Source organism: Bicyclus anynana, chromosome 16, assembly GCF_947172395.1.
Source record: "Bicyclus anynana chromosome 16, ilBicAnyn1.1, whole genome shotgun sequence".
Lineage (NCBI taxonomy): Eukaryota > Metazoa > Arthropoda > Insecta > Lepidoptera > Nymphalidae > Bicyclus > Bicyclus anynana.
In genome coordinates this window covers 6,991,104-7,063,192 of record NC_069098.1, presented here as the reverse complement: position 1 = coordinate 7,063,192, position 72,089 = coordinate 6,991,104, and the positions used below count along the sequence as shown (strand labels likewise).

Here is a 72,089-nt window from a genome sequence, read left to right as displayed (position 1 = left end):
AAGAACTGCAAATATATCATTCAAAATTGACGACAAAAATATCACGCCAAATTCAGGCTTCTATACGAATTTTAATCATTAAAATCACGACCAAATAGATACGAACGCTTTGTCAATCATGCGTAACCTATCATCATTTTTGTTAAAGTTGCGGACAACAAAAAGTACTCCAAAATATGAATTTTAAAAGCCATTAACAATGCATGATTCGGTTAATCCATTCATCCTGTATTCCCTCGTATTTAAAGCAAACTACGTAATGTCGGTTACGGGGCATTCCATTTACATGAATGATTATTCACGTCTAGTTTTCGAGCGATTTTGGCCGCTTACATTTTGGATACAAAGGTTATTATTGTTTGAGAGTGCATCGGTCAAAGTTTATCTGTGTAGACCGCATGGAAGGCATTGTTCACCTAGACCTACGTTATTTTTGCAAAGATAAAATATAGATAAGTGTTAACATATAAAGGAGGCTCTGAGTAGGCACTACTTTGGTACGTACCCTACTGATGTTATAATTATTATAGATTATTATTATATATTATAGATTTTTAACCATCATGTCTACCTAAATAGGTGATTGTGATACCTACTAGGTAATTTTGTCAGAAGTTTCCAAATACTTACCTATTTTTCATTGCCTTTATATTATATGAAATTAATCATAGCTTCGTAGATATAGGGTAAAAGTTTACCTGTTACTTCTGTTACTGTACCCACTACCAATAATAATTTTATACTATAGGTCGGTTACGTCCCGACAAAATCACCACAAAAAGTGATCCGAATAATAGGCTGAGCTCACGCATGCATTTTGTCTTTAATTCCATTATATATTTAGGAATATACAGTTTTTCCACTTCCTGATCACACAACTCGACATTATAGACGATATTTAGGTATTATTACTTTAAATAGCGTTCGTTGTTAACGACTAATTTTATCCACTGACGGTCAAGTAATCTCACATGCTTGCAGCGCTAACGTCATACGATAAAAGTGATCGTGTGTTGGTCACGTTCGACGTAATGTCATGTACATCATCATGTATTGCTTGTAAATTTTAGAATAACGGGCTTATTATTCCTAAACCACCTCTTCAAAACTCCTTAATTGACTACCGTACTTACTTATACAAGGAAGATTGACAAACTTTTAGCTTTCCTAAAATGCGGAATATCTGGCTATGACAATCTCTCGGTTCACAAGATGACTTTGTCAAATACCTACTCACTACCCATACATTTCGACACCTGTATTTCCTGAGGGAAAAATTCCTACGTTTAGGTGTTTCCGCCGTACACAGAAGTCGACTGAATTCTCAATCTCACCGGAAATCAGGCGCTGGCAACGGCGTGGAAATTTTGTTTATCTTGAATGGGTATCTGGAGTATTGTGTAGTGTTTATTTAGCTCCTTGTGATACTATTCAAATTTATTGTAAACAAATTTTAAATGCCGTGGGACGAATAAACACAAATGTTTAGGTACCGTCGTTTATTGTTTATTTTTCTTTAAATTATCTTTTATTACTAATTTACAAACTCTTAATTATACTCACATATTATGTTTTGTGGAAATTGTTATTGAGCAAAATTAGGTACCTACTTAAAACTTTGGAAAAATAAATTTTGTGATTTGTGTTTTTTTTATAATACAATAGGTATGTACATACAATAGGTATATACATGTCTTAGATACGTATTAAAAACGAACGGATTAGAAGATCGTTTCTAATTCGGTTTGCTACATATAATAAAATATAATCTTTAATCTGTTATTTAACTCTTCAGGCCCATTATAATTGCAGCATGCCCATGTTATATATTTCAAGGTTAAATCTATCCCTGTACGAAAATCTGTTAAAATTGATATAATAAAGCAACTAACACAAAGATTTCCTTTACAAATGATCTGAAAACAAATAAAGGTAACATAATAAAGAGCCAATGTTATTTTTAAGTATAGAAGCGTGTTCCGAGTTATTTCCACAACACTTCACTAAGTTTTTATAAATTGGGGGAAATACCTTTGAAGCCCCCACGAAAAATAAATAGCATGCAATAAAAATGTCACATTGGGGCATCAGAACGGAAGGCCCAAGGCGTTTCGTCGCCAGATGTGACACTGAACCATCTATAAACGGTTTGTTTGTGCTGATAAATATAAACAAATAAATAATAACAAGGGACCTGTGGATTTGCCTCTGTCTCTACGTAGAGCGTAGGTTCGAATCCGGTCCGGGTCATGCACCTCCAACTTTTCAGTTATGTGCATTATAAGCAATTAAATATCACGTGTAAACGTCACTGGTGAAGGAAAAACATTGTGAGGAAACCTGAGAATTTTCTTAACTCTCTACGTGTGTGAAGTCTGACAATCTGCATTGAGCTAGCGTGGTGGACTATTAACCCAACCTATCTCATTCTGAGAGGAAACTCGTTCTCAATAGTTATCCGAATATGGGTTGATAACGACGACCTACCCAAAACAAATTAGGTAATAGATAAATGTGAAATTTTGGTTTTTAATTACATATAGTAAGCTTATCACAGTAAAGTAATATACGAATATGTAGAGCCATAAAGTATAAAATCTTGTGATATCATTGCTATCTCTCATCAAATATATCTTGATTAAAAAGGCCTACACATATTTTTGCAACCATAGCTCCAAATGGGCCATATTTTTGCCATATTCCTCGATATTCACGCCAGCAGTAATATTCAAAACGCCATATTTTACAGTTAGCAGGTGCGCCGTTCAGACATAAGCCCTTCAGCAAATACAATACGTGACAAACTTATAGTTGCGTAGATTAACTTTTGTCAAAATAATGTCAATTCAAAAACTAATAAATAACATCGTTACAGTTTGTAAAGCAATTATTGGAAAATTGAATTTACCTACCGTTGAAATAAATAATTACGTATTATTTGGCTAGTGGGAGGCTTCGGCCGTGGCTAGTTACCATCCTACCGGCAAAGACGTACCGCCAAGTGACTTAGCGTTCCGGTACGATGCCGTGTAGAAACAAGTTAGCCCGCTTCCATCTTAGACTGCATCATCACTTACCATCAAGTGAGATTGTAGTCAAGGGCTAACTTGTAAAGAATAAAAAAAAATAACAATTAAAATCCATAAACTTTCAAAGAGCTCGAGTCTACCCTCAAAATGAGAGGGGTTAGGTCAATAGTCCACCACGCGGCCCCAGAGCGGATTGGCTGACTTCACACATGCAGAGAATTAAGAAAATTCTCTGGCGTGCAGGTTTCTTCACGATGTTTTCCCTTCACCGTTTGAGACACGTGATGTTTAATTTCTTAAAATGCACACAACTGAAAAGTTGGAGGTGCATGCCCCGGACCGGATTCAAACCCTCCGGAATCGGAGGCACAGGTCATATCCACTAGGCTATCACGTGTATCACGGCAATAAAAAGAGTACAAAGTAGTAATTACCAGCTAGTGGTTTTCGTAGGCTTTTGAAGTAGGTTAACAAGTGACTCCGTAGACAAGTTCACGATATTTTCAAACAGCTCTGCAAGAACAAAGCTCTGAGCAGTTTTCATGTCGGAAGCCGTATTACAGTTAACATTAGCTCCCACGATAAGGTGCCAACACAAATTGGTGGAGGCACGCAAGCGATCGCGCACATTAAAACTCTATGAACATATTTTGACTTGGGTAAATCAAAGTCAGTGAATTAAAAGACTTCTGAACTTGAATCCTGTTTTGGCTTTTTAGTAGTTTAATATCATCTGAAGGTTTTCTGAAAGCTGTTTAGCCAATCTTGTTATTCCAAGATATATGGTTGTGGATGCAGTGTTAAAACGGATTTTTTTTTGGGAAAGAATATTTGCCATATCATTTCAAATATGACCAATATTCCCATTAATCTAGAACTAGTCGGGAAATACTCGGTATTAGGAGTGGTTACGGCAATAGACAAACGGGGCGGGAATCGAACGGTTCAAGGCTCTATATTGCCAAAACTTTACCTTTAGGGTTTTCTATGTTCTTGAGAGCTGTAAAACTGACGCTTGCACGTTGGTCTGTCACCTACCACTACATCAAATGAAAAACGGACTTCCCTGAAGAGTTTGATTATAATACAAGAAAATAATTAAAATACTAAAAATATTGATAGATAATTTGAAATCAAAATTTTTGCCGCATTCTAGACGAGCTAAACTCGAACCCTTTAGACGTAGTGGGAATATGAAAAGAGAATTACATTTAGTTAAATTTTTAATGAGCAATTCCTGACAACGAATATCATAAATACTAGTGATGGTGATGGAACTTTTCTTTTTAAGTACTGTGCATTCCGGGATACGGAAAATTTATGGTGATAACCCACCATTAAATTCCCACCAGCTAAAGAATTAGCATCTGAAATAACATGGCAGCCTTTACGTCAACAGAATTGTAGTACTCAAAACCATAGTTTGAAAAGTTTGGCCAAAAAAAAAACATGTGTGCAGCATAATATTTAAACGCAATAAAAACTTTTGGCAGCGTAAAAGCAAAGTTGAGAGATCGATCAAACGTCCCTAACATGTAAATTGACGCAGCTATAGGAAGCTGTTAGTCACCGCCCTTCAACGCTCCGGTAATAAATTAAAGAGGATATCTATTGAGCACTTCTATCTACAAACGAGATTGCAGCGGGAGATTGCATAATATACTATCGGAAGTTCTCGAACATAAATTATGGGCTTATTCAGCTAAGAAATAGAATGCGGCGCGATCTAGCTGCAACAGTGTAAATCAAACAGCCGATGGTAAGCCGACAATCCGATAAAATGTTTGTCACAAATCTGTAGTGTTATATATGTTGCTAAGCCAGAAAACTTCGAGTTATTTGCTTAAGTTCGTAACATATATTACGTTTACTATAAATAGTAAGTCATATCCGGCTCACTGCTGAGCTCGAGTCTCCTCTCAGAATGAGAGGGGTTAGGCCAATTAGTCCACCACGCTGGCCCAATGCGGATTGGCAGACTTTACACACGCAGAGAATTAAGGTAATTTTCTGGTATGCCGGTTTCCTCACGATGTTTTCCTTCACTGATTGAGACACGTGATGTTTAATTTCTTAAAATGCACACAACTGAAAAGTTGGAGGTGCATACCCCGGACCGGATTCGAACCCACACCCTCCGGAATCGGAGGCAGAGGTTATATCCACTGGGCTATCACGGCTCTCACGTTTACTATATCCACACTAATATCATTAGCCCTTCATTTGCACGTTTTTTTTTAACGCAGAGTTTTTTTAACAGACGTTAAAAAAGCATTCCCAAGTATATTATGTTGGCACGACAGCGTTTTTAAAACACGACACTTTTTCATCGAGCCGTGTTGCATTTTCAATCATTGGCGTTGGAAATAGACCATGAATTATATTAGGATCGTTACTAAAAGCTAACGCTGGGTTTTAACGTATCGCTTTTTTAACTCTCGTGCGAATGAAGACTTAGTCATAAAATGTTTTTTTTAATTTTAACGCCGCCATTGGTTGACCGATTTGGAATGGAGATAGACTATAAATAAACTAAACTGATAACTGATAATGATGAATGATGATAGTCTTTAAAGTTCACAATCAACAATGGATGTTATACAAATAATATGTATACAAAGTGTGGAAGCCTCGGTCGGCGAAACCGACTCGCACTTTTCCGGTTTTTTTTTAAGAATAATACCTTAATTTTATTTTATTTCAAACTCATATTGTACTACGTTTTAAAGGAATGGAACACGTTACACATATCAGATAATAGCGTGCCATTGTAAGAAAGACTTTGACAAATTGTGGAAAGAAAAGATTCCATTAAGCAATATGACTTCATTGTTAAGAAGCTCCTCATTGTTTGAATGAGGTTTAATGTAGAGATATAATGCTTTTAAGTCTAGCTAAGCTTAGTTTTATCCTCAATATTATTTCACGCTAGCAATATTCGTCGGGTGTTAATTTTTAACCGACTTACGTAACAAAGGGTTACGTCCTACACCTAAGCCTAACATTGTTTCCAAGAAATCATTACAATATAGTGAAAAGAAGTACTAAGTGGCAATGGGCGGGGCACATAATTCGAAGAGCCGAATGGCCGTGGGGAGTCTCAAGGAACTGGAATGGCGGCCCCGCACCAGAAAGCGCAGTGTTGGTCGCCCCCCCCATCAGGTGGACTGACGACATCAAGCGAGTCGCAGGTATTCGCTGGATGCTGATGGATGGTGGCTCAGTATCGTGATGTTTGGAAGTCCCTACAAAAGGCCTATGTCCTGCAGTGGACGTCCATCGACTGACATGATGATGGTGGTGATGAAAAGGCCGCCTTTTGAATTCTATTATCTTCATAATTTTTCTCTAATTCTCTTGTTTTGGTTTTTGTGGTGTGCAAATAAAATATTAATTAGTAATAGCTTTTTCACTACTCTTGCTCAAAAACATTGTCATATTACCACTCCACAGCGGGGCTAAACAAGCATATTAGCCTCTAGGGGCTAAAATAATTTTGTTTTTTTAATTATTGTTTGTTACGAGTACTAGCCTACTTTATATCGAAGGAGGTTATATGGCTCCGCGCGTCGAGCGATTGAGCCAGAGGAAAGGTCCTGACTGTTTAATAAAAATAAAACTTGGAATTGGAATAAAATGCAGCGTTCTTGTCTGTGGAATGCGGTTGTTTTTTTTTATTTGATGTTTATTGAGTTGCGAATTTATAGAGCGAGATTTGAAGACATGGGTGCACGGTGTAATACCTTTGCCTTTTCTTCATGGGAAAAAATTATATTAATAAAGAAAATAAAATTAAAGAGCGAGAATTTAAAAACAATTATTGTCGTGAATAATCTAATTACTTGATATTTTTAAATAAATTCATTGTGAATTTGTGACCGTAATTTACATGTTGGAGATGGTTGAAATAAGACTTACAAATTAAACACCTACTTACGAAAAATTTAATAAGTGGAGAAAAGAACAACAAGTACATTTTTACTTACAACTTACGCATGGTGTTTTTTAAACAATTATCTAACATGTTTACCCCTCATATTCATTATTCAACTTCACTGTAGTCGGAAATTAAGTTACCGGGTAAAAGCATTTCCCCGAAACATCCAAAGTTGTAGCATTTTGTACCTACATTTTAATTTTCAAATAAAATATATCATTGAATATTGTACTAAACTATTTTATTTTCTCGCAATCGTAGTGAAAAGCAGAGTGTAACACGTGGGGCTAAACCCATTATAAACTCGGTTTCTATTTAGGCGGCCCTCGCCTTTGTCTCGGGCCCTAAAAATACCTCGTATATAATAGGTCTTTTTAGCCCCTTGTATAACAATCTACTATTTATTCGATCCGTACGAGTTCGACTTTCTCGCAGACTACTGATTTAATTAGGTTTCCATAGTTTAATTAAAAAACTAACCAGGACTTACGAGTTTCATTCACATATAAAGAAACAATTATTATAGTTAAAATACTGAAAGTACTACTACACTGCACAGCGACTACAGCGATTCACTAGTAACATTTTTCTTTGAATTATCAATCTCATTCCCTCGTCACATTTATAGGTACCATTTTGTATTTGAAATTCAGAAATAATAAAATTGTAACGTTGAAAAGACAATTACAAATTTTGAACTTTGTTTATGTAATTTTTCAGTTTGCAGAATTTTTATTTTGACTTTAATTCAACTAACGGCCAAATAGTTTTGGTCATCTTGGGCATCTTTAATAATAATAATTTATTTTGATTCGCAAAAATAACACTATTCTTCAAAAAGTGCGCAACAAAACGAAACTTTCATGTCCCATAAAAAATAACTTAAGCTATTCCTCAGTTTTGGGAATATAAAACCATAAAGAAACTTTGAAAAATATTGCCCACCTAGAGGGCGTCGACAATGTCAATTGCCTGCCATTTATTTTCGGGGATGTAATAAAGGCGTAACTTAATCGTGTGTTACTAGTTTTTTTATACCGCTGGTAGTTTTATTTACTAACTTGCCCTTTTGGGTAAATTAAAAATAAAATCTACCCTTAAATTAAAAACGTACCGATGGATTTTTCCAACGATTTCTTTTATTGACTTGTCTATTTCAGGTTTCTTATTTGAGAACGTGCGCATATCTTCATACCAAATCTCCATCTTATAGGAATTGGTAATTTCGTCTCTATTTTTTTTTATGATTGCGACAAATTGCACAAAACAGATATCTCGTCGCATGAAGTATGCCTTGTTAATCACCATGTCACACTAGCAATGGTGTTGGTACAACCGAGTATCTTATTATGTAAATTTGTGTAAATCTATAAGCTATATTTAGCTATGAAATATACAAAATAAATACAATCCTTAATTTGAACTCTGCGTGTGTGAAGTCTGGCAATCCGCATTAGACCAGCGTGGTGGACTATTGGCCTAACCCCTCTCACTCTGAGAGGAGACTCGGGCTCAGCAGTGAGCCGAATATGGGTTGATAATGATGAAAAGCGAAAGGTCACTCATCACGAAATATCGAAAACCACTTGACATACAAAGATGGAATTTTACAGGGAGGTAGTTTATAGCTATTAAACGATCGGTGAGCGCGGATTTTGCGAGAAAGACCGTATTAAGGATATCTAAGGGGAGACGAACTTCCGCTAGTATGGGTATAAAATCTGAATCACGAAACTGCTTCAACGATTTTCATGAAATTTAGTATGCAGGGGATAAATCGATTTCATTTTTAGAAAAAGTACAAAAAAACAATTCCGACCGAAGCTCGATCACTTCAGGTAAGTATATGTATTTACAAACATTATATAGATTCATAATTTTCCTTTAACACTCGGCACTTGTTCCAAAAAAATATTATTCAAAGCGCTTATATTTCACAGATAGCAGGTGCGGTATTCAGGGATGGTCCCTTCGGCAAACATAACACGAGCCATTATTATAGTTGCGTAGTTTTTGCTCTTTCGGAGTTTCGGGCATCTTGACATATCGACGGGTGGCACGGAGGAGCGGTTTGTCACTGATTCAGTGCCACATCTGGCGACGAAACGCCTCGGGCTTTCCATTCTGATGACCTGACTTGACATTTTTATTGCTCGCCATTTTTTCCCGCGGCCTCCAAGGCATTCTTCGTTTATGGAAGCCGCGCGAAATATTTTTGGGAGTAGGTAACGGATATTGTATATTGTTGGAGGAATTTTGTTTAATCAGCAGGTATTTTAGTTGAACGGTAACGGCGATGTTTATCTATACTAATATTATTATAAAGCAGAATTGAATTTGACGGCCTCCGTGGCGCAATGGTATGCGCGGTGGATTTACAAGACGGAGGTCCTGAGTTCAATCCCCGGCTGGGCAGATTGAAGTTTTCTTAATTGGTCCAGGTCTGGCTGGTGGGAGGCTTCAGCCGTGGCTAATTACCATCCTACCGGCAAAGTCGTACCGCCAATCGATTTAGCGTTCCGGTACGATGCCGTGTAGAAACGAAAGGGGTTAGCCCGCTTCCATCTTAGATTGCATCATCACTTACCATCAGGTGAGATTTAACTAAAGGAAGAAGGGTTAACTTCTAAACAAAAAAAAGAAGAGTTTTTTTGTTTGTTGTGAATGCGTTAATCTCAGGAACTACTGGTCCGATTTGAATGTGTTGATTTTTAATGCCTAGTATATATGCCCCATAATCCTACGGGAATAGTAACCAGGTGGGTGAAAACGCGCGGCATTTGCTAGTTAACTATAAACATTTAATTTATATAAGTAGAAACAGTAATTAATAAACAACTCACAAAGTTTTTGTTTTATTTATTATGAGAGCAAGTTTACGCCAGATTTTCTAGAAATAAAGTGGCGTTATTGTTTAGAAAACGTCTTTGTTTTGTCCAAGTTCTTTGATCAATCATGACAAATTGTGTTTTGTTTTAAGAGCACCCGCACCGTAGTTTGACAGTTGTTTACCAAACAAAACTTTCCCTCTGTCGAAACAGACGAACAAACTTTGAATTAGTTGTTCTCGTTGTTGAATTCATATTTTTATTGTGAAGGGAAAATTGACTTACGCGTTAAAAGCTTTTAATGTTTTTAAAGAGTTCTCTAGTCGCGTTTCAATGGCAACGTGGCAATGGAAATAATTTAAACAATAGATAATTGTTTGTTTCAAATTTTAGTTGTTTTAATTACATTTGAGATACGTCCGGACTTCTTACAGATAACAAAGCTTATATTTTTTTTATTGCAGAAAATATCGGAATATGTAACTTATCGGTTAATCATTGTCATACTATTATTTAATCAAAGTCTTGAATAACTTAATTAAATAGTAGAAACAGTATGAAAATTGGTTTAACGGCTCCTTGAACTATTTTATATATTGAGGATGACGATCATCATCATCACATCAGTCGATGGACGTCCACTACAGGACATAGGCCTTTTGTATGGACTTCCAAACATCACGATACTGAGCCGCCTGCATCCAACAAATCCATGCGACTCGCTTGATGTCGTCAGTCCACCTGGTGGGGGGTCGACCAAGTCTCGAAACCATAGGTCACTGGCAACGCGCGCTGTTCAAAGACTTTTGTCTTCAGGCACTGAGAAATTTCGGACGAAAAGATGTTTTATTGAGGCATAATAATTAATAATAATTAAACATTTTACTATGACTATTGTAATACAACAAACCAGTGTAATAGCTGTAATAGATACTGTAAATCGCATTCCGTTATCTATACTTGTGAGTATTTTTTCTAAAAAAGAACGAGTTGGGGCAGCCACGAGGCTTTTCCTCGGAAACTCGGTTTCGGGAATAAACAGTGCGATAAATATTCATGAAGGAGGCAAGCTTTCTTGTCATAGGCCTTGAGAGCCTGATGGATGGCGTGTCAGGAGCCTTGCTTTACTTATATTAAACAAAAGTACCTTATTTACGGTTACGTGTGACACCCGGTTATTGTTGTCGAAATAAAAATTCATTTTCCGTACCGCCGGTATCGGTGGCTACATCTACTTTGACCGACAACTTATTTTCGTAACCTTAGTAATTTTTTTTTTTTATTACTCGACTGTTATACTTTGCGCCACGAAACAAGTCACTAAGACGCGGCGCTAATGTCTTACTGGCGCTCATCGACATTTTGCAATGGTGGTCTTATTGTCATTTGTGTAAGGCGCTCTCTATTTTAGTTCAGGTTTTAGCCGCAGGACTTCTTTCGTGACGCGGAGTCACTCTAGAAGTGAATACGCATCGAGATTTAGAAAGAGTCAGCCTGCTAATTTTTGTAGAGCAGTATCTCTTTCTTTCGTACTCGTAGAACAAGGCTCTACGAAGCTAAATTATTAGCATTTTATTAATAACTAGCCGTTGCTCGCGATTCTGTTTATTTTATTCGATATAATTATTTTTCGATTCGTTTATTTTATTCGATTCTATTCTTAGAGAATTTTCCCTAAAAGTAATTTTTTCACGACAAAAATTACCCAATGTTTGACATTCATATCTGTACTAAAATGCAACCAAATTGATTTGCTGGTTTTACCTATAAAAGTTAATAGACAGATTTACTTTAGCATTTATAAATTATAGTATGAATGTTGATGTGTGTTTACACCTTACATTTTATAGCATTTAGGACATTAATAGATTTAATTTTTGTTTGTGATCTTTTCATTATAACAGCTGATAGAATTCCACTGCAGGATAAGATCTTTTGGAAGGACTTCTAAACATCACGATCCTGAGCCGCCTGCATACAGCGATTCCCTGCTTTTGATGTAGTCAGTCCACCTGTGGGGGGTCGACCAACACTTCGTTTTCTAGTGAAGGTTCGCCATTCCAGCACCTTCGGAACCCAACGTCTATCAGTTCTTCGAACTATGTGCCCCGCCCATTGCCACTTCAGCTTCGCGACTAGTTGAGCTATATCGATGATTGCAATGTTGTGATCTTATACTTTTTAAATTTATATACCTACATACAAATTAGTAAAATATCAGGCTATGTAAAAAAGGGATTTATTCATATAAAACTATGTAAACTGTAGAACAACATAAAAAAACCTATACTTTTATTTATTTATTTATTTATTTATTTATTTATTTGGTCCAGTAGTGATTGTTACAGTATTTACATAATTACAATCTAAAAAATACAAGGCTCTGTACAATCAAATTAAAGTAGACATGGCATGCTTATTTCCGTAATATTATTACATAAAATCAGTTTACATAAAAAAAAAAAACATTTTACAGTTAACAAAAAAAAAGAAACATTTTACAACTAATACTTGAGTGTTATATAATACAATAAATAAAATGAAATTGGTATAAACAAAATGTTACATTTTGTTAAAAATAATAAAAAGATATATAAACGGTAAATAAACGTTACAAGCCCGTACAATATATTCAGTGACAAATTTGGAATAATCAAAATTTCCGCGGTGTTGCCAGCGGCTCATTTCCGTCGAGATTGGGTATTCCGTCGATAGTTGCCTGTACGGCGTTCACCGGAAACACGTAAATCTATGAAATTTTTCCACCGTGAAATATCGGCGCCAAGACACAGAGATGTGGAGTGTTTGGCACATTTGTCTTAGGCAACTTTCCCACTGGCGTTTTGTGGCCTTCCTCGAACGTTTGACCAGCGTTTTAAAGCTGGAGAAATACAATGTATACGTTATTTAATAATAGTTTCATTTAAATATATTGTGATTGCTGTATTATGACAAAACACTGTATCTACAAACATTCACTTTTAAAAACTCGCACATCTTTGTTAAAGTCCTCAACTATTTGCTAGAAACAATGTATACTACGAATATTAAAGCATATCTCAGGGATTTTTGAGCCTAAAAATACAAATGCCGGTATATGTAACCATGTGTGTGTAACCTCATTGATGAGTGTTACGATAAAACACTGTATTTTTGAATATAATCACAGCACGGTAGCGTAAACGTAGCGATCTTTAAGTGACAATCGTTCGTTAGAATACAGAGAATTTTCCAAAATTATTGATGATAATTTCTTTTTCTTTCTACATAATTTTCGTCAAAGGAACAAAGCCAACCGTAGTTTTGTCATGGCGATTGTGTGGCGCTAATGACGGCCTTTACACGTCTTCAACGATGACGTTGACGTTATATTGAAACTGGGCAGACGTCAAAAAAACGTCACCGCTCTAAAATCGCCAGTGGAAAAGCGTCCTTTTCCCCCGCTGCGACGTAATGAGAGTTAAATGCTTAACATAGAACACATCCGTAGTGCGGCAAGGCTCTGTAGATTGATTCCCCAGCCGGCTCGTGCCAAAAACCGTTTTTATGGGCCGCTTTTACATTTATTTCGTAAATTGTATTCTGTTTGTTTAAATGGGTCTGCGCTATTGAATACTTTTATCTCTAATCTTATTTATGTTCATTTTATAGCTCGTTTGTTAGCTTACAATGTTTTTTCAATGCTATAGGTACTTAGTTTTGTTATTTATGCTAGTGATGGAGCTCTTGACTGCCTCGTTGGTTCATTGGTTAGCCCATGTGGCTTCGAAACACAGTCCTGGGTTCGGATCCTGGCTTGGGCTGTGAATCTGAGCTTTTTGTATTTCCTAGAAGGATTTAAGTAAAAATTCTTAACCCGGAGTGGGTAAGTCGGTATCGTTCACCCCTCGTATTTCGGAGAGCATGCAACCGTCTGTCCCGGTCATTATCACATCTGATAGGCATTAAAATTTAGTCTGAGGCATAGGCTAAACACCAATGACTATAAAAAGGTAATAATAAATATAAAATATAATCCTTACTTCAAATACTAGCCCAGTGAAAGTTTTGCTAGAAGAATATTTATTTATGTTGTATTTGATGATCAAAAATATCATAATTATTAAACAGTTAACGTCCTATGCTGGACATCAGGCTCTTATATTTCACCACTTTGAGACATAAATGTCCATAGACTCTGCGAACTACATTTTGATGATATCACATGTAAAAATATCAGCAGAATTCTATTTATGTATCCCAAATAAACAAGATACAAATAAGGTTCTTATTTTTCTGTTTTAATAGACATCTTTGAGCTCAATATGTCTGATAGCAAAGGAAATTCTCTGGAAGGCCGGTCACAGCAATTTCACTAATAGGGTCTGCGATTTTGATGGAGCCGTATAAAAAAGAATTCCATTTATAGATAGGTACGTTTGCGACTTGGACTAAGACGTAAACAAATAAATGAATGGGCAATAAAATACTTACAGTACAAGGTATATTGTAAGTGTTTTATTGTATTAGGTAATAATAATAAAGCCTCTTTATTTTCTACTACCTGACGCCGTGCGTTTTCACCCGCGTGGTTCCCGTTCCCGTAGAAATATGGGGATAATATATAGCCTATAGCCTTCCTCGATAAATGCGCTATCTAACACTGAAAGAATTTTTGAAATCGGACCAGTAATTCCTGAGATTAGCGCGTTCAAACAAACGAACTCTTCAGCTTTATAATATTAGTATATATGAACCTTAAACCTAATGACGATAGGTATATTTTTAAAGTTTTTACCTATACTATATTAGTAATACTAAATAATGATCATAATTATTTGTGTTAATTTTTATTTTTTAATATTATAGAAATCCCTTGGTAAGGTATAGGCCTCCTCTAATTTCTTCCATTCACCTCTTTCCTGCGCTATTTTAATCCAATTTTTCCCCGCTATCAAGATTATGTCATCTGCCCATCGCTTCTGTGGTCTGACACGTTTCTTTTTCCTTGTGGGCCAGTCCATTTCGTGCTTTTAAGAATCCAACGCTGGTCTGAACATCTCGCTACATGACCGGCCCAGCTCAATTTTAGTTTCAGAGCTTGGTGTAACATGGTATTAGGTAATACACAATTTTTATTTTAGCTTCACAAAGATTTATTTACTAAATTTATTTTTTATTATTATTTTATTATGTTTTAATGCAGAAAATCGTCACCTAAAGGAGAAACCACACTGTTATTTAAGTCAACACTCCTATCCCTAAAGATCTTCTAAGCCGAGTTTCGATTGTCAAAGGAACACTCTTAGAGAGTCGTTCCATCCACCTCTTATTCTACTTCTGCCTTTGCGCCCAACAACTGACGCCGCATGGCTGAGGTGATTTGGAGCCTAGAGAAATAAAAGAAGTGGTTGTCATTTCTACATGCTCACTTTTGAGATTCCAAGAAACGCGTTTGTGATGTCACTTTATCGTTATCTACGTCATAATGTTAGCTATTGGCTAGCAATTGTTAATAATAGATATCATTATTCATGTTTACCTATTTTTATTAAACGAATGTAATGAGCATGGTGGAACAATGACTTCCGCCAATATGGCTACTGAATTTAATGAACATAGTTGAACAATGACTTCCGCCAATATGGCGGCAAAATCTCTGACTCGTCTGGCTATATATGACGATGCTGGCCGTCATAGTGGCCTACATTCTTTGTTCAACCGTCTTCGCGAGAACACCTATCCAGATAATGTGGGTATTTTTTGCAATATTATTAAAATATCACTTAAATAATCAAAATAATCAATTTATTTAGAGTATATTGTATTATGTAAAAAAATAAAGAAATTATAGTGTGATAAATAAGTTTGATTCAACCAAAACAGCTTCCGAAAAATACGTAGAGTGTTAAATACTCAAATTGCTTTTTCACGAAAAGTTAGCAAGGATCTAACCAATACCTACGTATAGTTTATAAATACAATCCCAGTTTAATTAACTCTAAAGCCCGGAGCTTTAGAAACCGTCCTGAAAGTTTCAGATCTACGTTTCCCATTTGGTGTAAGCATTTACTATAAAAACCGGAATATTTGTTTTAAACATATTTACTACTGTCATATAATTCGGTATAATATTTATTTTTGAAAAAACTTAGGGGCTTTCAGAATATTAATCGCAAAATCTAAAATTTAAGATTTTGCTCATAATATTTTCTAGTATGCATTTAAGGAATGAAAGATTAAAAATTGGGAAAAGAAACTGTTTTCGGATTTTTTCTTTTATATGAACACAATTACGTAGCTGGGTGCCAAAATAGTGTTATATAACTATAATTTATCTGTATGTACCTATATCATTTTAAATTCGACGATTTTTAATATCTCAACAACTTTTGAGCTGTAGTTTTGGAATTTGGTATTCCAGATAAGCTTACGAAATTTAATAAAAAAACAAACTTCATGTTTCAATATTAAATATATTTTGAATTATTACGGTAATAAAATTTAAAATTCATTTATTTCAATTAGGTTTACAAGCACTTTTGAAAAGTCAGGATTATGTCATAATTCCCTTTGGGAAGAAAAGAATTTCACGGGAACGGAATCGCGTGCGTCCGCTACATATCTTCTGGTATCCAAGTACTTTGTAGAAGCTTTTGCGTAACATAACGACTTCTGCAAGTTCAAGCCTGTAAGCTGTATAAAAGAACTTCGTTCCAAAAAAGAGTCTGTACGTCACTTGTCACAAGGTAAGTTGTAGATGAAAAAGTATAAACGCTTTTTAAATATTGGATAGAAGCAGACGTTACTTTGCGGAAGTTCATCATGATTATATAATGATTTATTTATTTTGCTATCATCCGCGAATAGCCGACGAACCCATGCATCAACGTCACCCAGGTCCGACAAAAGCTCTCTACGTACGTTTCACCCAAAGAACTTTGCAATTGAACATTGTAGAGTCAACATCTCCTGAGGATGCTTCGGGTGAAACGTACGTAGAGAGTATTTTGCCGGACCTGGGTGACGTTGTCGCATGGGTTCGTCGGCTTTTCGCAGATGATAGCAAAATAAATAAATTGTTTTATAAACGCTTTTTGTTTTCAAATAAAATCTATACTAATATTATAAAGCTGAAGAGTTTGTTTGTTTGTTTGATTGAACGCGATAATCTCAGGAACTAATGGTCCGATTTGAAAAATTCTTTCAGTGTTAGATAGCCCATTTATCGAGGAAGGCTATAGGCTATATATTATCCCCATATTCCTACGGGAACGGGAACCACGCGGGTGAAACCGCGCGGCGTCAGCTAGTATCTTATATGGCGATAGTTCGCTGACGTAGTCTATAGAGCCCCCTAGAGAAATCCGCCCGATAGTGCTCGAGGCGCGCCCTCATTTATCTCAGCAATCAAACAAACGGCACGGTAATGACGTTACTTACATCTCCGCGATGTCTGCCTTATTATATTTTATTATTACATTGTTACGAGTATACATGTTTTTTTATTATTCTTTGAGAATTCGCCCTTGACTACAATCTCACCTGAAGTATAGTGATGATGCAATCTAAGATGGAAGCAGGCTAACTTGTTAGAAGGAGGACGAAAATCCATACTCGTTTCTGTTTTGCCTTTAACGTAGGCACAGCCGAAGCCTCACATCAGTCAGACCTGGACCAATTAAGAAAACCTCAATCGGCCCAGCTTGGGATCGAACCCAGGACTTCCGTTTTGCAAGTCCACCGCGCATTTCACTGCGCCACGGAGGCCGTAAATAACCATTATCTTTGTTTTATAATCGCAGACTTCGTCCACGTGAAATTAGTTTTTCACGTAACCGCGGAAATAATTTATTTTTTTGAGATAAAAAGTAGTTTTTATGTTGCTGCATAACCTCCTCTATTTACCAGTGAAAGTCCCGTCAAAATCCGTCCAGCCCTTCCTGAGATTAGGTTAATAAATTAATTTTAATATTTTCCGAGCAAGTGTATTTTTATACCAATCTACAAAATAACACTATTTTATTAGATACACTCCATTTCAATATATTACAATAGCTAACGGTTACACCCGCGTAGTTCCCGTTTCCGTGAGAATATGGGGATAAAATATATCCTATGCCACTCACAAATAACGTAACTTATAATAAGGTAAAAGAATTTTCAAAATATATATAATACGACAAACTTTACGTCTTTATAATATGCTCCCGACCGACTTTTCGGCCACGGCGGCTAATCTCATGGTGAGATTAACCATGTACGCAGGAGATATTATAGTGCACAAGTGTATGCGCAAGCACAGGTGCACTCTCTCTTCCCTTACTCTCGAAATCCGATGGGACGGCAGACCGACACGACCGGTGAGAGATCAGGCGCAGGACCGACGGCTTTACGTGCTCTCCGAGGCACGGGGGTGTACTAAAACACCGCCAACACGTCTTTATAATACCTATTTGTATAGGTATCAGAACATCATAAGAAGATTTTTTCTTTTTTTTATTCTTTACAAGTTAGCCCTTGACTACAATATCACCTGATAGTAAGTGATGATGTAATCTTAAGATAGAATGTTTACTTAATAATACTCAATTGCTAATACGAGCTTCATTAAAAATAATTAAAAGTTGAGTTTGAAATTAAAAAAAATAATGGGACGTTATCGAATGAAGAATAGAAGAAGTTTCTTTAACATGATATCATTGTACAATATTTCAAGATAATTCAACTTCTGCGTCTAACATAAGAACATGAAGATAAAACTTCCACTGAAAGCGTTAACTTAAAATAATGTACCCAACGTTTTTGAGCGCCGCAGATAAAAAGCACCCTATTTACTCCGCTAAAAGTGACAAATGCTATCTCTCCGGGTTAAAAAGGCAAATAAACATTGTTATAAAGGAGTCCTTTCTCTTCCGCGGGCAGTAACATTGACCGGACCGCTGTCCATCCACCATATATATCATCTTTTCAACGTTTTATCACTCCACGGGCGAGAGAACTCGGACAATTGCGTAAAATTGTAGATACATACACAAAAACGAACGTTTTTTACAAGGGTAACGTCGGGAATGTTTGCTATATACATTGGGATATACGTATGAGACTTTTATACGTACTATAATGATAGTATGCAATGCGCTTTGTACATATATTATTCAAGCGATTCGTAGACTAAGCCCTCATTCGCACGAGATTTTTTTTAATGGACGTTAAAAAGCGTCCAAATATAGTATGAAGTTAAATTAAGGTCTATTTCCAACGCCCAAAATTGAAAATGCAACACTGCTCAAACAAAAAAAGCGTCGTTCTTTAAAAACGCAGTCGTGTGAACACTTACTTGGGAATTCTTTCATAACGTCCGTTAAAAAGCTCTCGTGCGAATTAGGGCTTACGTACTTATGAATGTAACTTTAATCGTCATCATAGGACATTTGTTCTACAAATTAGGGGGAATGCTGCTACGAGTATGCTGCAAGTTGGTCATGGTTGATATTTGACTTGTAGTACTCGTACCTAATCCATCTATATAGAATAGGACTCAGGCTATCCATCCTATATCGATAAAGATTAATCAAAATAAAAATAATCAATAAAGATTATAGAAATTAAAGGTACAGACAAGAAAGTTGGTTCCACAATCTGCATGTACATTAAAAGGTTGTTAGTTAAAACCAACAACTTCCAAAGTGCACGATTTGACTCCTAAATAGACGACCGGTCGTCCATCGTATGCGTTACGTGACATGTAAAAAAATATAAAGTAAACTAAGGGCAATAGGCAAGCACAGTATCATGCTCCGCGCGATAGAGGTATATAAAGATTTTTTAAATGGCTTACAACGGTAGATTAAAACCGCATTCCCTGACTGTCGGCTTCTTAAACGCAGACGGGCTCATCGATAACATACTCACGGGCCGCGAATGGTTAATCTAAAGATATAAAAAAAAATTATTTATCATTGAGATTTTCCAGAAAATTCTAGAAAATATATTACTCAAATCAGTGATCACATAATTTCGCCTCCTGTTGCTATCATGCGACACGAGACAGAAAACGTGTACTTATCTTCTACTACATAATGATCGTTATTTTATTATTAGTCTAATTAGTTTGCTCTGGTAGGCATAAATTTCCCCTCTCAAAGCTTGTTATATAACAAAGAGGCACAACGCTTTTCCAATGCAGATTTAAAAAGCAGTCTCTGTCAGTTAAACAAGATTGAAAAAAAAAATAACCATAATAGATAATAATTGAAAGATATTTTTTCTCTTAACTATGCAGATAGATAACTTGCTACGAGTCATAAGGTTATATTTACACGGCATTGTACTGTACATTTTTACAATATAGTGGCCAATGGGCGGGGCACATAGGTAGTTTAAAGAGCCGAGGGATGGGGTCCCAAGTTGCTGGAATGGCAACTCCACACTACAATGCGCAGTGTTAGTCGACTCCCACCAGATGGACCGACGACATTAAGTCGCAGGGATTCGCTGGATGCAGACGGCTCAGGATCGTGATGTTTGGAAGACCCTACAAAAGGCCTATGTCCTGCAGTGGACGTTCATCGGCTGATATGATGATGATACCTATACGTTGTACATAGAGGCGTTAATATGCGGTAAGTATATACTAGAAACAGACCTACCCCGTTTATACGTTTGATTATGTTATCGCAAAAAAACTTGCAAAACATTGCCGTGTGAACGTAGCCTAAGATTAACTCTGTCCAGACTTTTAAATGATCACCTTTTTTATTAAATAAGGAACATATTTACAACCAAGACAATCATTCAAATTGCCTGAAAATGCTAGTTCATCAAAGAAATTAGTTCTCTAATAAAACTTGAAGTGTTAGAATGTTAATTACAAGTTGAGACTATAATAAGTCGATTTGGATGGGTCACTTCTTTTTAGTTATATTGTAAGACAAAAATAACAATATCCGTTACCTCAAACGAAAACCAAAACAAATCCACTCCCTCACAAATCCCTGCTATCTACAAAATGCATACACAGCTATAGAAGTATATACGGTCAGTTTAAAGTTATCCCATGAATGTCGTTCGAATTTGAACTCTATTATAATACACTAAGGTGCAAGTGTAAGGTTGGAGCTGTATACAATGTCGTCCGCATTTTCTCCGGTTTTCTACACGGTTACCTCTCGAGGCACTCAATGATGTACATGAATAGAGTGTCCAGCGTAAGTCTTTTCATCGTTTATCGTATGGCACGGACGAGGGAGTACAATCGTTACACGGATTGAATACTTGTTCAGGTAAATATATAAATACTTTGTGAACATATGCACGCGTTTTAATATAACGGTTGAGGTGAACTTTAAATGCACTATATGACTAGGTGCTAAGTTCTAGACTAACGGACGCTAGCGACTTTATCCGCGTGGAAATCAATGTGAACTTTCAACCCCTTTTTCAACAATTTAGGGGGGGAATTGTAAATGTTCTTGAATCACTTTATATTTCGTATAGTGTTTATGATTTATGAAATAGTTTTTACAACTGTAACTCTAAAAAATAAGGACTTTTCACACAAACTGTCAACTCTTTATCATAAATATTCCCTTTTATTTTTATTTTAGGGTCAAAAAGTACCCTTTGTTTTGCTCCAAGGTCCCATTTACCATTACAACAAAATTCATGTTGATCGGTTCAGCCGTTTAGCCGTGGAAAAGTAACAGACAGACAGACTTACTTTCGCATTTATAATATTATAATTTTATAGATTAAAGATATTTAAATAAACCCAGGCTGAGTTTGTAGTAGGCTCCTATCGGAAAAAGCACGTTTGGAACCTTTGAAACTTTAATTCTATGTTTTCGGCTTGAAAACCGTTAAATCATGACATACCTAACGTTTCAAAAGTACTTGTAAAGTAAGCATAATTGAAATAAATACTTATCTTTGAAGAAAAGTACACCGCCCGCCAATTGCAGAACAGCAATGGGTTTAATTTCCAAATTCTCTTCCATTAAGAAGAGAGGAGGACTTTTTAAGAAGACAAAGATGGATGATATTGATAAAAAATTATACACTTAGTACCTAATTTAAATACCATCTTCTAAATCATCATATATATCTTGTAAATCAATTGATAGTTAAAGTCATAGCATACGAAACATGCACATAAGATACAATACAACAGAAAGAAAACTTAACGGAAAAATAAAAGTAAAGTACTCATAGATGTGTATTAAGAATGATGTCTGTCACAAATAGCTTTAAAATTGTATTCGTTTTATATTACAAAAAATAACATCAAATAGTCGGCGTTTATATTCATTTATTAAAGGGCTTTTACGTCCATACACATTCTAAAAAGTAATAAAACATTATTATGAATTTTAATCCAATAAAGCGCACTATTAAAACATTAATAACTTTGTGGTCACTCACATTTACTTGACTAGTTTTATTACACTATGACCCCGTATTGTTTAATGACTTTATTGTAGCTAATAACGTAAAACCATACCGCTATTTGGGTCACGTGAAAACTAACATTGATGGACGCGAAACACCCCTTTATTATTATCATTAATGAACCGAGCCTTGCTATTATAAGCCTATTTTTGTGCATGAACACATTTAATAAAAGATAAGATTAGATTATATTTGTAAAATAAATGATTCAAATTCTTTACTACAACCTTTTATCATTTGCAAATACAAATAGTGTGTACAATCGTATTTCTTATAATTTTTGTAAAGTTAGATATATGGTAGTATAGTGAACACTTTGAGCATTAAAAAACAGAAAAGATTTTTTCAATATACATTTTTTTGATTAGAATGATATAAGCAACACAGGGGATCTTTATGCGTTCTTGATTCTTAAAATAAAATGATTCGTTAAGAATATTTATTTGTATTCTTTTATATTGTTTTATAATATCGCGAATGTCTCCAGTTATATAGAACATAGATAAAACTATACCTTTGCAAATAGGTTCGTAACACTACAGATGTTGCGCGCGGGGCGGGGGGCGTTTAGCGATGAATGAAAAACCCACGACTGACGCACGTCACTTCCCCGCACGCACGATTTCACACCCGCGCAGTCTTTCCGCCCGTCGCCCGCATATCTAAGAGTGTCATCAACAAACTTGCCAGACTATAGCTTAGGCTTAGTGGTTAGTAGTATGTTAACTTAAGAAACTCTACTAGAAATTAACGGTAATATTAAATTGCTATAAGAGTTTAATTATCACCTTATACCTACATGAACAATTTCAGAACGCAGAGTAATAGGTTAGAAATGGGTTTTAAAAAATGAGACAAACATAATTATCTCGCAACTCAGAATATTATGTATTCAGAGTCTTGCAAATACGGCTTATCGTATTGAAAATTATTTTATCACTTTATTTTTAAAAGGTAGGTATAACATCATTGAAACTGACTTCTTATTAACGAGCAACTGAATTTTAACGAGAACTTATCCGCAATAGAACATTTTTATAGAACAGAACATTCTAAAATAAAAACATGTTATTTTTTTGAAAAAAAAAAAAGAATTCTAAACAAAAGCTTACCACCACGCGTAATTTTCCTCATCCTTAATATACCTGAAAAATAATACAAAAGGTGTTAAAAAAGTAATAAATAAAAATGTATTCAACTTGTAATTATACAAATAAAAGAGAAAACATTCAAATATCGCGATGTTCATAATTCATAACGCGTTTAACGTTTTCTTTTGAATGTACGCAAAAAGTCTTGCTCTTTTTCATTTTGTTGAAATACAACTTTCGCTCACGGCCGTCTTGGGCTAACACCGACGGGGGCGTTGTAAATCATTTTAATAATTGATCCGTTGGAAATATTCACGAATTTCTAGTGGAAGGTGTTCAGGGAGAAATAGATGAAAAATGCCCAGGGCGCCTCTATATTGCTTCACTGTTGTTATTAATGTTTTCAACTTCTTGAGAACAATTTAAAATAATAAAAACCCAATTCATTTTAAAAAATTCCATGAATTTGTAAAGTTGTGACCCCAATAAGATAATCTATACTAATATTATAAAGCTAAAGAGTTTGTTTGTTTGTTTGATTGAACGCGCTAATCTCAGGAACTACTGATCCGATTTGAAAAAATCTTTCAGTGTTAGATAGCCCATTTATCGAGGAAGGCTATAGGCTAAATTTTATCCCCATATTCTTTCAGGAACGGGAACCACGCGGTTGAAACCGCGTGGTGTCTACTAGTTGTACGTATAAGTTAATCTCTGATTTTTCCAGAAAATGCTGATCCAATTTGGATAGAATTTTCACTATTTACATCCATATTTCGCATTAAACGTTATCGTTCCTTTTTTTAAATTTCTAGCAAGTGTATTAGCTCAGGTATCGTTTATACCAGAAGGTACTAGCTAGCGTAGTTGTCCCTTGGACGCGTACGAAGCATTTCGGTTCTTCGTTCCTGATTCTCACTGCGAAGTTATAGTATGCCCTTCCAGATTCCCTTTTCCCTACCAAGCATGATTGCAGCCAAGCGCTCGCCTTTATAATGTAAAGAAAACTAGCAAATAATAATTTTATTTAATTTCTGACATTTCAAATTCGCATCTGTATGTGCAAAGATTTTCTCAGTAAGGATTAAAATTAAAATTTTTAAGGCTCTATCGATCTGGATAAGAGTTTAATTACCTTATCATTTGTTTTATAAAGAACAAAAAATACTTTGCTTCAAAAAATCAGAGTCTATTTTGTGGTTCAAATAACCACTTTATGTTTTTAGATATACCTGCAATTTCTGGTAGGTCCTATAAAATCTTTGTATATGTAAACAAAAAGTAGAGTTTTTTTTTTTTTTTTTTTTTTTTATTCTTTACAAGTTAGCCCTTGACTACAATCTCACCTGATGGTAAGTGATGATGCAGTCTAAGATGGAAGCGGGCTAACTTGTTAGGAGGAGGATGAAAATCCACACCCCTTTCGGTTTCTACACGGCATCGTACCGGAACGCTAAATCGCTTGGCGGTACGTCTTTGCCGGTAGGGTGGTAACTAGCCACGGCCGAAGCCTCCCACCAGCCAAAATAAAAAAAAAAAAAAAAAAAAGTCGAGTTTTATAATAAAAGTAGTAGTTTAAAAATTCAAACGCAATATACGAGATAGCGTTGTGGAAGATATAACGTTACAGTGTCTGTCTCCAAGGAAATTCGTAAGGAAAAGCATTTTATAGTAAAAGTATGTTATGCTGTCAAATAATCTTATAACAAAAGCAAAGAAACGTGACAAAGAATGTAATCTAATATATATAAAATTGTCGTCTCGTGGTGTTTGTTAGCAAACTCTTTCGAAGCTGGACTTATTTCTATGAAATTTTGTTTGCATATTGTCTGAGAATCGGCCAACTACTATTTTTCATACCCTTACCCATATACATATGTTACGTGCATGCAAATTCACCTCAAAAAGTGATCCGAACTTAGCGACTCCACTGAGCGCACACATGCAAAAGTTTGTGTTTATTTATATTATATTTTTATATATATTTATAGTTTTACACTTCTTGAGTACACAACTTGACACTGTAGACAATATTATGGTATTATTTGTTTAAAGAGTTTTACAATGATTTAATTAGACAATTAGCTACTTTTGAGCGCCTCAGTTTCAACGCGCTAGTGACATCTATAGTAAGTGTAAAATCTTTGCCATTAAATGATTAAAAAATTATAGAAACAATGTAGTTTTAACAACGTTTGTCGGGTCAACGAGTTTAATACTAATAATTAAGTAAAAAACTAATTTTCGTTCAGGAAAACTGCTATTTCACGTCTGTGGTATAAAAAGTATGACTCACGGCAAATGCGATTTTGTCGAATTTGATCGGATTGGCTTGAATTGTTCAAGTTAGCTCAGATTTGGTTGGTTTGGATTGGATTGTATCAGATTCACTCGATTCGGCTTAACCACGCCAGCTCTCGGTGAATGAATAATTCGAATGCTAGGACGAAACGGGAAGAGTCATTGGCTTATCATTTTCAACAGCCGACGATCAATACTCCATAATCTATACTTAATATTATAAAGCTGCAGAGTTTGTTTGTTTGTTTGATTGAACGCGCTAATCTCAGGAACTAGTGGACCGACTTGAAAAATTCTTTCAGTGTTAGATAGCCTATTTATTAAGGCTATAGGCTGTGTATTATCCCCATATTCCTACGGGGACGGGCACCACGCGGATGAAACCGCACAGCGCCAGCTAATATACCTTTTTTTTCTGGGAGATTAAATCCCGTCGGACTTCTGTCGGAAGGCCGGGCATGTCTGACTTGCACGGACTAAAATAACCTCCCCAACTCCTGAATCAGCACGGAACCGGCTAGCATTACTTCGTGCTGACCGATCAGGTATCGTTTCTCACACTCTCCCTTCTCCTGCCTTTCTCTTTTTTCTCTCCGTACCATAATTTGGCGGAGCATGTTCGCGCATTGGTCCCACTCGTCTTCGCTCGCTAACATGCGAGTAACAATAGTTTGCGCACTCAACTCTTTCGCTCTCTGGGCCTCTGCTCTAACTGATCCCTGATCTAAAATCGTGGCTCCAAAAGGAGCATGGGGAGTTAGACCGCCAGCTAATATACTATAATATTGTAAATGCGAAATAGTAGACTTACTTTCGCATTTATAATATTACTTATAGTATGATGTCTGTTATTTTTTCATAGCTAAACTCTATCGGCTGAACCGATCAAGATGAGTTTTGGTATCGTAAAGTCTTTCATTATTTGAGTTACAGTTATAAGAATTGGTGCATAAATCATGAAAAAAAACACGAAATGTTATGTGATTCAAGAATAACACAAGGCGATGCGCCTGATAGTGTACAATGCCGATCAGTGGACACCTACCATTAGCTGCCAACCCATTGCTCACCAACCAAAGTATTGATCCAACCAAAAGATTTGATGATTAAAAATAAATAAGTAATAAAATAACTTAGTTCAAGGAAGGAGACTTGATAACAAAGGCAGTTAATTCGTAATTTCCATAACAATGGAGCGAAAATTTAAGGAATGTTTAAATTGATTTCTCGAAACTTGAATTCATTTCTTTATCTTCGTTCCAAGAACATTTTGCTAGAGGAAAAGCTTTTAATGATATTGGTTGTACATACTTTATACATAGTTTAGCAATGAATTTATAAAGGATGAAGTATTTTTATTTATATTGAATATTTAATATTTAATGATGTTGCGTAATATTATGTGTACCATATATTCACACTTCATAAATATAATTTCATATGAAAATATTTCTACTGTAATAACTTATAGCTTAAGGCCATCTACATAACAAACTTTTGACGGCCTCTGTGGCTCAGTGGTTCGTGGTGGATTTACAAGACGGAGGTCCTGGGTTCGATCCCCGGCTGGGCCGATTGAGGTTTTCTTAATTGGTCCATGTCTGGCTGGAGGCTTCGGCCGTGGCTAGTTACCACCCTACTGACAAAGACGTACCGCCAAGCGATTTAACGTTCCGATACGATGTCGTGTAAAAACCGAAATTTTCATCTTCCTCCTTACAAGTTAGTCCGCTTCCATCTTATATTGCATTATCACTTACCATCAGACGAGATTGTAATCAAGGGCTAACTTGTAAAAGAATTAAAAAAAAACCTAATAGTCTAATAGTCAGGGGTCCGCAGAACATTTTTTCCAACTGATTACTATTATGTAAATCAACTTTTTTTATTTACGAAAATTCTTGATTCTGGTAGCTAACTGAGTAACCAGGAAATAAAAAAAAGTTGATCATCTAGATGAAGCTATTCACGAAAAATTGACTCAATAGTAAACAGTTGTAAAAAATGTTCTACAGATCCCGGACTATAATAATGTTTGTTGAATTAACAGTAAAATGTCGATGAATCCGAAACAAGAAACGGATATTTATGGACTTCAGTTGAGTTCTACAACTGTGGGGGAAACATTTTTGTAAATGAGTATATCAAGTGACAGAAACGCGACATTCTGTTTGCTTTATTAATGGTGACCTTCGCACGGAAGGAAATGAGCGATATCAACCACCATTAAGTAACAAAGATGCTAAAACTTCCCAAAATAAAAATGTTAACCTCATTTTTGTAACGTCTTTTTCATGATTTACATACGAAAAACTAAATATTTTTTTTATTGTTAATTGTTTAATATTTATAATTTTGGCCCCATGGTTACACCCACATAGTTCCAGTGAAAATGTGGGGATTAAAATTTAGCTTATGTTACTCGCTGATAATGTAGCTTTCCATAGGTGATAAAAAATAAAAAGTAATTATTTAGTTTTATATAATTTTATTAGATTTTGTAAGAAAAATTACAGCTACAATAGAAAAATATATAACAAAAATAGAAAAAAATTATTATAGCCAATTGCAAGTGTTTACAAGTTATAATTTACATAATATAAAATAACGAAAAAAACAAAATTTACATGATAGTAAACATACTCAACTCAAAATTAACAAAATGTTCCATGTGTTAAAATGACAGAGCGGCCATTTTTAATATGTAGGTTTACCAAAAGCTTATCTTATATCATAAGATATAATATTATTATATTATATCTTAAATATCATCATCATCATCATCATCATTAACAACCCATATTGAGCTCACTGTTGAGCACGAGTCTCCTCTCAAAATCAGAGGGATCGTAACTAAGGCCTACTTAGTCCACCACTCTGGCCCAATGCGGGTTGGTTCTTAAACATACGACTTGTTATATATTTATAGTAGCATGTACTTTATCGTAGCATGTAACTAAGTTTGGTGGTCGAATCGAAGAGCTTTTCTATGTTGAGCACTTTAGTTATATTTTGAGTCTCCGAATCTAATACAGTTAATTGTATTAATATGTGTATTCAACTATCGAAGCAACGAAATATAGTAATCATTATTCGAAAGCTTTCCTGTGTTCATGGAATAATTTATGTTTTTCGAGAATTCCGGCTTAAATATGAAATCATTTGCAATATCAATTAAATTATTATTACAGACACAAGACTACCCTATTGTCTATAGTTTCTCATAATTAAATTAAATCATTGAAATATGTTTCAGTTTAAATCACTTACATTTACAATTTAGGGTAGGGGTAGGGTAGGGGTAGGATAGGGGTAGGATAGGGGTAAGGTAGGGGTAGGGTAGGGGTAAGGGCAGGGTAGGGTAGGAGTAGGTTAGGGGTAGGGTAACGGTAGGGTTCAGTCCCTACTCATCCCCTGTTTGTTAGGGAAGCTGTAGAGTGGGTGCAGGGTAGGATACTAAAGTTTCACGCGGATAAAGTCGCAGGCGTCCGCTAGTATACAATAAACACCTTCAACATAGACCGCATTGATGCCTTCCATCAATTTTCCGTGTGTAGCTTCATCATGAGACGCTTAACTTTTATATTTACCAAAACTCTTGATTGTGGTAGCTAACAGGGTTACTGGGTAATAAAAATTTCTGAGCGTAGGAACGAGATAATGTACCACCCAATTAGTCGGACAATGTGGCTTTTAAACTGTATAACTATTAGTTAAGCAACAGTAAAAAAAACTGCAGTAAATTTTGATCACCTCGATACTGATACAAGTTGCGAGGAGAGGAGCCACCAGAATCAAGAATTTTCTACTCACGGAAAATTAACTTGATAGTAATCAATTGTAAAAATGCTCCACGGATCCTGGACTATTATTTCGCCTAAAAAAACACAAACAATACAAATGAACGAAAAAAGCCACTCGTTTTGTTACTTGGCAGAAGTAATGGTTCATTGCGTACGTCAACTTAGCCTCACAACGCCATTCAAACTTTGATCTTATCGAAAACTTGTTGAAAGTTCCAAACAAAAAGTCCCTCCCATCTGGCACTGGCTCTCTATTTAATAAAAACAAACTTCGATTTCGGAACTTGGAACTTGTGAAATCCATATTTTAATCTCAAGTTAGATAATATTAGTAAAATTCCTTGATGTATAAGCACTCGACGCTTGAGGGCCCAAAAGTTTGGGAAACTCAATAAACTTGAATTATGACTCCGGAGAAGATTTACGTCTAAGAGATTGACTGTATTCGTTAGGCCGTTTGCGAATAAAGACCGCTATTAAAGGCGCTGTATACTCCGTGAATGTTCTTCTAAATAATTGCGAGCTCTCTCGCGACACATGTTTCTGTTTCATATTTCATGTTTGTTTGACATTTTTATATAATTTATGATTCACGATGTTCTCTTTGTAACTTTTTATCCACTCAATAATATAATTTGCATCTATTTCTATACGAACTTAGGTTAATTACATTAAAAGAAAAAATCGGTTGTCTATAATGTCGGTTTACTGATGATAGTTGAACGTGACAACGTAATAAGTAAATACTGATGAATGATTGCATTTTTCAAAAGAAAATGTTCATTTTTCTAAAATACTGTTTAACAATCTTCAAAAACCAGAATATACTTTATTTCTTGTAAAAAAATTCGGCAATCCAAGAGCGAGGGAAGGTGCAGCCGGCTCCATCGAATTATAAGACGTTGTCACGTCAAAATACGTTATTTTTAGTACCTTCTAAGGTTTACATATAGTACAAGTAGATGCGACCTCGGCTCTATCATGAACATTTTTGTACCTATGCATTTCTATATTTCTTTCTGAAATATTATCTTGTTTCGTCTTTTTTAGACCCCATTTTTACGTTTTTATACTTTATTTTTTATTTAATATTTTTCCGTTTTCCTATCAGTCACTAGCCGTGCAATATCTACATCGTCGCATTCTGATATAGGTAAATTAAATGACTGGACCGCGCGTATACCAACACATTTGAAAGATATATTTTAACTAGTACAATATGATAAATATACATATTCGTAATGTGCTCGCTTATTATTGCATATTTTTATAGTTCTTTAATTTTATACCAAATACTTATTGACATAGGCAAAATAATTACAATTTTTTTAACATCTCATTCAGCAAAATCGGTTCAGTATTTTAGGCGCTACAGTGAAACATACACGCACTCATACATAGACTGCCAAAATCATTACCTTTCCTTTTGGCTTCGGCGTAGTCGGGTAAAAAGTAACGTAACTAATCAGTGTACATAATTACATTTTAAACAGTGTTATAGATAAAATAAATCGTGAAAATAATACAACGAACCAATTGAAGTCAATTCCTAGCCAGCTTATTTAGTAAGTCATGCGATAAATTTTTATATAAAATATATTCAAAACGTTTTGTTCCCTAGTGTGAAAAACCAGGATAATCCTGCCACGTTAACATCGTAATCAGCTAAAGATTGAACGGCTTTTATTGATAGCGGTAACGAACGAAATGTTACAAAGCTTTTCAGATATTACTGTATTCAACAATGTTATTTTATACTAACGGACTAAATTGATTTCAAATATATTTGCAGTAACTTTTTTCAAATTTAACTCAGGTTAGGCATAATGCAAAATAAAAAAGAAGTTACTTGCTAACTTCACTCAGTGACAAACAAAGCTTTTCCAAGTTTGTCAAGGTATGACAAAATGCTTAGCAATAAGTCTGTGCTGGAAGAAAAGAACTTCTCAGACTTAAGACATTTCAGAAATAGTTTTTTTCCTAAATTGCCCCGAGATCATCGCTTGCTATCATGATTGCAGCCAAGCGCTCGCCTTTTTTTGCATTTGCAATTGCACCCAGCATAGGTCCAGTCCAATAATCAGACCTTAACCAAGTTGAATTGCTTGTAATGCGATGACGAAGATTGTCTACGCTTCGACTCATGTAAATCGCTCATCCCACAGCGTGAAGAGAAAAAACGTATTATATGGTCTATTGTTAGCGTTTTTATAAATGTCAAAACACGTCAAGGTCACTGCGGTGATATCATGTGCGTTCGTGACTCCTTTATAGGACCTCAGCGGCGTCACTAGGGGCTTAGGGCGAGCAGAGAAGCATCGCCTGTGGGGTCCAAAGGCAGAAACAGAAGATGTGGGCGCAACGACTCTCCAAGGGCGTCTCCTCTGAGACTACACATAAGACTACGAGAGACTATGTTAATGTGTTTTTGAACACACACAAGAGCACTAGAAATATTATTGTAGTACGGACGGCTTCAGTGTGCTCGTGGCGTTCGAGCCGTCCACATCTCTTGTTGTGTAATTCTTTATGGGTTACTTGGGATAGGCGGAGAGAGTGACTTGAGTGGAAAATGTTTGTTAACAGTCAAAAGTACCTTTAACCCTACACACAATGTTCACAAGTGCGTGACTTCACTCAAGGTTATTCTCTGCCATTCTAGGGTCTTATTTTGTTTACAGTTTGATAACATTTGTTCGACATTAGTTTTCTTATTTTTGTAATCACCTCTGAGTCTGCTAACATTATCTTCAATTAACTTAAATCTACTTTATTCAAATGTAAACATTAATGCCCCATCATTCAAAATATCAATGCGTCAAAATCTCTTTACCATAAGATAAAGCACGTAACTGCAATTTGCCTCGAAATATGAATTGGATTCGCAACGCATTCCCAGTAGGCACTGTAAATGCGTATTACGTGGTAACCACACTCGACCGCATCGGACATGCTATAGAAATGCGTATAATATTGTCAGTATAAATATTGAGTTTTGGTACCTACCAAAGATTTTGTACTATTAGATATGTCACTAACGCGTCGAAAGTGAGGCGAACAAAAGTAGCTAATAGTCTTTATTTCATTTAGTCACATAGTAAACAACGAAAGATATTTAAACAAATAAATACCTAAATATTGTGTGTACCGAGATGTGTGTTCAGGAAATGAAAAACTTATACAGGGTGTCCCGTAAATAGTATGACATACTCTACAGGGTATGGTATGATAGCTGAAACCTGCACTGAAGGTAGGAATTTTTGTATTTTTGTATTAACCGTAAAATTTCGGCTGACATAAATATTGCATTATTTTAGTAGGCCTTAATGTCAGCTGTCACCTTGTAAAGTATGTCGTAATATTTACGGGACATTTATTTGCATTATATTTTTATTTATACATACTGGGTGTATGTATTGTATACATAAAAATATAATGTAAGTAAACGCAAAATTGTCCATGTGTGCGCTCAGTGGAGTAGCTAAATTCGGATTACTATTTGTGTTGATTTTTTTAGACATATCTATAATATAAAATATCGTTGGTACCCACGCATTGAAAACATTCAGTCGCGTCTACTAAACCTGTGCATATACCATACACCCACAAATTCAGCCGTGGATTATATTGATACAAATGCAACCACTTTGTTCACATATTATTCCAGGATTCAAATGCTGGATGCCTTATGTTCGTATTGTATGCGTAATAAACTGAATTTGGGTGTTTATTGTTGATGTAAAGGTTTGTAACACACATCGTCTTTGAATAAGATAATATGCAATGCTAGGAGGCTCGGCAAATGTATTACTAAAATTTATATTTATTTTATTCAAAAATAAAATCTCGATTAAAAAACTGTTAGTGGGGACAGGAGAGTGAAAAATTCTTTACGTTGTATTTACTCATACGTCAGAGGGAATTTAATGTTAGAAGAAAAATGTGGATTTTGTCAAGTAATGAAAAGCTGGACTTCAATTTAGAAGTTTAAAGTTCCCTTAACTTTAAAGAACCCTTTACTTTAAAGAAATGTGAAAAAGCTATGTGTCTGGTGGCAGGGGCATAATTTTTTATATTATCCTGTAGGATATATAAAGAAAACACAACAGCTCAGACGATTAAAGGTCCGCACCTGCTACCTTCCAAAATCGCCACAGATGCCGTACTTCCCATGCCGTGCCTATTCTGTATGTGGTATGGACAGACATTTCTGGAAACGCATATAACTAATTCCGTATCTTCCTCCTCCTTCAGTCGTATTCCTCATATATGAGGATCGTGACTACCTTCACGCATGACTTTCAGTTTAATTGTGTCACGCCGTTGTGTTATATCTTCGGCCACCCGGAGAACATCGTAGACTGTGGAGTGTGGTGCGGATCTGATCAGACCAACGCATCGGGCTGCGGCCCCGATACGTTGGTTCCTTCCACTTGCTAGCCTCTTTCCTTCCACTGGCCAGTGACCATCAGTTTCTCCAGATTATCTCCGTCCTTCCTGGCAACGTGTCGGAAGTACTCAAGGATTCGCTTTAGCTTTAGTAGGCGTTGGTCCAAAATGCATTTCATATACAAAGTTTCAAAGAGCTCCATTACTTTGATGATCTCAAGTATGACTGCATGAAAAATTTGAAGCAAACCACAAAAAATAATTCGTGCTGCATTCTAACTACCACTTACTGCGAGTTATATTTGCCGAATAGTTAATTACTAGCTCAAAAGTGCAGTAGAGCATTAAGCTTATAAATGGGAATCGCCCCGATTGGACGGCAAACTGACGATTTCATATACAGGTTGTAGCAGAGAATTTCCCTTAACTTCAAAGTGTTGACAAGTCCAATTATGGGAGCCGACCTGCATAACTTGCGAATGACTTATGAAACGTTATTATACATCTGTAATGACGTTTCTTAGAAAGAAAGAAAGAAAGAAAGAAAAAAGCTTTATTAGTGAATTATGCCACACAACACAATTTGTTCTTGAACAATATCCTGCGATGTGTGGCACAACCCAGTAAACGGATCCAACTCAGCATAATGCTGCATACTCTTTAAATAAAAAGAGCATGCAGCGCTGGTTTTCAGTTGGAACCGTTGACCAGATGCCGCCACAAACACAGCACACAACAACCTTATTAACTAAAATAAACAATAATAATAACTTAAACTTAAAATAGTACATTACAATTAACTAAAATAAAAAGGGAAAAACAATAAAATACCATACTAAAAAATAACAACGTGAGAAGAAAAAATATTAAAAATAAAATTATATCATATATACAAAGGTATTTACAAATTAGGTAGTCATGTATTGTCATCAGAACTCAGAGCGTGTGCAAAATTTCATCCTAATCGAAGACCGAGAAGTGGGTCTAATTAATTCCAAGATTTTCTTACATACATAGTTACAAGTGAAGCTAATATAAAGCGTGTACAAAAGAAATTAAACTTATATAGTATAAATGTAAAACATTCGTGAATCTAATCAGTGGCGGATGTCATTTACAAAGTACAAAATGTAAAAGATTTATCCTTCATCAAGTCAAATACATACGAGAATTAAGTTGTAAACAACCGTATTTTGTAGTAAAAATAAAACTAAAAGTAAATTGCTTGCTTTTGGGAAACACACTTCATAGAAATCACATCACGTACGTTTAGTTTTACTGTCGCTCAGTTTATCTCCTTTGGCCACTGTAAAAGTTACTAAGATCGCTTTTTTACTACAGCTAAAGTTTACTCGTTTGCGATAAAGATTTTTCCGAAATTTTCATAATAATTTTTTTTTTGGTTTTATTTAAAACTAGCGGACGCCCGCTATTTTGTGCGCGTAAAATGCAGTATTTCACAAATCCCGCGGTAACAATTTGTCTAGGATTAAAAGTAGCTTGAATTTTGAAAAGCTATTATTTTACACTTAAATTTTATTTAATATTCTTCGTCTTCGTCTTCTTCGTCCGCGTGGAATTCAGTTTTTCACAAATCCCGCGGGAACCATGTATTTCTCAGGGATGAAAGTAGCCAGTATGATATTGATTTGTTGTTTATTTAAGACTAAAAGCGTTAGCTTTTAGCGCTGTCTGTTTTGTTATTTTAATAGGTTGATAATAAAGATCATAGTGAAGGCCAGCTGGTCTGCAGTCTGATTCACTAACTTTGACGTATGTTAATTGACATTTACTAAATTGATATTGTATGTAACAAATGTCATCCGGTGCATACTGACAACCCTTCGTGAATATCATACAGTTGGTAGATGAAATTTGCTATCGGTAATTTGATATTTATTTCAATAGGTTGTTAAATTAAATTAGTGAATAGACCAGGCACTCAATCTATAACTTTTTCGTTTATCCGTTCTGTTCTGCTACGTTTGTAAAAAGAAAAATTAAGCTAATAATGAAACCCTACATGAAATACATTAAATAGTACGAAAGTATATTGAAACAAAGGCCTTTGTTAATACTGGGCTATTTGATGTTCATTGAAATTGAAAATTAAAAGTCAATTTGCACAATCAACCGTGAAGTGCTATCGATTGAAACTAATGTGGACGTTATGAAAAACTGCTTCTTATATTCTTGAATTTATTATAATAAGCTTAAACCTAGATAAAGACTTTAGGACGTATATACGCAATAAACTTTGGAATAGTTGAGTTTTTGTGCTCAAAGCACAATTATTGTAACCCCAAACTATATGAAGATCTGTAAAACAATTCGTAAATATCAGCATTTCCTTTATCACACTAATATTATAAAGGCCAAAGTTTGAGTGTAAGTGTGTAAGTGTGTAAGTATGTTTGTTCCTCTTTTACGCTGCGGCTACTGCTGCGATTAGGCTGAAATTTGGAATAAAAATAGATTTTACTTTAATTTTTATTAACACATAGGCTACTTTTCATCCCGGAAAAATCCATGGTTCCCGCGGGATTTGTGAAAAACTGAATAGCACGCGGATGAAGTCGCGGGCGTCCGCTAGTTATAGATAAAATATTAGATTATTGAAGCTAATTAGTGCTTGCCGGAAATTATCGAAAATCAAGAGATAAATTTGCGTCTACTACAATTATATATATCATGACATGATTTAAAAATTAAACTGTTTCCGATGTGTTTTCGCTTGGATCTTTTAAAATATTCTACGGATTTTAATGTTGTTTTCAGCAATATATAGAGTTATTCAGGGGCAACACTTGTATGTATTAAAACTATATACAAAAAATATATCAGCGATTAAAAAAGTGGAGGCACAGCGGCTGCCGGGTTACATTTCGTTCCGGTCTGAGATCGCGGAGTGTGCCATAATTATTTCCTGAAGTAAAGACCAATCATAATATACATAACATCCAAGCGAAGCTGGGGCGGGTTGCTAGTATAGTATAAACAATGCATCCTAGCGTGTTAGGCACCGCATTAACATAGCACGGCTGTAGCTTATGTGAAGCCTTTTTTTAATCCCTCCATACGGTATTTATGGATTGTGTTTACGAGTACAGTAATACTATAACGAAACGAAATCATACACAAACGTAGGTTTTAAATATTGGATAGAAGCAGGCGTTACTTTGCGGAAGTTCATCATGATTAAATAATAATTTATTTATTTTGCTATCATCCGTGAAAAGCCGTACCCATGCGACAACGTCACCCAGCACGGCTATTCTCTAACGATGCTTTGTTTAACTCGTAAGTGCGAGTTTCGAATTCACCGCTATCTCTCTCATTCTATAGTATAGTGTTAAACAGAGAGAGATAGAGGTGAATTCGAAACTCGCACTTGCGAGTAATGCAAATATCGTTACAGAATAGCCTAGCAGGTCCGATAAAACACTCTCCACGCACGTTTCACCCCGAAACCGGAGCATCCTCAGGAGATGTCGACTCTACAACGTGCAACTGCAAAGAGATAATGACTTTAGTAAAATAAATAAATTATTATACAGGAAGAAATTTTTTTTAGTGCGGATATTTTTATATTTTGTACATAAACAAAATTTAATGATCACGTATTTTTTCTTTTTTTTTTTTAACTCAAAAATAACAAAATTATCGTTAGCTAAAGTTATTTACTTTTGAACAGAATTTTAGGGTCACCCTATTGTGCGTTTATTTTATTTTCGTTTGATACCTAAAAGACGTCACCAGATCACTTTTAAGCTGAATATATCTTGTTTAGTAATAATATGTACATTATTTTGTTATTTTAGAGACATAAATAAAAAAAAATTACATAAAATGTATCGAACTGTTTGTAGATTTATATTCTATTAATGATACAGAACCACGAAAAAAAATATCCGCACTAAAGACCGAATCACCCTGTATATTTAAAAACGTAGCTTTTACTTTTATATTCTATAGTATTTTTAAGGAAAAATCTTATACGAGAAGATTTTACACTATCAACTTTGTTAGCCTTTTTTTTCCTCAAAATGAAAATGAGCATGCTTCTAATGATTATATTTTTGAATTCATACTTTTTATGATAATATGAGCGTAGATCATAATTCATTTAAATAATGTTCAAGTTGTTATTCTTTTATTTCAATGTTAATTAAAAATATTGATTTGATCTTCAAAATATCTATGGTTTTACTCGAAACCCTTTTTAAGGAATCTTCAGAGCTTCGAAAACGTCGTGTCGATTCAGGCATATTTTTTAATTTGCCGCCCCAGGCTCGAGCAAGCTACAGTGGGGGTCGGGCGAGTCAATAAGTGCCCCCCTATATTTCACCGGTGTTTTTAATAAAGGTCAACGCATATACTCGTAGATGGATGGATGGATTAGCTACAAATTTCAGACATGAAATATATTATTTTCGAAATAAAAGCCTGTACCAAGAGATAGAATATGAACTATATCTAGGTCTTATCGGATTATACTCATACTAGCGGACGCCCGCGACTTCGTCCGCGTAAATTTCAATGTCAACTTTACTACTACCCCTACCCTACCCTACCCCTACCCTACCCTACCCCTAACCTACCCTACCCTACCCCTAACCTACCCTACCCCAACCCAACCCTACCCTACTCAATCCCTACATCTACCCTACCCCTACCCTACCCTACCCTACTCCTACCCCCACCCCTACCCTACCCCAAACCCCAAACCTATCCCTACCCTACCCCTACCTTACCTACACCCTACCCCAATCCTACCCCTATCCCACCCGTACCCCTATCTCACGCCTATTCCACCCCTACCTTACCACTTCCCTATCCTACCCGTACCTCTACCCTACCACTACCCTACCTCTACCCCTTCCCTCGCACTACCCTAAACCCGGCCCTAAACCTACCCTACCCCTACACTACCCCTACGCTTCCCTAACCGTACCCTACCCTACCCTGTAACTTCTCTATCTTACTCCTACCCTTAGCAAAATCGGTCCAGTCCTTCGAGAGTGGTGGTATGACCAAGAGAAATAGAGACTTCTATGCTAATAATATAAAGAGGTAAAGTTCGTGTGGTTGTAGGAGGTAATCTCTGGATCTACTGGACCGATTTGGAAAATTGTTTTACCAATAGAAAGCTATGTTATTTGCGAGTGTCATAGGCTATATTTAATCCCCATATTCACACGGGAACGGGAACTACGTAAATGAAAGCGCCGGGCGTCATATAGCGGAATTTCTGCGTCTTTTAGAAATTTTGTATTATCTCCGAAACTATTTGAGTAATTAACATACTGTAAAGGGCAAATCTTATCTCCATAATATCCTTGTGATTATTAAATAATTTATTTTAATAAGGATTAAAGTTTAGTTGTATAAATAATGACGTAAACCTAAGTATATAAAATTAATAATTTTTAAAACACAAAAGGTACTATATCTGCTAATATATAGAAGAGAGGTATATGGTGTCGCGGACTTTTTTGTAGAACTTTTAAAGATACATAAAGTCTCCATACATTAATTTCAATTTTACACAATAGTTAAGGCAGCGCATGCGAATAAGTCTGTTTAAGAGGATTTTCAGTCCGACCTGTATGACAAAAACTGTGATAACTCGGCTAATATATATGATACAAATGTAAAATATAGCCTATAGCACTCCCCGATAATGTAGCATTCTACTGGTGAAAGAATTTTTAAAATCGGACCAGTAGTTCCGAAGATTACCCCATTTAAAAAATGTGACAAACTTACAAACTTACAAACTTTACCTCTTTATAATATTAGTATAGATGGATCCTATTTACATATCGGATCTTTAACCGCAATATTTTACAGTGGTTACCACGAGTTTGGTCCGTTTTGATGTCTCTCCGTGAAGTACTTATTTAGTCAAAATGTACAGAGAAGAGATTTACACATACCAATTTTCTTTTTAAATTTAACTAAACGTCGTATAAAGACAAATAAATTATGAAAAATAAATTATGAAAAATAATTTATTTCTAATTGTTTCTAATAAACTTTCACCAAACAAGCGGAGCAGTTTATTAGCAAACGTTACTTTGTGTATATTAATCAATAATGCATTCGCCGTTAAGGACGTCATTTGAAATTTGTGTACTGAGTTTTTTCAAATAAACTATTCTTATTGTTATTCATTTGATATCTAAGTTCAATTGCAAGAAATAAAAGTCAATCTATCAATATGCGTTGGCCCTTACAACCGTGCACTGATTTGATAACGTTTGTTTCAAGTGTCTCCCGCGAGAACCATCATTTTCAGGCCAGTTTTTCAGTAATTGAATCCATTTCCACCACTCAACAATGAAAGCGTTTGAATAAAAATTTTAATGAACTCAGATTGGATTGGATAATGATCTTTAAAGTGCCGGAACCATAATTTGACTCGTGCGTTTTTTTATACAGATAATAAAAACTGGGAATTAAAAGTGGATATTTTTAACACGCATAAATTAGCTTCAATTGTAACTATGTATGTAAGAAAATCTTGGAATCATAATTTGACCTACTTTCCGATCTTCGATTAGGATGAAATTTTGCACACGCTCTGAGTTCTGATGACAATACATGACTAGCTAAGAAACGTCATTACAAATCCAATATGGGAGCCTCCCCAAGACGACGGATTGGCTGTTTCAAATCCTCCATGATATGGATATCAAATGAAAGGGTTTGCTGTCAGGAATACGAAAAAAAATAGTCACGTGACTTAAATCTAATATGGCGGACGTCCAAGATGGCGGATATGGGTATCAAACGTATTTTTTAACTATTCAATTATTCATGTTATTATATGGTAAGTTTTATAATGGTTTTTTGGCATACCCCTAAATATATAAAGGGTTATCTGTCATATTAACATTCAATACGCTATACCAATAAAGATTCTCGTGAATTGAGTATAAAATTTACCTTATGTCAAAGAGTTTATTTTAAGTAATTCCATCTTCAAAATCTGTAGCATTCGAACAATAGTAACCATAAAATTGACAAAGTTTCACGTAAAGTTAAATTAGTCTTCTCATTTCTGTGATCCAACTTGGATAAAATAACTTCAAAAGGCGTCCTCTCCTAACATTAACAAAAGTAATTGGTAACGTAAAAGGGAATTTGATATAGGTACAAATATTTAATGTGTCTAAAAACTTTTTTATATGACAAGACTTTTAATAAAAAATATGTAGATTTTTTTATATTCTTTACAAGTTAGACTTTGACAACAATCTCGCCTGATGGTAAGTGATGATGCAATCAAACATGCAGGTGGTCTAACTTTTTAAGAGGAGGATGAAAATCCACTTCTCTTTCGGTTTTTATACGACATCGTACCAGAACGCTGAATCGCTTGGCGGTACGTCTTTGCCGGTAGGGTGGTAACTAGCCACGACCGACCCACCAGCTAAAATGTATATGAATTAATGAAATGAAGAATGAAATAAAAGTCGAATAACTTAAAAACGTAATTAAAACTCGAAAATTGCATACTAATTCTATTATTAATTAAATAAATAAAGTTGTTAATAAGATAACACAGAGTCTAGTAAAACTAGGAAGCTGAAATTTGGGCATGGGTGTATAAATATTAAATACGTCTATAAAACGGTAAAAAAAATTAAAAAAAAAATTACATGTAGCGAGGAATTTCCTACGTATAGTGATTTTTGAAGTTTTTCAATTTCACCTCAAAAATCATCTTCGCTTTAGTGAGTGATAGCGTGTAACGCTATCGGTATTTTTGAAATAAAGGGCATTTAATCTACGGAACCATACCCCGCGCGTGGCCCCACACGCACTTGGCCGGTTTTATTTATGTGTTCGATACTATGTAACAAACCCTAGGCTTGACTGTCCCAGGGTCTTCTGTCTTTGAAAATTTATGAAATCAGTGAATTGGTTTTTGAGTTATGCTTAATTATACAGACGTTTGTTTAAAAACAAAAAACATTAGTATACAGAAAAGCCTTCCTTAAGATTTTATTGAAGTCATCCGCGTAGTAAAAATATAGCAAACTAGCTGACACCGCGCGGTTTTACCCGCGTGGTTCCCGTTCCCGTAGGAATACGGGGATAATATATAGCCTATAGCCTTCCTCGATACGACCAGTAGTTCCTGAGATTAGCGCTTTCAATCAAACAAACAAACAAACTCTTCAGCTTTATAATATTAGTGTAGATGATACTTAAACTAACGTGGCTAGTGGTAAAAGAATTTTCAAAATCGGTTTAGTATATCCAGAGATTGCCCCTTACAATACCACAAACTTTACCTTTCTATGATTTTAGTACAGATTATTTTACATTCCTTCAATTAAATATTTTTGGTTTAACATCCGTGTTAGTATGAATGAAAAGAAATGTTTTTTGTAAATGTTTTGAAAAGGTTAAATTTCAATTGCACATACCAAACAATAGCCTAACTTAAAAGTGCAATCAATATTTTCCATTACCTGTCTTTTTTCTATGCAACAAAGCTCAATATTTGCCAACTCTATTTCAATTCAGCTTGAAGGGTAAACAATTTTTTTCTCCTTACGACACTACGTCTATACGATTGGTCGTAACGATCAGTCTTCACAACAGTAAAGGTAGCATTCGGTTCTTGGCGACTGGGACCTGCGACCCGGTCGCGGGTACGACCCACTGCAGTATGGAGCACTAAACAAAGCCCGAGATCGCGTCGCGCGACCGCCTTTGTTTAGTGCTCCATATAAATTCGTACTAAGCAGTGGGTCGTGCGACCCGGTCGCGGTCGCAAGTCGCAGTCGCGCGTCACGGTCGCCAAGATCGAAATGCTACCTTGAGAATAAAACAACAACATTTCAACAAATGTAATGATCTCATAAATCGATTACGTCATCATTTTGTGCTATTTATTATGGAGCGTTCTTGAGCGACTCGCGGCTACGCTGCGAGTTAAACCCCTGTAGCTCCGAACGTAATAATCGCAGATACCATATTACTTCTACAAAATTCTGCCTAATATTATTTGTATGTTTACAGTTGCCCATCCATACCTATCATCTTCATCAATATCGGCCCAATGTAGAGCACGAGTCTCCTCTCAGGATGAGAGATTTAGGCCTTAGTCCGTCACGCTGGTCCAATGCGGATTAGCAGACTTCAAAAAATTCTTAGGTATGCAGGTTTCCTTCACCAGTTGAGACACGTGATAATTAATTTCTTAAAATACACATAACAGAAAAGTTGGAGATGCATGCCCCGGACCGGATTCGAACAGACGAATCGAAGACAGAAGCCATATCCACTGGGCTATATCACTTATTCATACACATAGCCTCCATACCTATGCCTTTTTTTTTTTTTTTTTTTTTTTTTTTTTTTGTCGCTGGGAAATGCGTTTACGCATCCCGTCCGGAGGCTGCACAAGCAGAGCAGCCTGCGGCCGGGTATGTGGGACTCGCTGCAGCAACCAGAATACCCACTAAAACCCAGCGGGGCCGCCTGCGTCCTATTGGGATGTAAAAGGATCGCGAGATGCATGCACTTTTACATCCCGACGCGCTCGTCGTTCTACTCACTGGTGTCTACAAGGGTGGGAGAAGATGCGCATAACGACGCCTTCTACCACCCGTTCTTCTTCTGCGTAGTGGGTCAGCATCAGGCGCCCGCTCTCTTTGCTGCTCCGCTGCCTCTTTTAAGCCGATGATGGTCTCACAAAAGGAGGCAACGTGAGACCACCCTTCTTCGCTGTCTAGCATGTACTTGACAACGTTCGACAGCGAGAAGTCTCCCTGAAGAAAAGACACAAGTGAGTGCCTTTGCGGTGCCCATGAAACACAGTCCGCAAGAGTGTGATGCGCCGTGTCCTCTGGCGCACCACACTCGTGGCAGACCGGCGAGATTTCCCTCCTAGCGATCTTGTGCAAATACCGACCGAAACAGCCGTGTCCTGTAAGTACTTGCACGAGACGGTACGACAGTGCGCCATGGCGCCGTTGCAGCCACCGCTCAAGGTGGGGTCGGAGACCTTCCACCGTCCAGACGCCAGCCACCGGGGACTCGATGTCTTCTTTCCATCTCCGGACCAGGGCCGCACTCCCGAGGGTTCGTAAACGATTGACTTCATCAGGCCCTGGTTGTTCACCTCGAGCCCTGAGACTTGACCGGTAGTGGTACACCTGGGCAAGAATCTCTGCCTGCAGTTCCCACGGCGGGTCACCCGCCAGGAGAGTGGAAACCGTCCATGACACTGTACGGTATGCTCGGATAGCACGCACAGCAATGACTCTTTGCGGTCTCCGCAGAAGAGCTAAATTCTGCGGAGAAAGCGCATTAACCCAAATGGGGGCACCGTACAGTGCCATACTCCTGACGATACCCACGTATAGGCGCCTACAGGCCGAGTCGGGACCTCCAATATTCGGCAATAGCCTCCCTAGGGCGGCGGCTGCTACAACGAGCCTAGGACCCAGCAGCTCAAAGTGTCTGCGGAACGTCCATCTACCGTCCAAAATGAGGCCCAGATATTTCATGTGGGCCTTCACCTCAACTGATACACCCTGAACGGTAATAAATGCACCTCGAGGCGGACCCCTTCGTGGACCATGAAATAAGAGAGCCTCCGTTTTGGGAGCCGAGACTCTCAGCCCCAGCATTTCGATCCTCCTCACCACCAAAGACGTTCCGATCGTGGCCAGTAAGGACGCCTCCGCGTACGTGCTCCCACAAGCCGTGATGAGGGTGTCATCCGCGTAGCAAAACACCCTCATCCTGGGGAGCAGAGGTGACCGCAGGAGCCAGTCGAAGCCGATATTCCAAAGAATCGGCCCCAAGACCGATCCCTGAGGTACACCATTCAGCACCTGTCGCTGCTCTCTTCGTCCGTCGCTTCCCAACCAAGATATCCATCTGTTACGGAGGTATGACTCCAGCAACCTCCCAAGATATTGAGGCACTTTATGATATCGTAGTGCCTCCATCAAAGTCTCGAAAGGGAGGCTGTTGAAGGCATTTGTGACGTCTAGAGAAACGGCAAGGACAACATCCCCTCTGGTCACTGCATCATCCGTAAGGGTCTTCAGTGACTCCAGGGCGTCGAGGGTTGAGCGACCTGCCCTGAATCCAAACTGCGCATCTGAAAGTCCCGGACCGACAGTCTCAAGATGCTCAACGAGTCGGTCAGCAATAATCTTCTCAAAGAGCTTTCCGACTTCGTTGAGCAAGACTATCGGTCGATAGGCTGCCGGAGTATCTGACGGTCGACCTTCCTTACGGATGAGACATAGCAGGCCCTCTTTCCAAGGCTGCGGAAACAAACCAGTCCGCAAGCACTGGCTGAACAGCTCCCTGAGACGCCCTTCAAAGAACTCACGAGTCATGAAAATGACCTTACCCGGAACACCGTCCGGTCCAGGTGCCGTCTTTCTGGACCGAAGACGGTCCAAAGCGACGTCCATCTCCACCTCGGTGACCAGCGGGACAGAACCGCTATCTTCAATTGTCACCAAGGCGGACATCGTAGGAGGTACATGGTCTCGGGAATTCGGGAAGAGATCTTCAACTACTCGGTGCAAGAACTCAGGCTGGAGTGTTTGGGTTGTGGGAGGTCCTCGATTCCTAAGTTTTCCTCTTGCAATACGATAAGGACGTCCCCAGGGATCTCGATTGAGACCCTCTAGCAGTTCCTCCCGAGCCCGCTCCTTGCTGCGACTTATTGCCAGTTGTAGAGTTTTCTTGGCCTGGCGATAAGCCTCTCGTAGTTGCTGTTCTAGAGCTAAGTCCAGACCATTTCTTCTACGACACCGGACATAGGCTCTTCGTGCTCGGTGACTGGCGGTACGGAGGTTCGCTATTTCTTCTGACCACCAGTACACACACTTGCTGCGGTGCCATCCGCGGGCCCTTGGCATAGAGGAATCGCACACTTCAGTCAGGTCATTGTGCAGACGGTCAACAAGTGTGCCAACACTGGCATCCGACTCGAAGGTGAGAGAGGACCACCGCTGAACTATAGCCGCCTCTCTTAGCAATTCTTGATCTACCCGACTCAGGCACCAGCGCGGGAAGCAGTTCGCAACGCTAGAAGGAGTCATCGTGACCACAGCGGGGCTGGAGATCTTGAATCTTATGTAATTATGATCTGACAAGGTCTCCACCCAATCCCAGACCTTCCAACCGGTGACTCTGTCAGCAACCAGAGGCGTGGCGAACGATAAGTCCACTATGGATCCCCCCTCCTCGCGTACACAGGTGTAAGTTGTCCCTCTGTTGAGCAGAGAGAGTCCTTGGTGCACGGCCCACACCTGGACAGACCTACCCCTGGCATCTGTGGCTGGACTCCCCCATGCTTGGCTCTTGGCGTTAAAATCGCCGAGTACCAAGGTACGCCCTTCGTTGTGTCTACGAACAGCCTCACTGACGGAGTCTAGGAAAGTCTCAAACTCTGCCAGTGGTCGATTAGGCGAAAAGTACACCCCAACGATGGTGTACTCCCCCCATCTCGCTACCGCATACCCTGGACCCCTCTCGACAGCAGAAAGCGAGGGGTCAGCATTGTTCGCAGAAACAACTACCACCAAATCATCGGTGTCCCCGACCCAATGTGCATGCGAGGGGACAAAGTAAGGCTCACATGCTACGGCCAGATCAATTTTCCACTCTGCGATGGACTGCAGTAGTAGGTCCTGAGCCCCCGCACAGTGGTTAAGATTCGTCTGGAGGACGCTAATATGTCGTGCCTGGTTCATGACGACATATTAGCATCATCCGGTGCTGGACTCTGCCTTTCACTGACCTGCGGCTGAGGACCGTTCCCTCCTTTGACAGAAGGGGGGCGACAATTGTTGCTCCCCATTATGTGCCCCGACGGCAAACCCGCATCAACGCAGACGGCGCAGCGCATGGTAGCAACGCACTCTGCGGCTTTGTGGCCTTCTACACCACATCGGAAGCACAGACTGCTTCGGTCCTTCTTCGAAGGGCACACGGGGCCCGTATGTCCCATGCTCATGCATCTAAAGCAGCGCAGAGGGCGTTGCTCAAGTGCACGGACGCTGGCGGAACTCCAACCAACCAACAATCGACCAGATTCACATATTTTTTTTGGCTGCGTCCACCGGGCAGTATACCATAGCTGAACCCACACCTCTGAGGCCCGGCTGCACGTCGCTCACTTTAACTGCCGACTGAAGACAGCCTCCAGCCAGCGCTACCGCCGCTGCAACCTTCTGAGTTGTGGCAGAGTCGTCTAAGTCGCTGACCCTGAGGGTTACCGTTTTTGTTGGACAGTTAACTTCGGCAACTCCATCCAACGCCACCCGGAGTCGTCCGGCCAGTATCTCCGCCTGCTCATGCGTCTGCCCCTGTGGCAGCTCAAGAAGTCTAGCTCCCGTGGCGGCTCGTCGGATCTTCATCCCCGCGCCAATGCCCAAATCTTGGAGATTAATTTTACGCTCAGCCCGTTCCAAAACCTGAGCGTAGGTGACACCCTTTTTTGCAGAGTCCGACGTTACTGTTATAAGAACTGCGGCGTTTTTAGGGGGGGCCAAGTTACGCTCGGCCCTTTTGGGGGCAGCTGCATTGGGACCCTTCGGAAGGTTCGTCAGATCAGCGGCAGACGTTGCCGGACGAGACGGGGCCTTCTTTCTTTTTCGCCCTGCAACGGTGGCCCAACTATCGGCGTCCGGCGTTGACCCACTTGGTCCAGCAGTCGCCGGAGGAGCTCCAGGGGACGCCGATTCCGTTCCAGCACCATCAGTTGACTCTGGCTGCGTGGCCGATTTCCTTCTGTCCGCCCCCAGAGGAGGGCGAATCACCTTCTGAGGGAGAAGGCGCTCCTCAATGCCCGCGAAACGGGCATCCAACATTACCCCGACCGAGGCCACAATGGAGGCCTTTAGTTCTTCTATCAAGTCTACTCCCGGTGTAGGTGACGTCATATTTTCTTCTGCTGCACTTTTAGCAGCAGTCCTCATCTCCGAGAATTCGCGCCGGTGAGCTTTCAACTCTGCTTTTAGGCTTTCAACCTCGGTTCGTAGCCGAGCATTATCAGCACGGACCCTACGAGTTTCTTCAGCCTCGGTCCGAGACGCGAGGGCCTCCACGATCTCTTGCAGTTCAGTCGCCGCATCTTTGAAACGGCGCACGAACGTACCCTTCAGGTTATTCGAGCGTGCAGCCATCTGCATTATGGCAGCCACGCTCCGGCCCGCCGAGGCCCGCAGCTCCTCGGACGTGAGTCCCGCGGGGTCCTCACGGCATGAGGCCCCACTAGCCATCCCCTCTTCTGGGTCTAGAACAGGCTCCGTCATTTCTTTGCGAACGATTCTGTCCTTAAGGAGCTGGTTGAACGCCTCCTCTCGAGCTTCCTTTCGCGCGGCTAGCAAATCCGCTCTAGCGGCGGCAATCCCTGTGCCACGGGGCACCGGCGTCATGGAGCGCGATGAATCTCGCGAGCTCGGCGACACAGACTCGTCACGTCGTAAGAACCGCGTGGCCGGGCCCAGGTTACGGTAATTTGGGACCGCGCGGCGACTTCTGCGTACAGGCGCAACATCCATGCCCGAAGACTGGTCGTCGGCCATAGTCGTGTTTATACCCGCCTGGCTAGCCAGACGGGTCGGCGCCTAGCGACTACCAGCACAAACGACAATATAATAACAACAAACAAAAATGAGAAAAATCAACAAGAATCTATATCTAGCAATACCATACAACAATACAGCCGACAACAGTTAAATAACAAAGTAACAATACCTATAAACTCCCGACCCTCAAAGGGGCTATTTTTATACTTTGAAATAAAAACAACAATTTAGAACAACAACACCTAACAAGCAATGACTCCCAACAACACAAAGTGGCCCTGATAAGGGCCTTTGTAATCTAACAAAACTTCAATATCGAATAATCGTAATTGATAATTCGACGTGCGTGACGTAAGCAGACGGCACAGAGCACACGTCCGCTCGCGACAGCGCTCCGTCGCGGAATCTCCATACCTATGCCTATGCCAAATACGCTTCAGTCGTTTATGTCGTAATCGTAATCGAATCGTTCAGTCGTATGGTTGTAGTGCTACATAAAATAGGTGTACATACTGTTAGTAAATCGTCTAACGAGTCATGAATGTCAGGTAGTTTGCTTGCGTGTCACTAATTGCTGGTCGCTGTTGCCGACACGACTCATTGAAAATGTATCGGACTTTTATTAAAATGCCCATTTTCCAAACATTCCTTTTATTCAGCCTATTAATAAAAAAATCAAATTGCAGGACGGTTTTAATTGGTAGATAGGCCAGTTTCTATGGTTATAATATTTGCTTATTGTTTATTTTGTTATTAATTATTTGTAGATCAAAATAAGTAATAATAATTTATATACTCATTTCGATACATTTTGTTTTAATTTTATGTGTATTAAGGCATATCATAATTTTCAGCAAAAAATAAAACATACTGGCAAACCTTCACTAGTGACTTTGATTTTTAAAAGTGTTTTTTTAATGTTTGCCATGAAACTAAGTGATACAGGTAGATGTTATGACGTAGGCATCCGCGTAAGAAGGGGTTTTGATCAATTCTACCCCAAGGGGATAAAATAGGGCATGAAAGTTTGTATGAAACTTTGTCAATTTTAAGCCGTTAGGGCTGAGACATGCATAAAGCTACTATGACGTAGGCATCTCGTAAAAAAGTATTTTTATAAATTCTACCCCAAAGGGGATAAAATAGGGGATGAAAGTTTGTATGGAAAGTCCTTCATTTTTAGAGTTACAGTTTTAAAAAATTGTTCTTTTAACATAAAAAATATGAAATATAATGACAAATAAATATAATGCTATCAAGAATTTTTAAATTCAACCCCTAAAGTGATGAAATAGGGGTTGAAAGTTGACCATATAAAATGACAAAGGTCTGGCTAATGTGTTAAGTTGTGTGTCTGTGTTACGTTTGAAACATAATTTTGATACATGTATAAGTTTTGCGGTCCTTTTAATTAGATATTTCGTATTCAGCTCATTCATACCAGAGACGGATACCAGTAATAAGCGAGTGTAAAGTAAAGGGATAAATCTTGTTCACAAGAAAGTTTTGGAGCTTTTCAACGCCAAATGAAGTTTTAATCCTTATTGAGTTGGAACGTATGTGTGTGGCGGGAATCCTTTTTGAATTTATCTTGAGCAACGCTGTTCAAAGTGTATGTTCTTTAAGATGCGAGATTAGATACGTACTTATCAAATATTGGAATTATTTACTTACTAACTGACGCCGCGCGGTTTCACCCGCATGGTATCTGTTCCCATAGGAATACGGAGATAATATATAGCCTATAACCTTCCTCGATAAATGGGCTATCTAACACTGAAAGAATTTTTAAAATCGAACCAGTAGTTCCAGAGATTAGCGCGTTCAATCAAACAAACAAACAAACAAACTCTTCAGCTTTATAATATTAGTATAGATTGTAATTAATGATTTTAAACTTATTTCGTGGTTGTTCATTATGAATGTTATTTAAACGGGTACATACCACGATAAAACGACGAGATTTTTATTGTCGATATTTCGACCCAGTTGCATGGATCGTGGTCACGACGGGACTGGAAATATCGACAATAAAAATCTCGTCGTTTTATCGTGGTATGTACCCGTTTAAATAACATTCATAGATTGTAATTATTTACTTATCGTCGTCGTTGTCAACCCATATTCGGCTCACTGCTGAGCTCGAGTCTCCTCTCAGAATTAGGGTTAGGCCAATAGTCCACCACGCTGGCCCAATGCGGATTGGCAGACTTCACACACGCAGAGAATTAAGAAAATTCTCTAGTATGCAGGTTTCCTTCACCGTTTGAGACACATGATATTTAATTCCTTAAAATGCACACAACTTAAAAGTTGGAGGTGCATTATTTACTTATTTTAAAATAACATTGACAATATTATGTTTGCTGGAATTATTTTTATACAATATCGATAACTTGAACTCTGAAAACTTAAACAATGTAAAATATGTATTTTTAATATGTTAAATAAAGTCTATCTTGCTAAGTATATTTACTTGAAGCAGGAGCAGAAACTCATAATAAACAGTGAACAAATATTAATTTATTTTACTGTTCTAAGTAAAAAATCGACGAACCGATAACGTTACTCAAACCCTACAAAAAGCCTTTTTAATATGTTTCGCATCGTAATACAAAAAAATCTTGACTCTATAACAGGAGAAAATTAAATATAAATCACTAGCAGACGCCCGCGACTTCGTCCGCGTGGAATTTAGTTTTTCACAAATCCCTCTTGAACCATGGACTTTTCCGGGTTACAAAGTAGCCAATGTGTTAATCCAGGCTATAATATATCTTAATACCAAATTTCAGCTAATTCGGTTCAGTAGTCGAGGCGTGAAAGAGTAACAAACATTTATATCATCAGTTTTCGCAAATCTCGGGAAACCATGGTTTTTTTCGGGATAAAAAGTAGCCTATGTGTTAATTCAGAGTAAAATCTAGTTCCATTCCAAATTTCAGCCAAATCGCTTCAGTAGTAGCGGCGTTAAAGAGTAACAAACATCCAAACATCCATACAAACTTTCGCGTTTATAATATTAGTAGAATTCCTCATTCAAAGTGAAACTTATTAGTTAATTGTGAACAGTGAATAAAAATTCAAATTTAAAAAAGCAGTATGAGTCCGTCAAAGTTTGAGAGCCACTGTAAATGTGGGAGACACGTTGGCCCACATTCAGCGGGTGTGTTTTCATTTCGGATTTACTCCGAACTTGGCGCCAAATCCGAACAGCTGCGCTGTTTCTACGAGATATTTTCTTTTCCTCTTCGACGTACGATCTTGACGACTGGCTTTTGTGATTCAAAAAGATTTGCAGATGAACATCCGCTTACGATGTATATACCTAATTCCCATCCTTTTACGATTATAACATACTTAGAGCAGTTTGTTTGTAATACGGAAAAAAATATTTTTTAAAGGAAAACTGATTTCAAATCACATGTAGTTAGTAAAACTTTTCCTGAAAAAAAAGGAGGAACTTGAGCTTTGCTTAGATACTACGATAATGATAGACATCCACTGGTCAGCATCTTACGTATCACACGCAAGGCATCAAAGAGAATTTTTAATTTCAACATAGATATATTCCGTTCGATGCGATCCGTACGATGCGGATCAGTGGACGCACTTGTATGACTTTATGAACAAAGAACAGGTACTACATTCCGTTTGATAAGAAGCTTGCGATGCGGATCTGTGGACGCCTGTCATAAAAAGACGTCCGGTAAAATTAACTTCACGACAAAATGTAACTGTGTGCCTAGTGGAAGTTTTCAATATTTTCATACTGTTACTATCGCGTTGACGTAAACGCAAATTTATATGGAATTGAAACAGTTGTACAGTAGTGCCACGAGATGGCGCTGTTTCAATTCCTTAGAAATTCGCGCTTACGTTAAGGCGATAGTAACAGTATCAAACTGCCACTAGGCCCTCTGAAGGCTTCTACGTATTGGGCATCATCTGGTACACACGTATGTACCTACAGATATAAAATTTCGAAATAACGAGCTCTGAGAACTTTGATTGTACATGTTCTTATTATAGATGCCTTTTATCTTATACTCCAACATCCTATACGCAAAAACAAACATAATAATGTTTTCGGTATCAACGAAGGAAAATTATAAATTGTATTAGGGATAATGTTTGGAAGAAATTGTGTAGACATGAAAAGAAAATGAAATTTGAAAACATTATATTTATTGGAAAAAAAATCATTAAGGCATGAAAAGAAAATAATAATATGTATTTTTTGTTAAAAATAAGATGGAGTTCGAAGAGCCGAAGGACGTTGGGGTCCCAAGGTGCTGGAATGGCGACCCCGCACCGGAAAGCTCAGTGTTGGTCGAACCCCACTAGGTGTACTGAGGACATCAAGCAAGATGCTGGCGACTTAAGACCGTATTGTTTGGAAGTCCATGAAAGAGGCCTATGTCCAGCAGTGGGCGTCAATACAGCTGTTAATGATGATGATGATGATGATGACGATGATGATGATGATGATGTTTTTTTTTTTACAAGTTGGCCCTTGACTACAATCTCACCTTATGGTAAGTGATGATGCAGTCTAAGATGGAAGCGGGCTAACTTGTTAGGAGGAGGATGAAAATCCAAACGCCTTTCGGTGTCTACACGGCATCGTACCGGAACGCTAAATCGTTTGGCGGTACGTCTTTGCCGAAGGGTGGTAACTAGCCACGGCCGAAGTCTCCCACCAGCCGACCTGGCCAAACTAAGATAATCTCAATCTGCCCAGCCTCCGTTTTATAAATCCACCGCGCATATCACTGCGCCATGGAGGCCGTCGATCATCATCATCATCGTCACATGATGATGATGATGATGAGGATGATAATGATAATGATGAACTTTTATTAACAGATAAAACTATCTCGCACACGTAGATAATTACAGAATTACGCTATAACTTTCTGTTCAAACTGAACACAAAACTACAACGTAATGAGGACAAAACTTTCAGATCCTCAAAGCCAGTTGTAACACTACCCCCAGTTCTACAACGGGATTGCGCTTCAAACTACGAGTATACGAGGTGTCTAAAACATGATAACGTCAACTGAACGTGCTCGCTTGGTTTGTCTCGAGAGTGCTTAAGACACTTGCGGAGCCCTGGTTTAGACCCACATCTAGATATAAACATAAGATGAATACAAATTCTGAACTATTGTTTGTAACATTTAAAATGTGTACAGAAGTTGTAGTTATTTCTTTTAATAACTTTAAGGATTGTGTTAGATACTTTGTAAGCCTTCAGTTTAAACTAGAATCTACACAGTTACAAAATGAACTATTGTCGAAATTTGTTCTTTTTTTTATAAAATTTAGGATTGTGAGAATGCTCGAGGCATTTGCAAATAGTCAACTAACTAAATATGGAACCTTTAGTTTTTATAGAAACGCGAGTTTACGAATATTTTTTTATAATTGATTATTTTAACGTAAAACACAAAACACAATTGAAATAATCAATATTGTACATTTAACATACAGTTAGTAGCTAAAAAAGACACATACTGGTGTCCAAAATATAGAGAAAACAAAGTGTTATTGTTTTGATAGTCATAATAATCCAAGGAAAAGCTTCAAACAAAATTGAGAAGCTTTTAGACCAATACTAATAGTGTTGGATAGAAGTACAATATAATATACTAGCGGACCCGGTCAAGCTTCGCTTTGACTCATTCCCTACTCCTACCCTACCCTACTCCCACCCTACACCTACTGTACCCTACCCTATCTACCCAAGCTACCCCTACCCTACCCTACCCCTACTCCTACCGCACCCCTACCCTACCCCGTAATCCTAGCCCTATCCTATCCCTACCCTAAAGCGATTAGCGAAATCGGTTCAGCCTTTCTCGAGATCTGCGCTTAGGAAGATTCAAGATTCATTTTTATCATAATATAGATAACGCTACAATAGTGTTTTAGATTAAACATTTTTTCTATCTTTCTTTACTTTCTAACCTTTTTAACGACCCCTGTGTCGCAATGGTATGTGCGATGGATTTACAAGACGGAGATCCTAGGTTCGAGCCTGGGGCTCGAATTATGTCTGGCTAGTGGAAGGCTTCGGTCATGGCTAGTTACCACCCTACCGGCAAAGACCGCCAAGTTATTTAGCGTTCCGGTATGATTTCGTGTAGAAACCGAAAGGGGTGTGGATTTTTATCCTACGCCTCACAAGTTAGCTCGTTTCAATCTTAGATTGCATTATTACTTACCATCAGATTGTAGTCAAGGGCTTCCTTGTGAAGAATATAAAAAATCCTTTTTGTTTATACGTAATACAGGTTGTAGCTAACTAACGTTGAAGAGCGACTGGAGGTGTCTAACATGCAAATAGTACCCTCTGAACGTGCCCGCCCATTTGTCTGTGTTACGAGATCACTTCAATTGTTTTCAAGCCTACTATATTTTCATTCAACATCATTAATCATAAGCAGAAAAGGTATTTATAACACATTTGCTCGTATAGTATCGCTTATTTCACCAATTTCAATGTCGAAATGTATCACATTACGCACATGTGCCGTAATGTAAAGAAAAATGCACATGTGCCGTAATGTAATATACCTTTATCATCCGTCTAATAACGAACGGTAATTTTTTAAATCTTGGCAAATAGTTTTATGTGTATTTATTAGAAAAAAGTGCTTAACATTTTATGAATAAAATTTTTTTTTTTTTTTATCTGTAACAGAAACATAAAAATATTAATTTACTTTATTAATAATACCTACTGGCTGTTTTTGGTGCATTTGCTGAAAAAAACGAATGCACTTCGCTATCAGTGCTAAAATGACAATGATATTATGTTTTGGAGATGACATCAAAATGTCATCATATGGAAAACAGGCAAAGATGCAAATTGATTTTCAGAAAGTGTGTTTCCTCGCAAATGTGTTATAAAACGCCGTATGACATACGTGCGCTTTGATAATTACAGCCTCTGCTTCCTTACTCTAATAGCTCTCGCCAAGGCTCGAGCTTGCAATATCGCATCGGCTGTGATTTTCAACTTACCGCACTTATATCATAATGTACTATTACTAAATATATTACTTTCTTTATTCAATGACAAGTTACTACTTGACTCACCTTATGTTAAGTGACGATGCAGTCTAAGATGTCAACGGGCTTACTTGGTAGAGGTAAGTGTATTCGATATATATATAAGTGTATACGAGGTAGAAGCCGATATTAGTGTAAGTACACTAATATCGGCTTCTACCTCGTACTGAACGCTACGTAGCGTGTCTGTGTTCAAAATCCTATCCTACTTATATGAGTTATAAACGCGAAAGTTTGTATGGATGTATATTTGGACTCTTTAACGCCGCTACTATTGAACCGATTTGGCTAACATTTGGAATGAAAATTTTACTCTGGATTAACTCGCTACTTTTTATCCCAGGCAAATGCGCAGAATTTGTGAAAAACTGAATTCCACGTGGACGAAGTCACAGGCGTCCGGTAGTTTATACGTTTTAATTTAATGCAGATTGGCCCGCCTAATATTTAACAAACCCCTAGAATTATATAGGGCACGCAAGAGAGGACTTTATCCTGCTACGAACGTTACCTTGAGGTGTGAGACTCATACCTGTAATTTGCTAGCAATTATACTCTTCAAACCGGAAGAGGGCAGTGCTACTTGACGGCATTTAAATATTATTTGCAAGTTAGCCCTTGACTGCAATCTCACCTGATAGTAAGTGATAATGCAATGTAAGATGGAAACGGGAGGACTTGTTAGGAGGAGGATGAAAGTTACACCCCTTTCGGTTACACGACATCGACACGAAAATAAACATTAAATTAAAAAATGAATTGAGAAAATGTCATTTCTGTGTGATGTCCACCAGTAAGCACCGGATGACATTATTAAGTAGAATCTCAATTTCGTATACGTCAAAGATGATAAAGTCTGCAAATTTTTCGAGTAGAGCGGAGACTCTCTGTTTTTCTCTGTCAAGTATACCAGGGTATTGTTACGATTAACGAATTGGTCTAGCCTTTGACATATAGATGGCAGTCTTATTATTAAGATGCTATGGCGTTTAGGCGTTTATTGGAATCTAGAATTCGTTTTACTCAGATAGGTCGTTTTACTTATTTCTTGATTAGTATCAAAGCATAAGTTTATGGTATGTAAGATGAAAAATACATAATATTTTATTCCATACATACTATACTAACATACTACATACGAGTATAAGAATTTAGTAACATTAAACTGTAGAAAATACCTCATATACCTTATATATGTCGTATTTATTAACACGTGACCACAACATTAATATATTTTGAAAATCTTTAATAGAAGAATTTCTTTAAAAAGCTCATCTCTAAATAGCTTTTAGTAAACTTACTATAATGTGTTCCATGGAAAATTAAAAAAATACATTTCCATGCACGAGTATGTTGTAAGATGGATCTTAACGATTAATCTTGTATTTAACGAAAACTAAAAATGTTAAAATCAGTTAGTCTATGAATGGTTTTTTTCGATTACTGAGGTATATTTGTATTGTTCTAAATTTCCAACCATCCAGCTTCCTTAGTAAATTATTGTAATTCACTATTGAAATTTCATTGAAATCCATTGTGACGTTTTAGTGACGCCTCTGGTGGTGATTAGCATATAATTCCGCAGGATTCCATTAGATAAGTTAACCCTTTCAACTACAAACTTACCTTCCACAATACTTTTATGGGCAAACTCTGCAACTAAACAATCCACATCGTGAGTTCCATGCAAACATGAGTTGGGCACTGAGACTTACTGGCATCACATTTTCATAACCTCACAGTTTATTTATATGATTTATTTAATTTATTTTTTATGTACGCATGCAGGGCGCGAGATACGACCGCGCGGTGCGTCGACTCGATCGTGTGTGTCGTGGACGTTTGACGGGACGTGATTTTTAATGAAGGGAGCTTATTGATATGTGGGTGAGGGTCCGTCACAGGCACGTGGCGACGCGGCGACGGCGCGGGCACGACTGCTCTGGGCGGGGGAAAACTGCGCCGCCCGCCTTACGCCCGCTCGCTGATACAAAATTAATACTTGTTTTGCTAAGAGCGATTTCGATTTGTCGGGTCCCAAATTTGGAAAGTTTGATCTTGTTAGCAATTAAAGTTGTCTTGATGTATACTTGTAAAGCTCGTTGGCCCTTTGAGTTTGTTAATATTAGATTTGGGCGACAGGAAAATTTCGGCTTTAAAGTCAACTTCGTTTGATTTTAATTTGATAATGTTTTTCTGAATATAGGCATTTAAATTCATGTACTTTTTACCAACTTTATGTATTACAATATATTTTGTGCTTAAGCCTCTGAGATCTTTTAAGCATACTATTCAAATTATTTGGACCTATTCTACACTTAAACAGTTAATACTTAATTTAAATATAGATACACTAGACACATAGGCACATACAGATATAAATGCGGTGTTAGTGCATTAACTTTAAGTTCTTAACTTCATATCAAAAAGGTTAGCATTAAAAGTTAGGATACCGCCGGAGACTATTATTCATATGTTGCTATAAAGAAAGTACGAAGGCAAACATTATTAAAAAATATGTATAAATCACAATAAATTTTTGATTTCGTGCGATAAACCTTCGCATAACGAAGGGTTACGTACTTATTCGATCTCCCATTATGTGGACCTATGAAAATATTAGTATCATGGACTGGAAAGGAAATTTTTGTGTACAAATTATATACATATAAGGATATACTGATACAGTACATTCTAAGGAAACGATCAAAATTGGTTCTTTTAATATAATATACAAATCAACAAATAGATATAAAGACTCGTATATATCCAAAGGGTAGGTAGGTAGAGACTTAATAACAAACCGGACAAGTGTGTGTAGGACTCGGCCACCGAGGGTTCTGTACGTAGGATCAATATAAATAGTGCAGGAATCGAATGCACAGTTTTTGCCGAAACTCACCTTCAAATGTATTTTTTTATTTTTTACGATTTAATTACAAATGTATAATATTGAGATATTTTCTTGTACATTGTGATCCATAACGATGTTACTTGCCAAATTTCATAGTTCCAGGTCAACTGGAAGTACCCTATGAGTTTTGATTCTCTTGATAGTGTCGAAATATGCGTTTTTTGCTTTAAAAACAGCCTTTTTTACGTAAACTTAGAAGTTTGATATTTCCACAAAAAATGAGACTATAGACCTGAGTATACGGCATCAATCCCTACGCATTTTCAAAATGTTCATTTTTGATTGAGAGACGCACAACAAAGTGATTCCATTTTTTCCTTTTGAGGTACGGAACCATGAAAACTAAAATTTCTCATCAAAAATCAATCTATTCGTTCCGGAGCTACGTCATCAAAGATAGTTTATCGCAAAACAACGATTCACGTTTTGGTGCTAAAAAGGCCATTTCAGAAAAAAGGCAAAAAAAATGTAGTGCAATAAAGTAACATCACAGCCACTACCTCAGACCAATTATAGAAGGACCTGTATCGCACTCATAGTCACAAACAAAATTGTCTGTCATTTTCTGAGGAAAATGAGTTTAGATTTGGAATATATCTTATACTAAACTAGAAGTTTTAGCCCGTTTTTTACACAATTCAACTACACAAAAAGGTATTTTTACGGAGCTCTTTAACCAACAAACACGATTACAACTATTTAACATCGATTCTATAGAGACAGTTTTTTACAATCGCATTAGATCGTTGATCATATACTTTGACAGAAAAGTAACGTTTAGCGAGGCAGGTCCTATACAATAATTGGTCTGAGGCCACTACACTTTACAGGAGTTATCGCTACCTGTGCCACTGCCCCGGTCGTTTCGCATAAAGAGAGTCACAACTCAATTTTTATTAAACTGGAACGGTACCAATATTTTCCAAAGTTCGCGGGAGAAGCGAAAAGTTCCATTTCCCTCGTTTAGAAACTCGCATAGGAATTGATGCAGTGTCGGCTCGTTTGCATCACATTAAAGTATTTCTCGATATTCCCTCTTATTTCTTGTAGGTACGTTTACACAATTTTTTTTTTTTTATATAAAAATTTTGTTTCAAAGTGTTAAGAATTGTTAGGCAACCAATTCTAGTTGTCGATACATAAGTAAATGTTTAGCTATGAGCTTATGATATAGATAATACTATAGAAGCGCGTGGATGACCGGACGACCAATGGGGGCACCAAGAGCGCGCGCGTAGGTATATCGGTGGTAAACTGGTCGTCCAAGCAGGGACAAATGGGTATTAGATTACTAAGTTTGTTAACCGTACTTCCTAATATGTTCATAGTTTATTAAGTTTAATATTTGTGTGATTAAGAATGATTTCTATTTGGCAAACTAGTTATTAGACCAGTTATTGTAAATAAAATATGCATGCAGATGCCGATTATCTGATAGTCGTTCTGTCCTCCATCTTTATTTCAGGCTTCGGGTTTCTTCAGGTGATGCTTCTGCGCTCGCCCAAACCCCCCGGTGACGTCGTAGTGGTTCCACATGGAGCCATCGGCACTTACTGAACACGAAAAAAAAAAGCAAGACGCCGAGAACATTTGCTTCAATATGTTGTAAACATCTAGTTGGCTCGCATGAAACGTAAGACTGAAGAGGTAAGATGTGAAATGCCCTTCGGGTGTAAGTGTTTCCTGACCCGTATGATTTATGCGCACCTTCAAGACAATAGTGAATAGAGATATTCTAGCTATGAGCGTTCTAACCTAGACCACATGTTTAACTACATTCTATCATTATATTGTTTTAGTCAAGCGCAAGCCACACACTAAAGCCGAAAGTTTGTGTATGTGTGTGTTTGTGTGTAAGTATGTTTGTTCCTCCATTACGCTGCGGCTACCGAAGCGATTTGACTTGAAATTTTAAATGGAAAAAGATTTCACTCTGGATTGACACATAGGCTACTTTTCATCCCGGAAAATCGATGATTGCCGCGGGATTTGTGAAAAACTAAATTCCACACGGAAAAAAGTCGCGGGCGTTGGCTAGTATTATATAAAAAAAAATCTTTATTCTTATATTAGCAGTCCAATTGAACAGAAGTTCGATACGCGTAGATAAATTCCTAATTTTATTTTGACGGCCTCCGAGGCGCAGTGGTATGCGCAGTGGACTTACAAGACGGAGGACCTGGGTGCGATCCCTGGCTGGACCGATTGAGGTTTTCTTAATTGATCCAGGTCTGGCTGGTGGGCTTTGGCCGTGGCTAGTTACCACCCTACCGACAAAGACGTACCGCCAAGCGATTTAGCATTCCGGTACGACATGGAGTAGAAACCGAAAGGGGTGTGGATTTCATCCTCCTCCTAACAAGTTAGCCCGCTTCCATCTTAGACTGCATCATCACTTACCATCAGGTGAGATTGTAGTCAAGATGGCTAACTTGTAAAATATAAAAAAAAATCGGCTCACATAAAAGCAAAATAATGATAATTATTATAATATTGAGAATTTTAGCCTTTACCGGATTACAGTAAGGGTCGCTATTGTATGAGATTGTACGAGATTGTAGCAACAGAGTTCAAGTAGGGAAACATGACAAAGGCAACAGTCGTGTAACGCGGTCCACAAATATGGATGAGCCCTGCGCTTAGGCGACGTGTGTCTGTAAACAAACGGATACCCTGTTATCCCTTTTCTATTTTAGAAAAGATTTACCTTTATTTAAGGCTGACTGTACATTGGCTACTATCATATATATAACTAAGTACCTAGTTAACTTACAAAAAATGTAAGGACTAAAATCCTACGATAGCTAGAAAAAATTGTCAGCGTATACTGCTACCGTTGGGAAAATTGGTAGCCAATTTTGGAGATTTAACTATAATGGCTGTGGAGGTTACGTTTCAAGTGTCCAGACCCTCAACCCTCAAAATAGAACGATTTTTAGGGTCCGTAGTCTACAAGGAACCCTTAAAGTTTCACCATGTTCATGTCTGTCCGTCCGTCCGTCCTTCCGCGGCTTAGCGCAAAGACTATTACTACTATAAAGCTGTAAATTAGTTTGAGTAGTATGTATATTAAAAATGTGAACAAAGTCGTAAAATAACATCTCGAAGACATTTTTTTAAGGTGCCTCCCCTATATGTAAAGTGGGGATGATTTTTGACATGACATGACAAACAGAGTTTTTGGCCGCTTATATATAAAATATCGTATGTATTGGAATGATTATTTATTAGTACAGCCATTTCACAAAAGGTGGCGCATTGTAGTCCGGTCAAATTAAACCAAAAAATAAGAGTAAAGTTACCTAAAAGGGAACTTTCAGATTTTATTTTTAATGATATTTTAAACAATCTTACCGATATTCAGCTTGGTGGGAATTTATGTAACTTCGAATGTTTAAATTGACCGGATTATTGATCGTACTTTTCCGCATTGCAACGTAACCATACCTAAAAATGCTAGTAGTTTCTTTTTTAAACTAGCGGGCCCAGTCAAGCTTCGCTTTGACAATTGCGCAAGCAACCAATCGCAATCGAAAGCTATAGAAGACAAACAAAGGTTTTAGCTGCTTATATATAAGAGCCGTAATAGCCCAGTGGATATGACCTCTGCCTTCGACTCCGGAGGGTTTGGGTTCGAATCCGGTCCGTGGCATGCACCTCCAACTTTTCAGTTGTGTGCATTTTAAGAAATTAAATATCACGTGTCTCAAACGGTGAAGAAAACATCGTGAGGAAACCTGCATACCAGAGAATTTTCTTAATTCTCTGCGTGTGTGAAGTCTGCCAATCCGCATTGGGCCAGCGTGGTGGACTATTAGCCTAACCCCTCTCGTTCTGAGAGCAGGCTCGACCTCAGCAGTGAACCGAGCTATTTGTCGATCCAGTAATAGGAATAAAAATTGGTAAATAATAGAATTATAGAAAACCAGAAGAGAAGATGATTTTGTTTATTTCTACTTTATATTTTAGTTTAAATATTAAAACCACTAAATATGTCTAAGTTCAGGAGTTATAATAATACAAAATCAATATTCTCGGAGACTCCTTTAAGTCTATTTCGTAGGTATAGAAAAGCACTGGTCAGAACGTTTATATTTTCCTCAAAAGGAACGGTTTAAACTCAATGCAATCCGCTTTTCCATTGTAACCACGCCAATATGCTGCGGTCGAATCGACCCGGGTCAAACCACCTAAAATTATTAACTTAACAAATTGGAAATGTAATCGAATTTTATATCTATACTTATATTATAAAGTTGAAGTATTTTGTTTGTTTGAACGCGCTAATCTCAGGAACTTCTGGTCCGATTTGAACGATTCTTTTAGTATTAGATAGCCCATTTACCGAGAAAGGTTATAGGCTATATATTATCGTATTCCGTATTCCTACGGGAACGGGAACCTAGCGCGTAAAACCGCGCAGCGTCATCTAGTAATAAGATACTTTTATAATACTTATAAAGAACCATTATCAATAGCTATATAATCAAACAGATAATTTACTTTAATTAATTATTATTGGTGGAATAAAAATTATTGATAATGATGATTAATGTACTCGTAAAAATCACGATTTCAATCAGACATTTAACATGAGAGTCTTGCCACGCTCCATTACATAACTTTACTTTATATCATCATCATGATTACAAACCATATTCGGCTCAATGTTGAGCACGAGTCTTCTCTCATACTTACTTACCTGATTCTTCAGGTAAGTAATGACATCAATGACATCAAGATCTGTCATTCCCATGCATTTTTCTATTTTTCGAAGCGTTTGCGATCGTAGAAAAAGAATCGACGTGCCACTTGGCTATTGGGACTGTTAGTTAGGCACAATAGAAAATAACATCTAAAATTTAAATAAACTAATTATAACCGAATAAAAATAACAAAACAGTCGAAAATTGTATATACATAATAAAAGAAAAATTATATCAAAATAAATCCAACGCTTTGTTGAATTAACCGTTCCTTTATATTTTAAAGAGACCGAAAATGAAGAGCTCAGTTGTCAGAATATTTCATCAAACAGAACAGTTTAACCCACAACAATGGGCCCGTCTAATAAAACCGCGCCAATATACTGCGGTCGCAACGACCCTGACCAAACCACATACAATGCGATACTTAACAAACTGTAAATGGAACCCTATTCTGAAAAATCTATCCAACGTATTTAACATCGTAGCCTAAATACATTCACTTTTAATATTTATGATCTTTATGTTACACTGTTTGTTTGTTAAATTGCTAAATATACAGTAGTATTTGTAGCACTGTTAAGTAAACATCCAAGTTTTTCTTTGTGTTTTATTATGTAGATGTTTACTTATTGTATTTTAAACATTTTTATGATTCATAATTAATGTAAGATAGTGTAAATGTATGATCAATTTTCATTATTCTATTTTAAATCCTAGCCTATAAAAAGATTGTCAATTTTTATTAAAAAAAAAAAAATGAGTTTTGAACATAGATAATATTATGAATGCCTTAATGTAGTTGCTTGTTTTTATTAAAATAAATCTTAACAATTACCGTAAGGTACTAGAACTAAGAGCCGTGATAGCCCAGTGGATATGACCTCTACCTCCGATTCCGAGGGTGTGGGTTCGAATCCGGACCGGGGCATGCACCTAAAACTTTTCAGTTGTGTGCATTTTAAGAAATTTAATATCACGTATCTCAAACGGCGAAGGAAAAACATCGTGAGGAATCTTGCATACCAGAGAATTTTCTTAGTTCTCTGCGTGTGCGAAGTCTGCCAATCCACATTGGGCCAGTGTGGTGGACTATTGGACTAACCCCTCTCATTCTGAGAGGAGACTCGAGCTCAGCAGTGAGCCGACTATGGGTTGATAACGACAAGAACTAAAGAACTACAAGTATAATATTATTCCGACTGACTAAATATCTTATTTTACCACTAACATAATTCTGTTATAACCTAAACAGAGGATAATACCAATACTGTAATATTGGACAGGCGTAATAAAGTCGTCCGTCGTCCCAACTGACCCGGTCGTTTGCGTCAGCTCAATATGACGCCGCCAATAATGCGGTCACTACACGATTAAATTTTTAACATTTTCTCACACGATGCGGGCCTGAAATTCCCGCTTCATTCTGTAAATGTTATATTATACTGAAATATTATAACACATCTATTGTATTTGTTTATCTTATTGTTTAATTTGTTATCATATCCTCATATCCAATCTGTTTACAGCCCATCGCAGCATCTTGCAGACCGTATAGCTTCAAAAAAAAATCAAAATTCATTTTATTACAATTACTTAAGCTTAGTTTACAAACACTTTTGAAATGTCAAAAATGAAAAAAATACATGATTTAATGGTAAATAAAGTCGAAAACTTAAAATTAAAGTTACGAGGGTTCCAAATACGCCTCGGCCCCGAGAAGAGCCCACAATAAACTCAGCCAAGGTTTTTTTTTTACCACCATTTTACAAAGTTCCTTATCTAGAACTAAGTACCTACACAATCGTATAGTGCAGTTCAACACCAAGCCGTTTTATCATGCACTAGCTGACGCCGCGCGGTTTCACCCGCGTAGTTCCCGTTTCTGTAGGAATAAGGGGATAATATATAGCCTATAGCCTTCCTCGATAAATGGGCTATCTAACACTGAAAGAATTTTTCAAATCGGACCAGTAGTTCCTGAGATTAGCGCGTTTAATCAAACAAACAAACGAACAAACAAACTCTTCAGCTTTATAATATTAGTATAGCTAATATAATCCTTAACACTATAAATTACTTTCCTATAAGCTTCTGCCCGCCAACCCGAATTAGAGCACCGTGGTGAGTGTAAGCTCTAAATCGTCTTCTCTTGCAGGTGAAATCAGACATGTTCTTTATAATAGACACTTTATAATAAAAATAATCTACTTCAGTCTTATCTACCAAATATCTTTAAATGATTTTCTTTGATATATTTCCTAATACACTGTTAGAATAACGTTATTTACTCCGAAGTAAGCTTTTAGATGAGTATTAATTTTCCATTTTATAAACGCTAATTTCTCAATTGAGATATTTCGCGTTGATTCAAATTGCTGATGTCAAAATATTTATTCAGCGAAAAAGATCTTCTTCAAATACATTTAGTTATCACAACCTTTGTAATTACATTTTCATATCTCGTTACAAGTAAAACGGTTTTACCTTTAGTATAAACGGGCAATGGCAGTACACGTTTCGTCGTTATCAACACATATACGGCTCACTGCTGAGCTCGAGTCTCCTCTCAGAATGAGAGGGGTTAGGCCAATAGTCCACCACGCTGGCCCAATGCGTATTGGCAGACTTCACACACGCAGAGAATTAAGAAATTCTCTGGTGTGCAGGTTTCCTCACGATGTTTTCCTTCACCGATTGAGACACGTGATATTTAATTTCTTAAAATGCACACAACTGAAAAGTTGGAGGTGCATGCCCCGGACCGGATTCGAACTCACACCCTCCGAAATCGAAGGCAGAGGTCATATCCACTGGGCTATCAAGTACTACTTGATAGTACACGTTTACATGTTACAAAAGCTTTAACAAATCTAAAAATGTATTTAAAAGAGAATAAATATCTCACTACAGACCTGCAGTTTAAGCTGTAGCGTCGAACTGTTTACCTAGTTAAATTGACAGGATGTAGGCAAAACTGAAAACAATGTCTACAGTTTTTTAATGGTTTTGATTGAAATTTAAATTCGATAAATCTGTACAGTTAAAACTGAATGTCTGTAACCCGCATTATACCTATATTTGTATGAATGAGATTTTTTGAAACGATTTAGATTCATTGTATTTTAATTCAAAAAATCTTTTACTTGTTCAATTTTTTTTTTTCAGAAACCGCGACAGAATAAATTCAAAGTATTTTCAAATGATATACCTACTCGAATACTATACTGGTAATGCTATCTCGTACAACTTTTACATATAATCTAGATTTTTTATGAGTTCAAATTATATCATGGGCCTATCACGGTTTTAAAAACTGCTTATGATGAAATATCGTGATTTACTTTGAATTATATAATGTATACATACATATACATTAAACATCTATATGTATCATGTATTTGTAGGTATATACTATTAAATACCTGCGTAATGTTAAAAACAAAATTTTCCGGAGATGAACAACATACGCCCACTTTTCCACGGGAATTGTATTAAGTTACGAATTTCCCGTTAATACAGAGAAATACCATCGTAAACTTATGAAAGGACTTACAGACAAGTTGGTGTACACTTACAACTTTGGGAATATATTATGAATTTAACTTTATAATTTAGACTTAAGCTTCGATCGCAATTGGAAACGTCCTTTAAACTTAAGTTAATGAATTGTTCTTGTGAACTACTTCAAATACTCCGAATCGCGTTCAAAACTTTATATTTTAGACCTTTGTTATCACGGAGGCTTAATGAATTCTGAATTTAAAAAACTTAATAGTATTTTAAATTCAGAATTTTGTACTAATATTTTTTTATATGCCATATGCATTCAGATTTTATTGTTTTTATTTAATGTTTTTTAAAATACTTACTTTTGTAATGAAAATAGGGTCATGTTTAAAGTCCAAGGATTTTATCAAAGTCAAAGAAAAGCCTTGTTACAGTACAATTCGTACTCCCATTTAATTATGATATACGAGTACATAATATGACCGGCTTTTTTTTAATTATAATGGCGTTTTTTATACATATGTTGATTATATAATTGTATGTCATTGTTAAAAATTAAAAACAATTATTGTTAATAAATATAACAACAACAACAACCTATTCTTAGACCTACCGAATTTTTATATTGATATTTTTTTAAAGTATAAAGTTCAACAAAATCGGTCAAGCTGTTTCGGAGGAGTATAACAACTAACACTGTGATAGGAGAATTTTATAAATAAGATATTAAAGGGCGTTTCTCTATAAACTGGGCAACTGATTGACCCAGGCTGATTTTATTTAAAAAAATAAATATCGTAAATATTTCGTAAGTAATTCCAAAAATAAATACCCTAATCTACCGCTGCACAACATTAAAAATCCATTAAAATGAACTTTATTATTTAAAAACGTTTTTATAGTTCTTCTAAACCAGTCCTCTAGCATGTCACCTAAGCTGTGTAGTTACTTCAAACTAATTTATTCGGGACAGTATCTACTGACAATGAAACTTCGCATTTTGGGAAGTTTCATTTCATTCATATATTTTAAATTAGGTGACACGTAGCCTAAAGGTTAAACAACGCCTTTTCTGCGTTAAAATATATATTAAAACATTATTATTTTTTAAAAAATAATAAAGTTTTAACATATATTTTATTAAAAAGTTCTAAAAAGCAATTCCATTATGGCAGGTTTAAGTTCGAATTTCCTCCTGTCAAGCGGACGCTCGTCGCTGTGCGCACAATCGAATATTTCTTATTCAGTTATTTCTTGAGAAGTGTTTGGGATTTTCCTTTAGAAGTTTTAAGCCGGCAGTAAATTATTCCTTCGACAGGTGAGGCCGTAAAGGTAAGATTTACGTTTGCGGCAGGAGCGGGTGAGACGTCCTGATAAGATATTAGGTAGGCTCTTAGGATCTGTTGGGATGGTCCGAACAAAGTTTTGTGCTTCAACCAATCATAGGTATAAACTACGGTAATATATTGGGAATCGACCCAACTGTAAGTGGCTGGATGTTGGTAAACAATATTCTAAGTGATCCTTTTGATGTTCAGTTCGCCGTATTCGTATTTAAGAGCAGTGTACCAATGTTTTGTACAAATTAATTGATTTTGTGTTGAATTGGTATAGGTATAGCCGAAATGCTGTATTTCCGAATTCTGAGTAAAAAATCAAAATCAAAATTCATTGATTTTAATTAGGCTTAGGCGATACAAATACAAGAACTTTTGAAATGTCAAGTATGACTATTTGTAAATACTCTACCACCGGTTCGGTGGGCAAATTCTGCTGAGAAGAGCCGGCAATAAAATGAACAGTTGCTCTTTTTAAAAAAATCTAAACTTATTATAATTTACAATGCATAATTAGTCTTTTTTTTGTCCTTTACAAGTTAGCCCTTGACCACAATCTCACCTGATAAGTGATGATGTAATCTAATATGGTAGCGGGCTAACTCGTTAGGAGGAGGATGAAAATCCACATCACTTTCGGCTTCTACACGGCATCGTACCGGAACGCTAAATCGCTTGGCAGTACGTCTTTGACGGTAGGGTGGTAACTAGTTACGGCCGAAGTCTCCCACCCGCCAGACCTGGATCAATTTAGAAAATCTTAATCTGCCCAGCCGGGGATCGAATCCAGGACCTCCGTTTTGTAAATCCACCGCGCATAGCGCTGCGCGACGGAGGCCGTCAAAAATTTTTTTAAAACAAAGGTTTTGTATTACAACTTTTCTGGATTAAACAGTGAGTAATATCGCATTAAACGCTGAGTAATAATTCCGGGATACATAATTAAGCGAAGCAGCATATTACGACTACAAAATGTTTTCATTATTTCGCGCAATGAAATTCGCTTAAAACTTGGAGTGGTTTCAATTTTTTAACCAGAGCCAAAAGCACAGTCTTCATTATTATTAGTTATTATGAGACGACAGAAGCCACAAGTCGTTACTCCATTTTTAATGAAAAAAATCACAACTGTGGTTAATGAAAATTACAGCATTATTTAATAGTATAGGTAATATTATGTGGTCCGACCCTAGGTTGCTAACTATGGGCCTTATAAGAAGGCTCATAGTCAGAGTTTCTTTGTGATTAAAAGGGTAATGAGATCAGCAAAAGATCTAAAGTTAGATAGCACAACGGGTAGCAAATATAAAGAGAGATAAGGTCATTATCTCATTGTAAAGCAGTGTTGGTCACCCCCCGCTAATACCTGAGTGTTTCTCTTTCAAAATAGGATTCGGTACTCTTGCTACACACTATTACGAACTATTCGAAAGTATAGTTTCCATTAATATCATCGTCTAAGTCCGTAGCTCGCAACTCCCCGCAAGTACCTCATCATCATCATCATGTCAGCCGATGGACGTCCACTGCAGGACATAGGCCTTTTGTAGGGACCTCCAAGAACTCCTGACGAAGAAGATACCCCGAGGCACGCACTTTTCGAGTGCTCAGGTTGCTCAGACTTAAGAGCTGCGGCTGAAGGAACAAGCGGCGAGGTAAACGCGGCAAACCTTATCACCCGCATGCTGTCGAGCGATGAAGAGTGGCAAAAGTACGCCCATATGGTCCGAGCCACCATGAAAGGAAGAGAAAAAAAAGAGGCAGAAGAAAAGCGAGAGATCTAAATATAAAACATGGCCAGCGTGAAGAAATGCTAAGCGGTTCCGCGTTGACCACGAAGCACGAGGAGGTTATTTTTAGTCCGTGCAAGTCGGACATGCCCTGCCGACTAGCCGGCAGGAGTCCGGAGGGATTTTTTTCCTCCCCGAAGAAAAAAAAAAAAAAAAAAAAAAAGGGACCTCCAAACATCACGATACTAAGCCGCCTGCATCCAGCGAATATTTACCTGCGACTCGCTTGATGTCACTAGTCCACTCGGTGGGGGGTTGACCAACGCTGCGTTTATACAGACAGTAGCATAAAGACAGTAGCGTTTGAAAGTGTAGTGTATCCACAGTAACATTTAGTTTGCAGCTTATCCATAAGTTCGTAACGCAATTGTACCACTTGACCATTTATTTTAACTCTAATCCAATGCATTTTGTAAAATGGTAATGTAAAATCAGTTGAACAATAAGCGGAGATCAATACACACGTATTTCTTTTACCTCTCACCACTTACCTTACACGGCAAACAGTGCACCTTCAATGGCTTTTGTTAAGTATGAGGCATTTTATTGTTTATGCAAATTCATGTTCAGAAAGTAACCAGCTTAATTTTATTCCGCTGCAGTAAACAATGTCGCCTGCCAGTGTCGAGTAGCTGTCGAATTTCGTGAGAGTTTGCTCTCCTAAAGTAAACCGAGGTGACGTAGGGAGGTACAGGCGAAGGCTTGTGCAAAATCAAAGCCTGCAACTTGTCAACTTGATTACCATAAGCAAACGAGAAAGACGCTGCCGTGTTTTAATGACACTATTTTAAAGCTCGCTTTGTAAGTTTGCTAGTACAGGAACAATAATGCCGTTAATGACGCTACAAAGTAGCAAGTTTTAACACATCTCTGATACAAATGTAAATTTTAATGTAATATATTAGCTAGTGCCGACTTCGTTCAAGAAGATTTTCTCAATATCTTTCATTACCTTAATTGCTTTATGTTCAGTTGTAATCATCATTCTCAGCAAAAGGATGTCCACTACAGGTCTTAGGCCTCATGTTAGGCGCTTCAAGCACAAAAGTCTTAAGTCGCCTGCATCACTGGTTTCATCATCATCACTCATCATCATCAACTCATCATTATATTCCATATCTTGCTCACTGCAGAGCTTGAGTCTCCTCTCGGGATGAGAGGGGTTAGATCAATAGTCCACCACGCCGGCCCAATGCGGATTGGCAGACTTCTTAATAAAATAATTAAGAAAATTCTCTGGTATGCAGGTTTCCTGATCATGTTTATCTTTCACCGTTTGTAACACGTGATATTTAATTTCTTAAAATGCACACAACTGAAAAGTTGGATGTGCATGCCCTGGGCCGGATTCGATACCACATCCACCGGACTCGGAGGCAGAGGATATCCACTGGACTATCCCGGCTTATTTAATACCTACTAAATGCTAATACGAAATTTTTCTAAAATCCTAAACGATGATCTCGAAAAAATGGTATTTTAAGGTCAATAGTCACTACTATTCTTAAACTAGCGGACGCCCGTGACTTTGTCCGCGTGGAATTCAGTTTTTCACAAATCCCACGGGAACCATGGATTTTTACTAGGTAAAAAGTAGTCAATGTGTTTATCCAGAATAAAATCTACTTCCATTCCAAATTATAGTCGAATCGCTTCAGTAGCCGCAGCGCAAAGGAAGAACAAACATACACACTTACACACTAACTTTCGCCTTTATAATATTAGTGCGTTTAGTGAGATTTTTTTTATTTATATATTTAAGCCATTTACAATCCATTTATATACAGCCATTTATATAGTTAAAGTTCATTCCACTACTGGGCAAAGGCCTCCCCCTTCCTCTTCCATTGTGTCCCTTCCATAGCTGATCGAGTCCAGTATGTACCTTCAAAGGCAATCAGATCGTCTTTCCATCTAGTAATCGGTCTGTCTCTTTTTGCATCCCTTGGGCACCACGATGTTGTTACACTACTCCAATTGTCATTTGGTCTTCTTGTTATATGTCCTGCCCAGTTCCATTTCAACCGCTTTGTCATTTTTGCTACGTCTTTCACTTTACTTTTTAGTAGAATATGGGTATTTGGCACCCTTTCAATCAATTTTATATTTAAGAACTTTCTTTCCATGTTGCGTTGTGTAGTGAGATATTAGTGTGATTAAATAACATTAGGCCATCATAGCTGGAAGCAGTTTAAAAGCACGTAACCGAGATGTCATTTTGTGGAGACTACGCTCCTCTAATCGAGTTTGGGAGCGACAATTAGCTTTGCGATGTACGCTGTGTAAATCCACCATGTACTATCTGACAGCTAGACATTTGGTCGTGACGTTTTCACTTAACCTACCCACTTTGCTAA

The 72,089-nt window shown here is 37.3% G+C and overlaps 2 protein-coding genes across 2 annotated transcripts; both read right to left on the bottom strand.

Annotated features, from left to right (window-relative positions):
• Nucleotides 1-45,600: 45,600 nt before the first annotated feature.
• LOC128198872 (uncharacterized) lies at nt 45,601-46,810 on the bottom strand. Its single transcript, XM_052886321.1, has 3 exons — nt 46,601-46,810; nt 45,774-46,520; nt 45,601-45,708 (listed from the first exon to the last, which is right to left on the bottom strand). Exons 1-3 carry the CDS (start codon nt 46,808-46,810, stop codon nt 45,601-45,603), a joined length of 1,065 nt encoding a protein of 354 aa, XP_052742281.1.
• An 85-nt stretch (nt 46,811-46,895) lies between these two features.
• LOC128198871 (uncharacterized) lies at nt 46,896-48,389 on the bottom strand. The gene has a single exon (XM_052886320.1). It carries the CDS (start codon nt 48,387-48,389, stop codon nt 46,896-46,898), a length of 1,494 nt encoding a protein of 497 aa, XP_052742280.1.
• Between the last annotated feature and the right edge of the window lie 23,700 nt (nt 48,390-72,089).

Coding starts and splice junctions, on each gene's coding strand:
- LOC128198872 (XM_052886321.1), bottom strand. CDS start 46,810: ATGGGACATACGGGCCCCGTGTGCCCTTCGAAGAAGGACCGAAGCAGT. Junction 46,521..46,600: donor GGAACGGTCCTCAGCCGCAG/GTCAGTGAAAGG, acceptor AGCGTCCTCCAG/ACGAATCTTAACCACTGTGC. Junction 45,709..45,773: donor CCTTCGAGTCGGATGCCAGT/GTTGGCACACTT, acceptor CTCTATGCCAAG/GGCCCGCGGATGGCACCGCA.
- LOC128198871 (XM_052886320.1), bottom strand. CDS start 48,389: ATGGCCGACGACCAGTCTTCGGGCATGGATGTTGCGCCTGTACGCAGA.